Source organism: Phoenix dactylifera, chromosome 3 (assembly GCF_009389715.1).
Source record: "Phoenix dactylifera cultivar Barhee BC4 chromosome 3, palm_55x_up_171113_PBpolish2nd_filt_p, whole genome shotgun sequence".
NCBI lineage: Eukaryota > Viridiplantae > Streptophyta > Magnoliopsida > Arecales > Arecaceae > Phoenix > Phoenix dactylifera.
In genome coordinates, this window is record NC_052394.1 from 10,362,812 (window position 1) to 10,434,900 (window position 72,089).

At 38.2% G+C, this 72,089-nt stretch overlaps 4 protein-coding genes across 5 annotated transcripts in view; all 4 read left to right on the forward strand.

Moving 5' to 3' along the window:
• Positions 1-9,321: 9,321 nt before the first annotated feature.
• On the forward strand, positions 9,322-16,474 carry LOC103716059 (potassium transporter 5-like). The gene is made up of 8 exons (XM_008803907.4): positions 9,322-9,590; positions 9,712-9,943; positions 10,812-11,063; positions 12,250-12,300; positions 13,258-13,518; positions 13,657-13,824; positions 14,493-14,747; positions 15,394-16,474. Exons 1-8 carry the CDS (start codon positions 9,420-9,422, stop codon positions 16,311-16,313), a joined length of 2,310 nt encoding a protein of 769 aa, XP_008802129.2. The 5' UTR covers positions 9,322-9,419; the 3' UTR covers positions 16,314-16,474.
• A 2,814-nt stretch (positions 16,475-19,288) lies between these two features.
• LOC103716058 (cullin-1-like) lies at positions 19,289-28,014 on the forward strand. Its single transcript, XM_039124025.1, has 2 exons — positions 19,289-19,611; positions 27,676-28,014. Exons 1-2 carry the CDS (start codon positions 19,471-19,473, stop codon positions 27,877-27,879), a joined length of 345 nt encoding a protein of 114 aa, XP_038979953.1. The 5' UTR covers positions 19,289-19,470; the 3' UTR covers positions 27,880-28,014.
• A 7,606-nt stretch (positions 28,015-35,620) lies between these two features.
• LOC103716049 (cullin-1) lies at positions 35,621-50,843 on the forward strand. The gene is made up of 20 exons (XM_008803897.3): positions 35,621-35,826; positions 36,085-36,269; positions 36,366-36,465; positions 38,871-39,056; positions 39,261-39,308; positions 39,387-39,590; positions 39,669-39,746; positions 39,934-40,023; positions 40,126-40,206; positions 40,295-40,357; positions 47,985-48,020; positions 48,098-48,184; positions 48,258-48,407; positions 48,517-48,572; positions 48,700-48,820; positions 48,904-49,065; positions 49,279-49,422; positions 49,506-49,724; positions 49,809-49,976; positions 50,309-50,843. Exons 2-20 carry the CDS (start codon positions 36,130-36,132, stop codon positions 50,408-50,410), a joined length of 2,235 nt encoding a protein of 744 aa, XP_008802119.1. The 5' UTR covers positions 35,621-35,826; positions 36,085-36,129; the 3' UTR covers positions 50,411-50,843.
• Positions 50,844-66,014: 15,171 nt separating this feature from the next.
• Positions 66,015-72,089, forward strand: part of LOC103716050 (cullin-1-like) — a 12,435-nt gene continuing 6,360 nt past the window's right edge. Inside the window, exons 1-4 of one of the 2 annotated variants that reach the window (XM_008803899.4) lie at positions 66,015-66,186; positions 66,441-66,626; positions 66,731-66,830; positions 71,708-71,893. In XM_008803899.4, the coding sequence (XP_008802121.1) occupies positions 66,487-66,626; positions 66,731-66,830; positions 71,708-71,893 (426 nt within the window). In that variant the 5' untranslated portion in view covers positions 66,015-66,186; positions 66,441-66,486. The remainder of the gene's footprint in view (positions 66,187-66,440; positions 66,627-66,730; positions 66,831-71,707; positions 71,894-72,089) is intronic. The other variant, XM_017844936.3, reaches the window with a different exon arrangement.

A 72,089-nucleotide genomic window follows, 5' to 3' on the forward strand; every position in this document is an offset into this window, starting at 1 on the left:
ATTCTACTTTCATCTATCTGGCGCTTTTGCAATGCTTTTGAAAGTATATCGGCACCAAAATTTTTGACACTTATAAGCATCGATACAGGCTCTAAAAGACGTAGAAAAAGGTTATTTTTTTTTGTAGTGTGTTGGTCTTTCGTATAGGACTCCATTCAAGAGAATTATGTCTTCAGGGGCTGTTTCTTCTTTTCAATTTTTTGACATCTGAGGCTCTACATAGCTTTGCCTGGAGCAAGCAGCAGCAGCTAAATTTTGCTGCCCATTTTCTTCTTCCCTTTTAATTTTTGGACTCCACTTTATAGGGTGGGATTTTAAATTTAGAATTAGGTGTGAGTGGTGCACATTCAGAAGATTCTTTTAGCTTTCATGTTACAAAGAAGATTATATGGTATGCTTTGATGAACAACAGATTAGCCTTTTTATGACGCTGTGCAAGCCTGCTTACGCACATGCTTATGAGGACGTGACATGCGTCGTGGCCCAATTTTTAAATGGGCCTGACAATTTAAGCCTGGCCCGGCAATTCGAATATCTCTACCCAGGCCTGTCCAAACTCTGACCGGTTGGGACGAGCCAGTTTTGCTATGTTCTGCATATAAAGATTGTATAATTTTTTTTTTTTTTATTAAAACAGATGTATCATATATTGCAAATATAGATACAGCTAAAAAGTCAAAATATAACAGATCCCGGAGTGCACCAGATAGCTCCCTCTTCCCCACCCAAAGAGTATCTTCGAGTGGTTGGCCATATATAATGTCACTCAATCCGCTGCCTCATTGGTCTCTCTATATACATACTTCATCTGTAAATCTATCCCACCGTAGAACATAGACATAGTATGATATATTAAGTGGAAAAAAAAAGGGACCAAAAAACCACCACCCTCCTCGCCCTCCTGCTCTCTCTCTCTCTCTCTCTCTTCCTCATAGTTTCCTTTCTACTTTTCTGTTTCTTTGGTGGCTTTGAAGTGGGTGTCATCACTCAGTTATTTTTTTTCTGTTTTTTTTAATCCTCATGATGCTTGGATTTCTCGGGTCCCATTGGCCTTGCGGCCGGCCATGATCAAAAACTACTGTACTTTGGGGATCTAAAGGTTAGCGATCTGATCTATCTTGATAAGTTGATGAGAGGAGGTGGAACGTCTCTCTCATCACTCAGTTGTTTGGAGAGGGCTTAGCCGACAGAATTCTAGCAATTGCAGAGCCTAACAATGACATGCTTGGGAGGTTAGTGTGGGGTTCTACTTGTACTTCCAAGGTCAAGACCAGGAAGCTATATAAACTCTTCAAAGCAATCCCAGAAATTAGGAAGGATTTTTCATGGCTATGGAAGATTGAGGTACATCTTCACCTTCGAGTGGCATAATTTCTACGGAAGCTTGCATGGGATCGCATTCCATGTCATAGGGTTCTAGTTAGAAGGGGTTTGAATATGACTATTGCGAGGGAGCGGAAGCAGAGAATGTAAACTTTAACGGTGGTGTTACTGAAGATGGTGGCAGAGAAGAAGCTGGATTTGTAATAAAACGGCCTAATTCCAATTTATTGCGGCGGGTGGGAGACAACTTTTTGGTATTGCTATTACAAAGGCAGAGTTGAGGACGGCTTGAAAGAGGATCAGATATGCTATCTCAATCTAAGAGCTAATTATATAGTCCTTGAAGGTGATTTCGCTACGGTAGTTAGCTGGATTTTCAAATGGATGAGGGAACATCCGCTTATACTAGATATTTTTAGGTTGACTGGAAGGTGCACTCTCTTTCAAGGATCCCATGTTTAATAGAAGATAAATATGGTTGTAAAGTGGGTAGCGTTATATGTTGCGAATCATTCTAGTGACCCTCTATGGATAAATTTTGCTTCTATTCTTTCTTCATTTAGAGTTATTTTATTTTCAGTTTTTATTGAATGTATCAATATTAGGCATGTATGGTTCATCTGTTTCATCAAAAAAAAAAAAAAAAGAAGGGAGAGGTTGTCAATCCTTCAATCCTTTGCAACATGGTCAAGAAAAAGAGGCCCAGCTCACAAAGGATGGTGCTTGGCCTCCTTAGTCTGCTGGATGACTTGTGACAGCTAAAGATATATTGCACCACTACCTTGTGCCACCATGGGGGCGTCTACTACGAGGACCCTTTCTGGGTGCTGAGGTTGAACGTCATTAACGACAACCATGACGCTACATCAGCACGTCTGATCTTGTGTACCCAACTGCAATTTTATCAGGATACCAATAATATTAATATCCCTTCTTTATTAATATGAGAGACTTTCACACCCTCTAATTGTTAATTTTTTTCAGCAAATATCCTCTAAGCATATTCTACAAACCATTACATGTAAAACAACATTACCTCATGCAAATCTACTCGGAATAAGAGGTCATTTGTCCGCATCATTGTCTTTGTTTGAGAGCAAAACAAATAGGCCACGCAACGTGCACTTTTTCACAAAATTCCAGTGGAAAAAGCTTCAAATAAAAAAAGATATGCTTCAAAGTAATCAATGGATCATCTCACATCTGCTTTGGGTGACTTACTTGTCCTATTTTCAGCATGAAGGCAGCAGCAGGGAACAAAGTCCTTGCAAAACTAGAGTTATTTTAAGCTCTTGGGGATCCAATAATTGCATCTCAACCCTATGCAACGCACCACAAGAAATTAGAACTCGCTGCCTGCCTGCTAAGACTCCAAGTCAATAGACAAGCACTAAATAACAAAAGCTAAATAGTAGTCCAGGCCTCGTCTTGTGCTGCGTTCTTTTCCTCCATTTCATATTTGCTCAGGTTTCCAACTTGTTAACCAAGAGTCATGGATATTTGCGTTGGATTCTATGTTGACTCATCCTTGTTCGCATCAAAGGTTTTGTCATATTTATAATATATAATCTCCTTTCCATCTTCAATTTATATTAATGTATAATCTTCCACCAACAGAAAAATAACATCTAAGATTAAAATATATAATGTTCTTCTTTCCATCGTCAATTTATAATATATAATCTCCCTTCCACCATCAATTTTGGACTGGGTTTAAATGAATTATAATTAGACAGAAAAGCAACACCTAAGATTATAATATATATTCTGCTTCTTCTTTTTTCTTCTCCTTCCTATTCTTCTTCTTTTGTCGCATGTTTTACTTTTAGATGACATTAAATCATGATGTGACACGCACATTAGATTCATTCATTCTAGTTTAAACTAACTTGATCTCCTATATAAAATTTGAAGTTGCCTGGATGCTTCTTACCATGAAGCTTTGATATGCAAAGTTGATTCTTTTCCTATCAACTTAATTAAGCTTTAGAAGTCTAGTGGTTGTTAACACTTACCAACAGATTCATATGTCCAATCATTGATAGTATATATATTGGATTGATCAATCCACTGAATGTTGGATCGATATACTTGTTTCCATATCTTTTCCTATCAACTTAATTTTGTCGGATCGATATGATGGAAAGGTCATATGGTAACCTATGAGTTATATAAAACATATATAAGCTCTTGTTGTTGTCTTTCATCCAAGCCCTAAACTATATAACAAATATGAGCTTACAAAATTTTGTCCAAAAACAAATAAAGTTATTAAATGTTAAGAGGGGAAGCTGGGGTAGGGCGGTATTGGGGTAGGTAGAAGATATGACCTGATTATGGCGATGTGAGGATGACGCAAGATATAATGTTGGCAAGGATGGAATATTAGTAAAGAAGAAAAGCGATGGCATCGAATTTGTGCCTTAGACACGCTACGGTAGATAAGGAAATTGGTGTTAAATTTTGATTTCAAAGATGACATATTATATTAGCTAGTATTCTAAATTATCTAATATTTTAAATTTTGTTAATTTTATACATGGTGTAATCATAACATATATTTTGTATACCAAAAATTATTATTTTATGAATCTTAATATTTATATGATATATTGTATTCATCATATATTATTAAATAAAATTTTATAACTATATAATCATTGTATTCATTATATTTCGAGTATCATTTTACTTATTGCATTAATTTTATTTTTCATTATTTCAACTATAATAACATTAATCATATAAAAAATGCTACATTATTAACATAGTACTACGTTATGGTTATATTAATCATATTAATTTTTCATATTACAATAGAAGAGTGATACCTTGCTGCAATGTTAACATTGCTAATACAATATTCATTATATTAATATTTTTATAAAATATTCAATATTATATATTATTTTATTGTAGGATGGGTCTTTGCATGGTGGTAAAATTGCTTTATTGTGACTTGGAAGTCACGAGTTATCTCGCCCTCCTTAGAGCTCTGAGTGACCCTCTTATATATTAATTTATTAACATTCATAGTATTCACATGTATTGTTGCAATAATAATTAATGTTTCTATAACAATATTTTGTTATTATTAATATATTAGTTGTAATATTAATGTATTGATAATTATATATGATATATTATACTGTCAGTTTTATTTCATTCTCAAGGTATTTACTTGGATTTATCGAACATATGATTTCTTTTTGTGCTAATCATGTTGACAATTTTGAAGAATAAACATCATTAAAAAACAACTATTCTGACTCCCATTCATTCGCTCGCATACTTCAAAATAGTAAAGTCTAATTTTGCGACGCCCGCTCAGTTTTTAAATGGTGGTTGTATCGACTCAAGAATTGGATAATGAATGTGACTCACCAAAATAATAATAATATGTCTCTTACGAAAGAAAAGGTAGTTAATGATCGATTCTTCAAAACTTGTAAGCTATAAGATACAATGAATGGGATATAAATAGCAAAAAGCACTCAAATCATAGCCAATGCTTTAACAATCATTTTAGATGCATCCCATTTTCTGGGGTGGCATGCGAGGACTTTCACATATCCCTGCAACAGCTTAAGTCTCTTGTGACTTGTGAGTTGTGATTTCCAGGCTAAACTTTTTCTCTTTTTGAACTTTCTCACGATGCTCATGCTTTGCTGATGGCAAGTGACATTGGGAAGAGTGGCAAAACAGTTCACGGGAACGAGCTCAAAGGAAGTCTTAACTTATCAGATGGTCAAGGATGTCAAGCTATGCATGGCTGCAACTTGCAGCGAGCCAATTGAATGAACTAAGTACTGGTTCATGCATATCCACTAGCAATTTCACGGTATTGAAGCCGTTGTTTTAAAACTAAGATAGAGTACTAGGACCTTGTGCTTCATGCTAGAATCAATCAGATTCCTTGTTGGATTGGTCATAGAACCACTTATTTGACTCAATTTCGGGCACGCACTACGATGGTTCAACGTTTCAACTAGGTGTTAAATTTTCCAAAGTTGCTTCCAACAATTTGATGCAGAATTTTTGAGAATCCGTTCCTATTCCTTTGTTTCGATTTGTTTTTGCTTATTTTGTGGAGTTTGAATTATTTGAGCCTTGTAATTTTCTGTTTTTTCTTTCTTTTCTTGATTCTCAACTTCTCTGGGTTCTTGGCGGGATAACAGTAACATTTGATGCAACTTGGGTCCCCTTGAACTTAAACATGGACCACAACCTATACGCTTAGGTTGTGACATGCTGAATTATATAATGACATGACATATATATCCTAATCTAAGAATACTAAGTCACTTTCTTAGTAATATTCAGGATTCGAAATCTGACCCTCAAGAACAAGCTCTTAAAAGTGAGGTGCCAAGCAACTCATATATCTTAAAATGTGATTTAATATAGTTTACAATTGTCACAGATATTGTGAAAAAGGGTGTGCCATTGGGGAATTGGACTTTCTATCAGATGATTTGTAGGTTCATTTTCCAATATCTAATAGATAAGTTCTACGAACTTATTCAATAAAACACTGATTCTACAATAAGTGAAATTAAATAAAGCTCAACATGTAGCTCTTTTCCTTATTTCCCTTCTGTCAAATCTGCACCATAGATAGTGGGCTATCATGTCTCTTTTTTTTAATAAAGAAGGAGGCAAAGCCACCCGGCCTTTATTAGAAAAAGAGAGTTTACAACAAACTATATACAAAAAAAATTGCAAGGAAGAGAAACGGAAAAGAGCAATAGAAATCTTTTACAAAAGATAGTGGCATGTAAGTAGAGATATTAAACTATTCAACAAACTGAACAATCTCATAAGTGATTTGAAGGATCTCTATATCTTCAATATGCAACTACATGAGCTCTGTATCCTGATGTGAATCGGCCTTTTTCTAAATAAAATAAATCAATGTCTCTCAATGTACGACGCCAATGTTGCGAAGTTATTCTAAAGTTTGAAATGAGGATCTACCAGCTTCTTTGAATACAAATACTTCTAGCTGAAGAAGATAGTGGGCTAATATGTCAGTAGACAATGTTGTCATTTATCCCCATATCCTTTGTTTGCATCAATAGACATGATAAGCCACCAAGTATCTAGTGGTGAGGCCATCAATGTAACAAATGAAAGCATGAGGTATGATCGTTTTTCTCTAATATAGAGAAAGCTTGAGAAATTTTAGAAAGATATGTCTCAATGTTGTATATTAAAGTATCAACCATTTTTTCTTATCATTTAGTTATTTAAAACACGTTTTAATTCAAGTCTCTATAACAATCTTAAAAAAGTAACCTTTTATTTGATAAATATCGATGCCAATAAAAAATATTATTTTTACTTATAATTAAAAATTTCCATTACAATAGTTAAGGCTATTATAAATAAGTAGTTTATTTCCAAGGTTTATCAATCCTTTTTAAAATGGAGAATAACAACAACCACCACCTGATTTAGGACGATCACTAGACTCGATGTAAATCACTTTGACCACTACGAGTATTCAAGAGATCATCAAACTCAAAGTAAATCACTTTAGCCATTATGAGTATTCAAGAAATCTCCTCATTATAACTCTAGGCCTATACAAGGGTATGAGGAGGATCAAATGTACACAAGTGAAAAGAGAAAGAAAAGCATAAGAAATAAATAAAAAATACTATTGATTCCTAAAGAACTGATATTAGTTTCTAAAGAACAAATTTTTTATAATTTCTGCGTCTTATTTATTTTATTGTCACCAATCTCTTTACCTTTTATTTTACGACACGTTATCAGCACAAAAACTCTACCAATTATGAAAGTACGTGGTGTTCTTTTTACAAGAGATATTTTTTTATACCATTCTCCAATCTATGTAAGCTTCTTTCTCAAATTAATATTCTCAATATCTAATTTGTGCTTTTCATGATCGACATAGAATGGTCATATTGTTCACTTGTAATTTGTATCATGTTTTTATTCTTAGAGAAAGTGTCGAATAAAAAGTTCTGCTTTCAAAATTCTTCTATCTTCTTCTAGAGTTATCTTCTAAGATATTCGAGTTGAGTGGGTTGAAAAAAATCTTCCTTCTTCTTGATCGAATCACCACCCCAACTTCCGGCTTATATCTAACTCTAAAGGCTGACTCCCCTTCAAAAGTTTGATGTAATACCCCTGGCTTCTATATTTCTATACTGTCACATATTCAATATATTCTGATGGGCATTAACAGCCAGAGTCGCAGGATATCCAAAGAAATGAAAGAAACACTCCTTTTCCATCTCTCTCTCCCCTGAGAGATATAAAGAGTGGGGTAGGTCTTGGGAATATTTGGTTGAGTTCCTGTACAATAATGGCGATGGCTAAAATCAAGGCATGATGTAAATTGTTGACCAATTCCTTAGTACGCATGACATCATTCTTCCCTCTCTTTTTTTTCCCACAACTACTAGTCATCGCGAGAAAGTATTAGCCGTGCTACCCACGAGAGAGCACAGGATGAAAAAAACCTGCTAATATATTTTGGTGGTTAGTAGCATGCATCAGTGTGGCCATCCATATAGTAAATGATTAATCTTCTTTTACGACATTACCTGTTGGATCTCATCCAACGTAGCTCTCAAAATATTCTAAGCTCTTTTATCCATCTGTTTGTATGGATCTTGAAATAGCTATTGTAAGATCCAATGGTGAATTTATGTGAAGAAAAATATATTCTTTTTTTGGGTGAAAGGCGACCCCTGTCCAACTTATATAGCTTCTTTTATCGACAACCGAAGAATATTGTTTCAGAAGCTTTCCAGTTGTTAGCTATTACTCAAAATATATATATTGTTATGAATCCACCGTATTTGGGTGGATGATCACTTAGCTTTCTTGAGTTTTCTCACCTCTTGGATTTTCCATCTTTTATAACCCCTAAATATGTCTCTTATTCATTGGGGATGTCTATATTCATCGACTTTTTCATCTTCTCTTGTTCTTTGGATGTCTTGTCATTATGACTAGGGCTGCAAATGGGTCGGGTCGATCTGTAACCCGACCTAATCCGACCTGCATAAAACCCGATCCGATCCGAATCTTAGGATCAGTGGGGCCGAGTCGGATACTAAATTTGGACCAGTTCTATTTTTCGGGTCGGGTCGAGTGCACCTAATTTTGATCTGGACCTGGACCTGACCCAACCTATTTTTTGGGTCAGTTTTTTACTATTATATAGTGAAACTTTGAATATAAAAATACATAGACTCGAATCCGACTCGGATCCAATCCGACCCGAATGACCTGTCAAATCAAAATTTGTAGGCATGGACCCAACCCAACTCGATTTTCAACCGGATCGGATCCGGATCCAAAATTAAGACCCAAACAAGAAACCGGATCAAATCGGGGTCACTCAGGACCCGACCTATTTGCAGCCCTAATTATAACTATCCTATCTCCTCACTATAACCCTAAGCCTATAAAAAAGTACTTTGAGGAGGATGAAATGTACGCAAGTGAAAAGGAAAAGAAAATCATAAGGAAGAAATGAAAAATACTACCAGTTCCTGAAGAACTGATATTAATTACTGAAGAATTAATTTTTTACAATTTCTGCGTCTTACTTATTTGATTATCTCTAACCTTTTTATCTTTTATTTTACAATATATATATATATTCCATATACAAGCAAATCATATTTTTTATCTTTTGCCAATATATTTTGTGATAAGGAATGAAAAGGAAATCATATTTCACGAAGCAGCTCTGCAGCTAATATTTGAATTTATAAAACAGTCCCCAATTGGATGGGAGTTAGCGGAAGAGGTTAAGAAAAAAAAAAAAAAAAGACTTCTATTTGCATTGACGCAGCGGACAAATCCCGTTCCCACGCTTCCGCAATCGCCGAGATCCTCGTGGATCCCACCTCCAGCTTACCTCGAACCTTCCTCTCTCTCCCCAAAATACCCCTACCCGTCACCACCTGCTAAAAAACCTGGTGCTTCACCGTCTTTACTGGGCGTTGCCGGTCATACTCGTAGTATCCGCCACTAGCCCCACCTTGCCGCCATTGATTCCTATAAATTCATCGCTCGCCGCCTCTAAGAGAGTCGAAGAGAGATCCGTGATGGGCGATAGCGAAGTAGAGGAGCGAAGCGCCGAGCAGTTGGTCCCCGCCGACGCCGCCCGGGATGACTCGCCGCCGGCGTTCTCCTCCGGAAAGGAGCTCCGCCGCTACGACTCCCTCGACCTCGAGGCCGGCTCCGTCTCCTCCTCCCACCCCCACCACTTCTCCAAGGTCCCTCTCTCCGATCCCCAAATTCTTTAAAATCGAAAAAAAATATTTATGGACCGTGTGATGCGAGATGAGCGGTGGGTGATTGTGATTGTGATTGCGATTGCGATTGCGATGATGGCAGGGGACGAATAAGGACTGGGGAACGGTGATGAGGCTGGCGTTTCAGAGCGTGGGGATCGTGTACGGGGACATCGGGACGTCTCCGCTGTACGTGTATGCGAGCACGTTTACGGGGGGAATACGGCATGAGGACGATATCCTAGGCGTTCTCTCCCTCATCTTCTATACCATCACCCTCATCACCTTGGTCAAGTACGTCTTCATCGTCCTCCGTGCCAACGATAACGGCGACGGTGAGAACCCTCTCTCGGCGGCTCGTCCTCCTCGTCCTCCTCGCCCTTCCCTCGTGTTTTGTTTGATATCGTTAATGATAATTATTGTGGTAATTATAATACTTTATAACTTTACCACCAAACACAATCTTATAAAATCTCAACTTGTAAAATTTAAACGTTTAAAATCTATATAAGAAGATTAAAACTATAATTTCTTAATTTGAAATCTCCGACGCAGCCGATGCTGGTTTCTTAAACCTTCCAAACATGGAAGGTAGAACTGTCAAAGTTGTATCATCTGTCATATTAGCGGTTATTCAATAAAAACTTCAATCTTTGGCAAGACGATATTTTTTTTTGGAAACATAAAAGTTTAAACTTTATTATTAAAAAAATGTGCATACATAGTGCTGATTAATGCACACTTCTAAATGAATATTTTCTTTTGAAAGGTAACTCGTTTTTAGCCCAAAAAAGAAAGAAAGGGAGAAAGAAAGGAAACTGATACTAGATTTTGTTACAAGATTTCCAGGAACATGTTTTTGGTAAAATATAATAATCTTATCATAAACATTGAAATATTTATGTAATGTTATATTTTCTGTTATAAGATGTTAAGTGATACTTAAAATGTAAAAAGTTTTTGAACATTTTTCTGGTCACTTAAGTCCAGCATGACGGTATGATTTTCCATAATGGATTTATGAAATGCCCACTGCCTAGTCATAGTAGTGTTATTGAATCCATAATCAACATAGCTGTTATTGTAATTTAAGATATTTGTTAAGTATTTTTCCTCTTTTTTAGCTATAATTTGTATGCATTTTAGCCATAGCCTTATATAAGAAGCTAATTATTGAAATATTTAAACATTGGGCCTTTATAGGAGGCACCTTCGCACTCTATTCGTTGATCTGTCGATATGCAAAGGTGGGGTTGTTACCAAGTCAGCAACCAGAAGATGGAGAGGTGTCCAATTATAAGCTAGATCTGCCCAGCAACAAACGCCATCAGCGTGCCTCTAAGATAAAAGCGGTACTCGAGAACAGTCCGTTCGCCAAATATTTTCTCTTGGTGGCAACCATGCTTGGGACTTCTATGGTCATTGGGGACGGAGTCCTCACTCCCTGCATCTCAGGTACTAATTTAGATTATTTTAGAGCTTTTTGCATGAATATCTTTCTAAATATTAAATTTTGCATGGATACCTTTCCAAAATCAATATTTGTATGTATACTCTCATAAAATACTTATTTTACTGTTCTATCTTTCTTTTTTTATCTTTATTTTTGCATATGTACCCATGCCATCTAATGTTGTTAAAAAATTATAGTCATATTCTTAATGGGTAGATGTGTAAAAAAAAATATTTATAAAAAGATTACGATTGAGGATAAAAAAGTAATTTCAAAATTTTATTTTATATTTAATAAAAATAAATATGATTTTTATTAACCGTATTAGAAGAACCATTATATTAGGGCATTTGCGAAAAAAAAGTATTTTATGAGGATATAGAATAAATATAAATTTGAAGAAGATATTTATGCAAATTTAAATTTTTAGAAAGGTATTTATGCAAAAAAAATCTATTATTTTAACTTTCAACTTTTAATTTGATTGCCATTTTTAACGGACAGAGTTCTTTGATAAAAAGAAGAATTTACTTCCTATCTTCAATTTTGGCGGCCATTTTACTTCTGCTTTTGGCTTGTATAGAATACAACATAATCATTAACGGCAGTCAAATGAAGTGTCGGGGAATCAAACTTTCATTGGTTTTATATGAGCAAAAGTCGTTGCAAGCTATTGGTCATGCATATGGACTTCCAGTTTGGTAGTACTAGTGTGTGTGCGCATAACATCTATATATATATATATATAGATGTTATGCATGACAATTTTTTTTGTATCATTTTAAAAATAAATAAATATATGGTAAACAATCCACAAGCTGTTGGAGACCTCAGTTTTGTCATCCCAAGTGTTGGAATTTAATAAGTTTATCTATATTTGTATAGAAAAAGTTTACCTATAACCATTAGATTGAAATTTATAAAGAGCTATACACACAGAAATATAACATGCAGTCCATAGGAGTTGGTAACGTGCAAATGAGTTGGTCCGGGGTTATTGGACTGCCGCCTTCTTGGCTTATTTCCAAGACAAATCTTAATTCAAAACTTTTTGCCGAGGGAATATTCCGGATCTTTTGCCGTTGTGGTAACGTCTTCTATTTTTTTTCTTAAACCTTTGAAAACTTTAGCATATGTAATTTTTAAAGCTATTATTGCTTAACTCATTAATTTCGACTTTTCTGACAGTTTTATCTGCGGTAGGCGGGATAAAGGAGGCTACAGACGCCATGACCGAAGGTAACAGCGAAACCTTGCATGTCTTTTGTCATTCAAAGGTTCACGCGTGTTGCTTTGGTGGATTTCTCTCTTTTTGACTTTGACCACAGCAAACATAGACACGTAGACCGCTAACGCTAGTGATGTTCCATCTGTTGACTTCCCGGACCATAAAAAGCCATGGCGTTCTTCTCGCCGTTCGAGAAGAACGGTACGCATATCACATTCATTTCCCATTAAAAGTCTTCATGCGTACTTAATAGTCTGTGGAAGTGCTCATAAATCCATGTTCTCTCTCTTTGATCTTTCCATCGCCAGCTAACTTGTTTTTTCGTTTTTGGCCGACAAGAACGTACCTGCCTGTTTTTTTTATTGCACCTCATTGGTAGTATAACAATCAAAATATCTACTGGTTATTATTATAAAATAAAAATAAAAAAATCACTATATTATTACTGAATAGTTCTTAATCTAGTTTACTAATTTCCTGTTTGTTGTTTAAACCACATGCTAATCCCTCTGATGGGTAGGCCCAACCTGTATCTAATGGGGATCCACATCCACAAGAGACAGGAGCTTGTGGTTCCTTTGGTGCCTGGCATTTGCTACCAAGACACGCATGCACGCACGCACGCCTATATCCGCTGTAGGCCCAGTTTCTGTAAAGCATTATTTAATTGAAATAACTCTTTCCCTTCTGTTTCTGGTTTGATAATGGTCTATAATAGTTTAATGATGTTCTATGACAAAACTAGAGACGCCCCTTTATGTTGATAGAGGTGCATGGTTCAAATTTCATTCGATGCTTATCGACCACTTACAATGCACCAAGATGCATGAGATATATGCAATTCTATTGCAACTTTACCGAGATCCACTTAATTGCTCTTATTTATAGTTGTAATTTGTCCTGCAGGATGTTTCAACTCATCCTCTTTGAGACTAGACTAATGAGCTCATTTGCCTTCCTATGTTCAGATAGAATCGTCCTGATATCAGTCATCATCCTGGTCTGTCTATTCCTAGTTCAGAGGTTCGGAACTGATAAGGTGGGTTACTCCTTTGCTCCCATCATCACCGTGTGGTTCCTCCTCATTGCCATCATAGGCGTCTTCAACTTCGTCAAGTATGATCCATGGGTGGTCAAGGCCATCAACCCCAAGTACATCATCGATTACTTCAAAAGAAATGGGAAAACAGCCTGGATTTCTCTAGGTGGCGTCGTTCTTTGCATCACAGGTATCGAAAGCTTATTTCAATCGAGCTCTAGTTATAAATGGGTATTGCACTTATGGTATTCTATTTGTGGACAAATATTTCCATGAAGTATTTCATTTTCATGGTTTTTTTGCTAATGATAAAATAGTATGGAAACAGGTGTGGAAGCATTATTTGCAGACGTGGGACACTTCACAGTCCGTTCTGTTCAAATAAGCATGTGTTCGGTGGCTTTCCCATCCCTTGTCTTAGCATACACTGGTCAAGCCTCCTACCTACGCAAGCATATGGAAGACGTTAGCGACACCTTCTACAAGTCAATACCTGGTAAATATCATAAATATATACTATATCAAGTCAAAATTGATCTTGATCCACAAACTAATCAAAAAATTTTCAGGTATTAAGAAATAAGTCATAACATCTACTAATTTAATTTAGAGAACTTCTATGTTTAACAAGTCAACGGTGTGATATGATGTTGGTGGTGGTATTGATTATGCTATTGATATTGTTTCTCTCTCCCATACTTACTTTCATCTAAATAAGATCAAAGTCCACAATCTCGATACTGGATACCATATTGGTACCTTATCGGTTCTGTTTGGTACTGTATGGTATGGTATGATATATTTGTACACTGAAATGGCCCTCGATATAGATTGGTGCACTTCGGTATGGATTGATACATGCCTCGGTACACCTCGATATGGGACTTGTACGATTCGAAATTAAATTTTATACCGATTTTCTTTCGGTATAGTACAGTGCACTCCATACTGGACAGTACGGAGCGATGCAGTAGATCATGAACAAGATGTATAAATATTTGTCTTAGATTCTTTGTTATTTTTATTCTTAAATATTATATTTTGGACTACAAATGTTTCATAGCCTGAATACTTTGGAACGACAACCATGTGCCTATGATTACAAAAGCTTCAAGAGTTTGCGACGTTTATTAATTTTATGGGTGGTGATCAATTTGTGTTTAGGTGGACTCTACTGGCCTATGTTTGTGGTGGCAATCCTAGCTGCTGTCATCGCCAGCCAGGCTATGATCTCCGGCACCTTCTCTATCATCCAACAATCCCTCTCACTTGGCTGCTTTCCACGTGTGAAAGTAGTCCACACCTCAGCTAAGCACGAGGGGCAGGTGTACATCCCTGAAATAAACTATATTCTCATGCTTGCATGCGTTGCAGTGACCGCCAGCTTCAAAACCACTGAAAAGATCGGCAATGCCTATGGTATAACTCATCTTCCTCTTCCAAATCATAAACATCTGCATTTATTGTTCCTTTTATTACTTATCTTTTCCATTATACAAAGAGAACTTACTCATCTCTGTTTTTCTCCTTGTTAGTGTGTTTCCAATTTTTATCCAACACATTTTATACGCATAGTAACGATGTTGATCCATTGGGGAAAAAAAGGTTTTTGAAAAATTCTTGAGATTTTCCTTGATCCCATAATTTTCTCAATTATTTCTGCTCAACAAATTAATCAAGACTTGTTTAGTTGAAAGTGTTGATGTATTATCCATGACTAATTCAAAAAACCTTTACGAAGTTTTTTTTTCTTTTCGGTAGTGGTCTTATATGTTAGTTTTTATTTGATTTTTCTGAACAATTGGTGATTTCTTTGTTTCTTTTTCTTGAATCTTTACCTCAAGCCAAATTGTCCTTAAAAACCAGACTAGTAATTTTGTTTTTCCTCAGAATTTAATAGTTAATAAACGAAGTCCTTATTGGCCTTAGAAGAATATTGATAGTACCCTCAAATAAACTTGAAATCATATCCAACTTCTTTGGTTTAATATTTAGGCATTTGATTGACTAGATTTTTACATCTTAATATCTTGATGCTGAACTCTTTTTGCTACATGACATGCAGGAATTGCTGTTGTCTTCGTCATGACCCTTACTTCAGCTCTGCTAACACTCATCATGATAATGATTTGGAAGACTCACATCATCCTCATAATTCTATACATAATTGTGATAGGATCGGTTGAGCTCGTCTACTTGAGTTCGGTGCTATACAAATTCGATCAAGGTGGTTACCTGCCATTGGCCTTCGCTGCCTTCTTAATCACAACAATGCTCGTGTGGAACTACGTCTACCGGAAAAGATACATGTATGAATTATCTCACAAGGTTCCGAGCGAGAAGGTGGAGGAGATAGTTTTGAATTCTGGTGTTCGGCGCATCCCGGGAATTGCCTTCTTCTACTCAGAGCTTGTGCAAGGGGTTCCTCCAATATTTGAGCATTATGTTGCAAATGTGCCGGCTTTGCACTCTGTTCTTGTCTTTGTTTCCATTAAGTCACTACCGATCAGCCGAGTTCCGGCGGAGGAGCGATTTTTATTCCGTCGAATGGGGTCTCATGATTGCTACGTGTTTCGGTGTGTTGCGAGGTATGGCTACAAGGATGCAAGAAGCGAACAAGAGCCCTTTGATGCAACGCTGGTGCAGAGGTTGAAGGAGTTCATGGAGGAATCATGGAAGGCAAGGATACTTGGGAATGGTAGTGATGAAGGTGCAGCAAGAGTGGTGGATGGTGGTGAGAAGAGGGAGACGGAGGAAGTATTGCTGGGTAGGGAGTTGGAACTGGTGGAGAGGGAATGGAGGCATGGAGTCGTCCATTTGTTAGGAGAGAACGAGGTGGTTGCTGCAAAGGGGGCTGGCTTGTGGAAGAGGTTTGTGATAGACTATGCTTATGGCATCTTGAAAAGAAATATAAGGCAGCAAAATGAAGTGTTTACTATTCCTAGGGGGCAGCTACTGAAGGTTGGAATGACCATCGAGCTCTAAAGAGAGGAGTTTTAGATGGAATGTTATATAACAAGTACCCACCCCCATCTCAATGTCTTTTTTCTTTTTTTCTTTTTCTTTTCTTATCAAGGTTAAGTTTTATATCGCAATCCTTGTATTTCAAATAGCAATCTTAGTGATGGTTACTTTCTTTATTGCAATATTTTCTATGTTCACTATAATTTGTAAACCAAAACAGGTAGAATCTTACCTTTTTCTTTTGTCTCAGAGAAGCCATGTAATCACTAGTTGGAGTACGTGTTGCTTATCATAACAACTTGTGATACATAGATTGTATCACAGTTCGCTGGCTAAATAGATGGTCTTTTTTAGAACTAGTGTTCTTTAACATAGGTGGAGATATATCTGAAAGCATGCCCTCAATCTAAAATTTTGATGCTGTTAATTTTAGTAGAAACAAGAAAGCTGCATTGTTGTTGTGGGAAAGGTTATCATACGAAGGTTAAACTCTCGATGTGTTGGAAGCTTTCTAGAGGATGCTCAAGTCTTTGGAAAGATGTTGTAAACTATATTTTTGCTTTCTGGAATAGAGTCCAGCTCCAAATTGGAAATGGTTATGTGATGTGTCCCTCCATTTGGAAATGGTTATGTGATGTATTCCCCTCTCTCTATGCATGTAGCTCAAGTAAGAATGGTATAGTGGCAGATTTTTTTCAATTTGAGAACTATTTTTTGGAGAATCATGTTACCATCTCGCATGATGGTGTAGATCAAATCCCAACACAATCACCTCTCAGCTTTACTTGCCCTAGTCACTCTTAATAGAGAGGAGGGTCAGATTGTATGGCAGTTAAGTAGCAAGGGGAGTTTCACAACTGCCTCCTTATGGTGGTTTCTCAACATTAGGGGGATCAAGTATGGTTTGCTTCTCCACTTTGGGGTCTTTGTCTGCCACTGAAATTAAAATGCCTTCTTTGGCCATGCTGAAAGAAAAAGTTAAACACTCTGATGCTCTTTGTAGGAAGCTTAAGAAAAATCTTGGTGGATGCATCTTATATCAACAATCCTCTGAAATGGTGAACCATCTCTTTGTTGATTGTGTTGTCTTCACCTTATTATGGAAAACAGTCTGCTCTCTGCTTAGTATTCTATACTCTCACTCTTCATTTGAAGGTTTATGCTTGATCGGAGAAGAAGGAATTTTGAGAAACCTACTCAGCCGTTTACCATCATCATGTTAATTTCAGCTATGGCTTGACCAACTTGGAAAAAACTGAATGCCTGAATCTATTCGAACAAATAATCTTCTATTTAATCTATTGCAGCTGTTGGTTTTCAATTATTCAACAACTGGTCTATACTCTGTAGCAGCAAGACCTGGTCTTTTTCTGCAAATTTCTTTCATTTTTTTTCTGAATTTCAAAGAGGACTCCAACTTTCTCTCTCCTTTCCATTTAATAAGCATAGATATCTAGATATTGAGATTGGATTAATTTAGCCACATGTTATTATCTCTTGAATTGCGGGTCTATAAAGATATTAAAGAGGTAACTGTGGAGTTGCGATAAGATGAAGAGAAGAAAGCAAGAAATATTTAACTCCATGTCAAACCTGTATTTTGTATTTGAGATTATTTAAGAATTTAAATTTTTTATTCAGTGATATATTTCAAATATTTTAACTTGTAATATTTTGGGCAAAAACATATAAAAAATTCAAACGGTGATATTTTGAGAGATGAACGCAAGGGGTTTGAGTTTTTTGACCTATGAATTTGTTTAGCAAGGATATCCTAAAAATAGCTAAAAATCTCAAAAGAAAATTTTTAAATGAGGACATTTGAATAATGAAAGTCTTCATATAATTATTTTCATGCTATATAATTTTTAAGATTCTGGCTACTCTTATAAAAGAATCATTACAGCTACTCTTGTTTATTTATTTATTTATGGGAGAAAAAAGAAAAACCTACTTAATACCATAATAAGCTATATCCAAGCATTTGAACGATGCACCACCTGCGAGTCAAATCCAAAATGTTTGCTTGGTGAAGGCAACGCATCAAAGCATGCATGATAAAACCAAAAACTAGGTCGATATATGCACCCATTCCTTCAATGTCATATTAGTATCATTCTCCAAATTATAAGAAAACTCTGAAATATTGACTCTCTAAATCATTCTCAAGGAACCAATTTGATTAAATGTGATACATTTTTTTGGATAAAGATTGATAGATTACTAATCTTCTTAATTTACTTTTTTGGTCATTATTTTGTTTTGATCATTAACCTGTTGTTCCTCAAAGGGCCATTTATGTGCCCAAAACTAGTCCAAGTTATGTGAGAGCCTACTCACCTTCCACCAACTTTCCTGCCATTACGGTTTTCCTTGTTTCACTCGAACTATATCACCAACAGGTCGCAATCTCAACCGTGGATCACCGGTGGGCCCCACCATCCAAATTTTTATATATAAAGGGTCGATCACCGGAAGGGGAGGCCAAACGAATTACTACACCTAAAGCCACTCCCGCTCTCCTGTTCCCCTCGGAAAGGAGGGTTTCGAGGAGAGAGAGAGAGAGAGAGAGAGAGAGAGAGAGAGAGAGGTATAAAAGATTAAAAATCCTAGCCCCCGTTCTCAGAAATTTTCCCCTCTTCTATTCTTGAACTAAAAGATCGTAAAATGACTAGAATAATAGATCGAATGCTAGCTTTCTACCATGCGCCGCTCTGATATAATTTTCTTGTGTGTTAGTTCGTTGATTAATCGTCATATGCTTAGTTCCAGATGCCTGCTTCCTTTTTTTCGTAATTCTACTCGAGAATTAGGGTTTTTTTCTTTCTTTTTTGTTGCTATGATCACTCTGTTGAGATGTTAGTTGTGATTTTTTTTTAATCATTTTTTCGTTCACTTTTTGAATCTTGGACGTTGGGATAGGGGTTGTTCCAGATTTTTGAATCTTGATTATTGTAAGGTATGTAGATAAAGATGTGTTTTTTGGGCAATGCAGCATGGTTAAGGGTTTTCCATGGTAATCTTTATGGATAAACCATTGGGTCTCTTGGAATCTGATCCTGACCCACTGCTTTTTGTTTATAAGATTTTGTGTATTAAGTCTTTTGATAGCTTTTTTACTTATATCTTTTTTGAAAAAAAATACTATGACTTGTTGTGAAGTTTGAGGTGTTGCAAGATGAGCATCAGGAAGATTGCGTTTGAGGAAGGATGGCAGCACCTGGAAGAGGGGATTGCGAAGCTCACGAAGATATTGGAGGGACATGATAGCAGAAGCATACTAACAGCATCTGAAGTTATACATTTTTATGAGTATATTGTCTTCCCTTAAAGAAATTAGCTTTTTTTTTCTTTTATGGTTTGAAGTTTTTGATTGTAAGATAGACAAGAAGTGCAACTAATCATGTAAAACATATGACACCTTCTCCAGTTGTGTCTACATGCTGTGCGTGCAGAGGCCCGAACCCTGCCAAGAAGTTTATTGTAGGTTCAAGATGTCATTGGACCGAGCTATCTCATCGTTGGTAAGATTGAATTTAATGTTTATTCATATGCTTAGTATGAGATGTGATGTAAGGTGAAAGGTGCACTTGGGGTTCTTAGATTTTCCAAGGTAGATTTCAGTTTATTCATTGCATTTTGTGGTTACAGATGAAATCAACATGGCAGATTGCTAGGCTTTATACTTGCCATATTTGATAATCCCAGTTTTCTTTCTATTCCTCTTTCTTATCTGTTTAACTCAAAATATAAGTTTAGTAGATTGTTGAAGGGAAAACATATAAAGGAACTTAGTTTAAAGCCACAAAATTAATAATTACTTTAGGACGTGCACTTTGGAACGACTGTTCAAATATATGATGTGTCTAGGGTTTTTATCTCATGCTGAAAAGTTGGTAGCATTTATTGTTTCTTGTTGAAACTTGTTTAGAGGCATTAAATAGAACCTATTTGTATAAGTTTTAGTTATGATTTCTGCTTTAACATACAATAGGTTTTGCTTTTGGCTTACATTACTAAGCCAAGCTCAGGGTGGGAGTGGTTGACCTAAACCTAGCCCAAAAGGAACTGTGGTCCATCATGACTTACCACAGTTAATATTCGTCTTCTTCTATAGTACCATACGATAAAATATAGGCTCATATTATATGCATTATCTAATTCAGTTTATAAATAGTCATCTTGCCCTGGTTTATGCTAGTTGACCGATGGGATGCCTTACATTTTCCAATTTTCACTGGCATAATGCTTATTCATGGCACTTGTTGTTAACCTCTATATTATTTCAAAATGCAAGCCTTTCTTTAATTGGCCTAGCATCTCAAAGCTAATTTCTGGGTTGCAGCTCATGTTATTCAACTTGTGTATCTAATTTTAAATCTTCTAGATAACTGTATCAACCATCAAGTCATCAAATTTTGTGTCTCATTTTGTTATGCACACTTTTTGTGTTATGAGCAATTTTAACAAAATCCATATGGTAATACGGGATACAAATTGGAAACTTTCTTTTAAGACATTCCAATGAAAAGTATAGGCAGGATTTCAGGCATGATAGTTGCATCAAGAATTGAACTAATGCTATGTGGTTTAAGTACGTTTATGTGCTCAACTAGTTTTGCTTTCACCATGTTGTTGACAATTATTTCCTATAGAAATGTTAGTCAGAATATTACAAGCACATAATAGGAGAAAAATTGTGGACCACTTGACAAAATCACTAGAGTGATCTTTAAAATATGTTTTATGGAGACTGAAGATAGTTTTCTGAAGATAATATGACAGATATAGAACAACATGGTCTCTTTGTTGACAATTGTTTCCTATAGAAATGTTAGTCAGAATATTACAGGCACATAATAGGAGAAAAATTGTGGACCACTTGACAAAATCACTAGAGTGATCTTTAAAATATGTTTTATGGAGACTGAAGATAGTTTTCTGAAGATAATATGACAGATATAGAACAACATGGTCTCTTTGTTGACAATTGTTTCCTATAGAAATGTTAGTCAGAATATTACAGGCACATAATAGGAGAAAAATTGTGGACCACTTGACAAAATCACTAGAGTGATCTTTAAAATATGTTTTATGGAGACTGAAGATAGTTTTCTGAAGATAATATGACAGATATAGAACAACATGGTCTCTTTGTTGACAATTGTTTCCTATAGAAATGTTAGTCAGAATATTACAAGCACATAATAGGAGAAAAATTGTCGACCACTTGTCAAAATCACTAGAGTGATCTTTAAAATATGTTTTATGGAGACTGAAGATAGTTTTCTGAAGATAATATGACAGATATAGAATAACATGTTCTCTTAAAGCCATCTGACTTGAGTTCAGTCTTGTATATCCCCTTGATATTTTAATCTGTCAAGTTTTGATGTGGAGGAGGGATTTAATTTCTTGGTGTGCATTCATATCTCTCTCTCCCTTTTTTTTTTTTCTTTTGCATAACGATGCAGAGTAATATTTAATGATAGAGCAATAACTGGAAGAAGAATATGGGAGAGTTGGGGTAAATACCGAAAACCTAGATCTTTCAGAAAAATAAAAAGGGTATTAAGAAAATACTGAAAGGACATGAAGTCATGCCTCCTTTTCAATACAAAAATTTGATGGCAGTTTAGCTGGCTTCATTGGGGTCCACATAAAATGACCAAAACAACCCTCTATATCTATCTAGTACTTTTCAATGCTATTCCGCATTTTGGACTAATCCTAGTCCAGCTATGTTCTGGAAGATCTTAACAGATCTGCAAAACAAGTACACAGATCTTACAACTGAACGATTAAAATAGACATCTAATAAGTAAACACAGCACAATTCTTGAAAATATCTTGTCTGTCTGTATAGTTCATCCAAAATGTTTCAAACTTGTAAAATAAGCAAAACAGGACTGCTTATTCAAATTCATGCTGTATTTGGATCTAACTTTGGTAATTAGGCTGTTGGTATAATGATTGATTGATATGAGGAAGTAAATGTTCCGGCCTCTTGAGATCTACTGTCACGCCCCGAGCCCCAGGCGCGGCAGACGCCACACGCCCGCACGGCGGGCCGCACAGGCGTGCAAGGCATCGGATCATATCAAAGCAAATACAGATGTTCAAAACTGACATAATTATTTAAATTTATTCAAAAGCAGTCTTACAAAATTTCAAATAACATATGCTGACGTAAGTCAAATACTCTAATCAATCTAACTAAAGGACCAATAACTGATGGAATCATCGGAACATCTAACACACTCCCAATTCCCGTGCGATCAAGCCTCTGGATCTGAAAAACAGAGAAAATAAAAATAATGAGCTACACTAGCCCAGTAAGCAACAAAATATCCCAAAGTGGGGTCGGAGCATATCAGGTCAAAATACAGGATAATGACTGGAATAAATAACATCGTTTTACTATTTTCAAAACTTATTATCATTTTTTCCAAAAACTCTGATGCCAGAATCTCAACATAATAAGTTTCGGCCACGTAACCCAGTGGCATGGGTCGCACAATGTGCCAAATCCACTATATTTATCCACCGATGGCAGCCGGTGTTGCACAAAAGTGCCAAATCCATTATATTTACCCACCGATGGCAGTCGGTGTCGCACAAAAGTGCCAAATCCACTATATTTACCCACCGATGGCAGCCGGTGTCCAGAAACCACTATTCTAATCACCGGTGGCGCGGTGTCGAAACCGATTCCTCACAGATTACAAGTCGACAGGTCCAACGTATAATCCCCATTGGCGGGGCCAGAACAGAACAGAACAGATCATAGCCATGCTGAGAATACATATATATATATATATATAAAAACAGATTTCATAAATTTTTCAGTCATAGTTTACGGATTTCAGAGCATAATTTTCAAATGAAATTTAACATGCCAGACCCATTTTACTAAATACAAAACATATTTCAGAATTTAATCTATTAATAATTATTTATCAAATAATTTTGAAAATGCACTTTAAAGCATTAAGTTACTTACCTCTTCTCGCTTAATCCCTACTTCAGATAGGCGGATCAGGTTCACCTGTTTAAATTTAATTAATTCCTTGTTAATTTCAGAACTAAGCAAAACCCAAAAATAATACTATTGGACATGGCCCAACAGGGCCCAGAGTTGGCCCATAATGGACATGGCCCGATAGGGCCCATATCGGACATGGTCCAATGGGCCCGCATAGACCCAGCTAAATAGGGCCCCCAAGGTTGGCTTCTAATTGGTTCATTTATGCAACACAATTCATTGGAGGGACTAATACTTAATTACAGGGTACTGTTCTATAATAAAACTTTAGTGGAGGGACCAATCAAATATATTTGGGGAGCCTTATGTAATAATCTTTCTTATAGGGATCAAACATAAATTACAGAATACCCTTTTGTGAAATAATATACTGTCAAAGGCTTATCTGCAAAATTTCATTTATTGGCCAAATGGATTCGGATTTCGGGTTCTGGGTTTCAAGTTTCGGATTTCGGGTCTGAACTGGGTTTCGGATTTCGGATTCTGGGTTTCAGGTTTCGAGTTTTGGGTTTCGGGTTTTGGGTTCGGGTTTCGGGTTCGGGTTCGGGTTTCGAGTTTAGGTTCGGAACGGTTTCGGATGTGGACTGAGTTTCATATTTGGACTGGGCCCACAAAAGGGTACGACCCAAATAGGGCCCGAACTAGGCTGAACTGGGCCCACAAAAGATTATAGCCCATCTGGGCCCAACACTATTGAACTGGGCCCAAGTTGGGCCAACAGTGAACCAGGCCCAAGTTGGCCCAGTTCGGCCCACGATGGGCCTTCATCTTCCCCAAACTCCCCATGGACAGGGGAGATGGATACCAAGAGAAGGGAGAGGGGAGAGGGGAGAGGGCTGGCTGGGTGGCCGGAGGCCACCCCTCGGTCGACGGCCAGCCGGCCGCCATGGCGGCCGGCGACTGTCGCCGTGGTCGACGGGAAGGAGAAGCAACCGAGATCATCTCGGTTGCTTGGGTTGAAACAGAGGAGACCAAAACCCATGAAAGCAAGGAGGGAGGCTTACCGGCGGTGGCAGAGGTAGTGGGAGGAAGATCTCGGCCGCCGGTGCTCGATTCGGTGGTCAAGCGGCGGTGGCGGCGCTCGAAATCTAGAGGATGAATCTCGGAACAGGTGGTGGCCGCGAGGGAGTCCGGGCGGCGCTCGGTCGGGAAAAGGACGCCGGTCACCAAGGAGAGGAGGAGGAGCGAAGGGGGGAAGAGGAGGAGGAGGAGGAGGAGGATGCCGAGGAGAGGAAGGCTTGGGGGTTTTTTTATCACCCCTCGCGGCGACTCTCCGCCGCGTGAATCGCGGCGGCCGAGAGGATTCCGCGGCCGGGATTGGCCGCGGATCGGTCGGAGGGAGGGCGCCGCGGGATCCCCGCGACGCCCTTGCCTGGTTTGTCTCCGGAAGAACCTGAGAGAATCGCAATCGCGATCCTCTGTTCCGGCCTTCCTAGAATGGGGACGGGGCTGAAGTCGACTGGGGCTGCCGACTTCAGCCCCATATCTCACATCTACAATCTTATAATTATGTCCTGCTGATATGATCTACAATCTTGAGATCCTATGTAAGAAAACTCATCTTACATAATCAGCATGCTGTGCTTGTGATCCTTTGTCTACTTTCTCTTTCTGCAGAATTGGCCATGATGAAAACTTATGTTTGCTTGCTGCACAGCTCTGAAGTAAATCTTCTGGCCTTTAAAAATTTTAAAACTATATTAAATAAGCATGTTTATCCATTTCTTCATATACATACCATCCTTTAAATTGAGGTTTCGCAATACCGATTACGGTAATTGTACTGGCACCATGTTGGTACAGTATCGGTACGGATCAATTCAGCATATCTATACTTGGCACGCCCCCCATATCAAGTATTGGTTTGGTACCTGTATAGTACGGTATGCCCGGTATGGAACAATATGTGCCAGTACGGTGAACCTTGCTTTAAACTTCCATTTTCAACCTTCTCTACTTAGGTTGTACAAAAATTTAAATCATTGCAGTTGGTGTCTTCTTAACTCTCTCTTTGAGATTTGGATCTTCATACCTTAAGAACAATCTTTGATATTATTTAAGGATAAGCATGGAATGCTTCAACTTCTAGGGGGGAGGCCATCTTTGTTTTTATGTTTAGAAATACCTAGGAAAAGTAAATTTCCAACTTACCCCTTAAGTATGTCTCAGACTTTCAACAAATCTAATTCTTCACTATATGAAATTTCTTCATTTTCTTTAGTGATGTCATCTTGCTGATTCCATGCATTGCACGTTCTTCTCAGTTTCCCTCATTTCCTTGAAATGTTTTCTTTAACTATCATTTGAAATTGACTTCCAAGCTCTTCCTCCTTGAAACACTTGATTTGCTCTGGAACTAAAAGGTTGTCGTGTTGTCCGGCATTTTGAAGATACCAATTTTCTAGCCGCCATTACCAACAAACTTACTGTGTATAGGAGTTAGACCAATTTGCATTTCATGTTGATTCCAGCCAAAATCACCTTGCAATTTTTATTCTTCTTCATATTTCTCTCTCTATTATTTCCTCTCTTGGCATTCAGATGCTGAATATTCCTTGTGGCAGAGATTTTGCTTGTTGACTGATTGCTTTCGACAAATTTGTTTCTAGGGGATAATTGATATAGTTTGTTCTTGATATTTTGATGTTACACAGTCCTTGTTTCACAATGAGCAAATGTTGAGTCGAGAACATCATCTCGATCCATTTACATTATTAACAAGGAAATAATTTTTTTTTGCTTGCATTGTAGTTGATTGCTACAAATTTTTCATATGTTATTTCAAAACCTACAGATATCGAAAGAGTATCTCTATAACAATTGTCCAGTTGACTTTTTTTGACTTAAATTCATTTAGTTTTATGCATCACCAATCTTGAAACAATACTTTCTAGGATGGTAATCTTGTTGTTGGATTGTTCATGTAAACCACCAAGATGTAGATGCGATTTCATCAGCCAGTGTTGTTGCACTGTTGCACCATAATGTTGATGTACTTGATTCCTCTTTAATTTTTCAACTAGATTGTGTAATGATAGTCTTCTTGTTACCATTTGGCAATTTATTGTTGCCTTGGGTCCTTATTCTTGTTTAAAAGGGTTACAGGGTACTCGTGCATGCCTGCATCAAATACTCTTTATATCTCCACTAGTCTGGGTTCTAAATTTATTCTGCAATAATGTGGAAACATCCTTCCATATCTCCCTAATAGTCAGAACTTACTCCTCATTTTGGAATAGCATTATTCCAATTGGAAACATAGCTGACAACCTTTGAGTTTCAGGTCTGTTACTCTTTGCAGCTAGCTGTTAGAACAGCAGATATTGAGATGAATGCTTGCATGGCACGAGCACAACAAATCTCACGGTTCTCTTATTTTGACCTCAATTTCGTAGCAAAACATTTGAAAGCTACAAGTGAAAGCAATAATGATTACAAAATCAATTTTATGCCGGAAATTGACTGATATTTTGAAAACTAGACCTACTGTAGCACTTGACATGTTAGGTTTGCAATTTTTTATCCATCTTTTGTTGATCTTATCCACCAGTTCCTTAATTAGGCTCTTAGGATAGTTAGGATTTAGAAATAAGGAATAATTGTGCTTTTGATTGTTAGGCTAATGTTTGTTGATTGATTTGTGTGGAATTAGACTTTACTAGTTTGGATTAAGTTAGCTTATCCAATATCACTAAATTCTTAAAAGATGAAATTCCAGTCTCGTCTGAAAATGTAGAACTGTGGATGCGCTTCGGGATGGTGTTGATGTGGTCATCTGACAATGGAGGTGGAACAGGATAACTTGCTAACTGGGATGTTGTTTAATCAGTATAAGTGCGGATTGACAGGAGCATAGTAACAAATTGAAAATCTGTTATAATCTCGCTCAGGACAAAACCTTGTAATTCAGTAATATTATAAAAGATATTTTTGGAAAACATTAGATAGTAGAAAACAAGGAATAAAGAAACAGTCAAACAAAAATATCGGAAACATTCTAATGAACAGGCAAATTTATCATCTCTACTCTATCATAGAGCATTAACAGAAACCATGATATAACTGTAATTTTTGCTAAAACGTTGATAGAAGAATGATTTTTAATAGCAGAAACACCAAGTAACTGGAAAATCTTCAGTGAGTCCAAAAAATTTGTTACTAGGCCTAGGAGACTTTGCAGAAGATTTTGTTAGATATCCATAGGTTTCTTATCCATTATTTTCAATTTTTTTATCTTTCCATGATTTTATTTTTTACCCTGGCCATATACATCTTTGAGAAATTCTGGGTTCAAACCTTAAATTAACCTTGATTATGGTATTTTTCTTCCACCATTAGGTTTTGCCCTCTTTGATGGATAAAGATAATGAGGCTTTGTTGCAAGAGCTTGTTAGAATGTGGTCAAACTACCAAGTTATGGTTAGATTGCAGTCATTCATTTTTAGCTACCTTGAACGTTATTATACCACTCGGGCTGCAGTTCCTCCACTAAAGAATGTTGCTGCTAGTTGCTTCTGCAATCTGGTAATTCTTACACTTTAGGCTTGTTTTTGTTATCTATTATTGACTGTTAGATAAGGATAATGACTTTTGCATTTATTTAGTGAACTTAAATTTACTCATCTATGATCTGCATCATCTACATCATTGACTTTCAGGTCTGTCCAGCATTAAGTCGCAAAATAAGAAATGCTGTAATTTCTATGGTATGCTGCTAGCTGCATTTATGTCTCTAATTTGTGAATATAAGCTATTCCTATTTGGTTATATTGTTGAGTAATTCTTGTATTTCAGATTCGTCAAGAACGTGAAGGACAGAAGATTGATGTTGATCTATTACAAAATTTTATGGGTTTCATAATGGATGCTGGAATGGCAGTTCAAGGTTTTTATAAGGAATTTGAAAAAGGCATTTTTGAATGTACTCAGACTTATCATGCTCAAAAGGTTTCTGAATGGATCTGTGAGGACCCGTGCGGGCGTGTGTTTAGTCCCACATCGGTTATTCGCTGGGTAGATCTTGGGTACTTATACAGGATCAAGAAATCTAAATAATACCTTCCGGCTAGCCATTTTGGGTGAGGTCCTGAGTTGTTACAAATGGTATCAGAGCGGACTCGACCCATAACCTATGTGGACTAGGGGACACTGCAGCACCGATCCATTGGGGCTGACCACAAGCCAATCGTGGTGTTTGTAATTAGATTTGAATAGATATGAACCCTTAGCCCGACGAGGACGTCGGGGCTTGAACGGAGGGAGTATGTGAGGACCCGTGCGGGCGTATGTTTAGTCTCACATCGGTTATTCGCTGGGTAGATCTTGGGTACTTATACAGGATCAAGGAACCCAAATAATAACTTCCGGCTAGCCATTTTGGATGAGGTCCTAGATTGTTACAGGATCATGGAGTGCACCCTAGAAGATTACTTGCTAAAGGTAATTTTGATGTCATATTTGCCAGAAAAGAATTTAAATTTGACCATTCAGGTGAATCAGCATGAACTTCGGTAATCTTCAGGTTGGAGACTGCTTGAACAGGGAAAGTGAGAGACTTTCACGTTATTTGATTTTTAGCAGTTCCTTTACTACACAGACTTCATTGAAGGTATGTGGAACAATTCCCTTTACTAGGAGTGGTCGAGTCTCTGTTAGCCTAAACTCTCTCTACATGGAAGCCTGCACACCATGATTGTTATCAAATGCAGGTGGAATACCCATCAAAATCATAATTTGCCTATATTACTTTTGGCAACTAGATTTTTCATCTACTGACCCCTGTGCTATATATGAAAATTCATCATGTGGTCCCATGGGATCAAGAAGGCTGGCTTGTCTAGATATATGGCTAGGTGAAGTCATAATAGAAAATGACGACAGACACTGTTTCATCTGATTTTGAGGAATCTTTTGAGGCTTTGGTATGTGATATAGCGTAGAAAGTTGAGCATATTTTGTATAAATTCTAAACCAACTTTTTGGTTTTCCTGTAGGCTATTGAGTCGCAGTTTTTGAACGTGTATGAATGCCATTTAAAATAAAAACATCTAAATACCCATCTCTCGCTTCAGGCATACATGGTGTGTCTCGCAATGGCAGATGTTTGAATATATATTTCGAATTTATATATATAAGCATGTCAACATTATCTTTTCATTTGCAGCATTTAACTTATGCTGGACTAACAGTCTAACAGGATCAATTCTTCCTCTTGATTATCTGTTTGGCAGGATGTATATCAGGAGCTATTGCCCAGGTGTTCCAGCTTGAGTCTCAGTGATGGAAACGTGGGTGCAGATCCAAGCATGGATATGGAGTAGAAAGAGCCTTAAAACCGCATGCTTATTAGCTGATCTCACTTTCTTCCATCGAGAAGGTGAATGACAACTATACAGTCTGCAGATCTCACTATGACTTTGCGTATGAAAAAGGATTTAGTGGAAGCTTAAGCTGAAGTAACCGGTCTCTTGGACTTTGTTTGGTTAGATTATGTGGTCAGACAAGCATTGTGAAGTTCCCTTACCAGTGACTGTATTGAAGTCGCTACCTTTTGTTGGTACATTCGCTTCAATCCTTCTCTTTATAGCAAGTGAGAATGCCCTCATAAGTCTTGTTTGGTGAATTGTGTATCAGAGATCTCCCCATGTTACTTTGACATAGTATATCAGAGCTTAAATCATCGGTGGCCCGGATTTATTTGTTTATGCATGTCCAAATTGACATTAATCAAACAGTATATATTCGACTGGACTTTAATAAAGATAAAATCCGAACAAAGGGTAGAAATTCCTTTCAGTGCACTAGAAGGAAGAATAATTGTTGCGTCATTTTCATATCAACGTAAGCCTAAGATATTGGTAGTTTGTATTTTAGAAAAAAGAGATTGTCTGAACATAGGAAAAGGAGCTATCCTTATTTTGTCAAGTTAATGTAGATAAAGAATAAATTATGTCCTAAATATCATAAATAGAGTGATTCATGGACGGGAACAAGTCCATCTAACAAATGCCGAACATAATAAACAATAAAAAAACAAGTAATCATAGAGACATTAGCCATTAGCATAATCTGAAATCATACTCATGGATATCTCAAGCAAACAACCAAGATTTTTTATATTAATCAAAGCATGTGAGTGCTATAAAGAGTCAAACTATGCAAGGTTAATGAAAATTAATAACAATACAATATAAAGGATCATGGAGACAAGGAGAAAATGGGGCATGATATTGGATGGTTTAGATGATTGGAATTTATGGGGCAGATCCCATGCTGGAAGGAAAAAAGGCATTATATTGGATAGCTAATATTGTAACAAGTTATTAGCATCTAAAATGTTTACTATTTGATTTCCATATATTATTTACTATTGTTTATAGGAGACATTTTGGAGGCAACTTTTGGGAAACTTAGGTGCCATTGGCATTGCTTTCACTTTTTTCTATTTTTAAAATTGAAAAATAAAAATTTTATTTCTAATTTTTCTATGTTATAAAAAATATAAATATGTTTAATATAATCGATTATTTTTTAAAAAATAAACATATCAATGATGATGGATATGACACTAGTTGCAATAGAGTAGTGGAGATAATGATGGTATTGGTAGTAGGTATGATGGTGGAATATCGAAGGTGGTGATGGTGATTGTGGTGGTGTGGGGGAGGTGAGGCAGTGGTGGTGATGGATGGCAAAGGTACCAAAGATGGGGCGGAGATGACAGCTATAGCGATGGTGGTATGGTGGAGACGGTGATAGTAATAATAGTAATAGCATTACTAATGGCAAAGGTGGAAATGATGATAGTGATGGTATGATGGTGGTGGTGGGGCGATGAGGATAGGATAATAGCTAAGGCGGCAGTGGTGGTGGCGGCTGCAATGATGGCTAAAGTGGTGGTGGTAAAAACATAAGTTTCTTATTTTTAGAAGTACTGAAAAAAGAATTTCTTACTTTCTTTTTTCATCTTGACTAAAAAAGTCATTAGGTTATTTTTACTCCAAGTGTACTTGAGTTTAATCTAAATTAACGTAAACCTAGCATAACCACTAAGGATAATACCTTTTCCCTCCTTAGTAATAGGGGAACCATGATATTTGGATCATATTTGGGCATTTATAATCTAATGAGTATGCACCATAAAGAGTGGACTGAATTAATATGGAGACAAGCTGAGGTTGACCAAAACTCAGCTTTTAAAAAGGGTCTTTAAGTTGTGACTATGTAGTCTTTTTCTTTTCCCATCTAGTTGGTGTAACCACCAAATTGGCTTGTTGATATCGTTAATTGACCCAACCCATTAAACATAAAGTTTTATTTAAATTAATTATAATTATATTAATAACAATTATTATAGAAAATTAAATGCTTTGTTCTCTCTCCTTTGAATCAGTTTGCCAAATAAAAGGCCTTCATCTTAATGTTTCAAGCATCTAAACAATAGATAGAAGAGAGAGAAGAAATCAACATCTTATAGAGTATAGGATAGAAAGGCTTAATAGGCAATGTTATTTTTTTTGATACATATTGTAACAACCCAAGACCTCACCCAAAATAGTTAGTTGGAAGGTATTTTTTGGGTTTCTTAGTCCTGTATAACTACCCAAATTTTTTTTGGCAAATAACTGATGTGGGACTAAACACACGCCCGCACGGGCCTTCATATTTCTCTTGTTCAAGCTTTGACATTCTCGTCAAGCTAAGGATTCAAATCCGTTCAAATCTAATCATAACCACCCCAATAGGCTCGTAATCGGCTTCCATAAACCCATGCTGCAGAGTCCCTTAGTCCACATAGGCTATGGATCGAGTTTGCTGTGATACCATTTGTAACAATCCAAAATCTTATCCAAAATGGCTAGCCAAGAAGTATTTTTTGGCTTCTTTAGTTCCGTATAAGTACGCAAGATTTTCTTGGTAAATAACCAATATGGAACTAAACACACGTTCGCTTGGATTCTCACACATATCAAAGTCTGAAACATCACATTTGAATACTTATAAAATTCTATAGTTGCCACTTTGAAATATTGGTGGATAGCAGAACTCTTCCAACACTTAGTTTCATTTTCATGTTTGAAATAATATTCTTTCTTTTATTAATTGGTCAAGGATGCAAGAATTGTAATAACTTTACGAAATATTTTTTTATCTTTAAATTAATTAAGAATTTTGAATGAGAAACATATTTATTAAAAAAGCCTAGTAAACAACATCTTCTTGATTTATTTATTTATTTGGTGTAGAATGATAAGAATTAGCACATTAAGAAAGTATAGCCCATAGAGCCCTCCAGCTCCCTTATAAAGCTATAGTGGTCATCCCAGATGAAGTTGTCTCCCATCCTAGCAGCATGACTAGCTATAGAATCTACTACATAATTTCCTTCTCGATATGCATGTGAAGCCTTGAAGAAAGACAACATGGAAGATTATTGCCAAATATCCATTGGAGGTAGGTGGGGCTCCCTAGACCTAGGGTTTGATTTGGAGTCGCACTTTACCCAAGATGCTTAGATCTAATTAATTGGATAAAGTCGATAGCTAAGCATCTAGTTTAATAATGCGGAAGGACAGGCTATAGGCACACCCCCACCAACCTCCAATAAGGTAGTACTAAAAGGAGATTTGTTTTCTTATGCATCCATAGTGTTGATGCATGCATGGTAAATGAAAGAAAAATAGAAAGTATGAGAGAGAGGAGGGAGGGATTTAGGGTCTCGATGATACTTTGAAACTATTTTATTCCTTGATGAGTGGCTAGTGGTGGATTAGACTTTAAGACTCATAGTATGGAGAGAAGGAGAAAGCAGGAAAGGATTTGGAGAGGCTCAAAAGAGGTAGAGTTTTCTTAGAATTTTTCAATTTTTAACCTAATTCTAAGAGTTTTTTTTTTCTATTTTTTTATAAATTTCTTCTATAGATTTCTTGTCATTTTTAGGGAAGGAGAGGGGGCAACTATAGGGAGAGGTGAGCGATCTCAGAAGTAGGATTTAGTAGGAGTGATTTTGACCTAAATCTAAGGATTAAGCGAGGGGACTTGAGTGGATCATATGAGTAATTTGATTTGAAGGAGATTTGTGAGGTGGCATAAATTTGGAGATGGAGGAGAGTATGTTTCCTTGGATTATATTTTTTTAGAGTGCTAGGATTGTGAAAGTAGATCTAATCTTGTCAAATGCTCACTAACACTCGTCATTCCAAACTATGGATATTTTTTTCTTTAAATAGTTTAAATATTCACTTACAAATAGATGTCAACTGCGCAATAAATTTGCTAATATACTAGATCCTTTCTAAGAAGCTTACAATCTTTTTCTTTATCTATTGTGGTGGCATATTGATGATCACCTTATTTTTGTTGGATCAACTTCAATACCTTGATGGCTAACAATGAACCTGTCCTAAATTAGTGCGGAACATGCATTGGTTTAGTTGAGTTGGAGCTTATACATGTGAAGTTGCTTGAAGTGCTTTTCAAGGTGCATAAAATATTTCTTGGGTATTCTAGACTTGGTGATCATGTTATCTACATGGACCTTAATCTCCTTGTGCATCATATCATGGAAAAGTGCGATCATTACTCTTTGATAAGTGGTTCTGCATTTTTCAACCCAAAAGCATAACTCTAAAGCAAAAGACAATCTAGGAACTAGTGAATAAAGTCTTCTTCATATCTTTCTTTGGCATTTCTAATCTGATTGTAGCTAGAGAATTCATCCATAAAAGACTATCTCATGATCGGTTGTAGTATGAACAAGAATGTCTATCATAGAGAGAGAAAAATCTATCTTTGGGGTTAACTTTATCACATCTTTGTAGTCTGCATGCATTCTAATTATCCCATTCTTCTTAGGTATGGAGACTATATTGGCTAGCCGCTTGGAATAATTAATGACTTTCACAAATCCAATATATACTGCTTATTCACCTTTTTCTTTTTCTATTGGGCAATTTCTAATCCCATGATTCTTAATTTTTGTTCAACTGGCCTAGCTCTAGGCTTGATTGGAAAATGATGGACCACCATATTTGTGTCTAATCCTAGCATGTTAGGACATGACCAAGCAAAGACGTCAATATTGGTTCGCAAGAACTCTAATAAGATTTTGTTGTATTTTAGGAAAGAGTGAGGTTCCGATCTGAGTCATCTTCGAGTCACCAGGAGTTCTATAGTTCATAGTTTCTATGGCTTCATGAGTAGACAATTGTCTTTTCCCATCATTCTAAGACTTCTAGGAGTTCAGCTCTGGGTTCTCATGCTCATCTGCTTCTTTTATACAATAAGCTCGAATTCTATCTCAAGATAGAAGTTTCATAATTCAAGCTCGAGACTAGGTTCTTCATCTTATAAGGTGTGATGTGCACAAAAAGAAAAGGTTTTTTTAAAAAACATTTTTAAATTTCATAGTTTTGTTAATAAAATTATATTTTTACAATTTTTATAATTTAAAAAATTTATGGATATTTAGAAATCAAAAATTAATACAGCTTTACTTGAAGAAGGGCCGAGATTCAGCTTTTCTTGAAGAAAGGCCGAGATCAAGAGGCACCTTCCAAATCCTACACGCCCAGAGTAGTTCCGCAAAATCAAGGTTCAAATCTTAAGTTTGTCGTCCAATGGAGTTACATCATGACCATTTTTTTGTTATAATAGTCATCATATAACATAAATGCTTTACATCACATTTCATATATCAAATATTTATAAAAGTAAAATATTTTAATTTTTCAAGGCAAAATAAAAATTTTTATTTAGTCATCAATTAGAATCATCTTCTTTATTAACTTTATAGCAATTTGGATAAACAACCATCCATTATTAGCCATCATAAATTTTATGATTTTATAATTTTATTTTATAGCAAATAAATATTATTATAAGCATCATGGCAATTAATAATAATTTTGGTTTGATTTTGTTATTATAAGCCAATCATGCTATTTCGTTAATAAAGAGCCCCAGTTGATTGTGGATGAAAAAGATATGCAATCTTAACTCTAATAGATTGGTTGTAAAGGCTGCACTATAATTGAGCCAATATACAATCTTAACTCTTTTCGATTTTTTTTCTTAAACAGAATTACTGAATTACAACTTATACATTAATAACCCATCTTAAATGAGGGCAATGGTATCAAATAGATATTAGTTTGGGCCACGCGCATGGTCCTTCAATTAAGACTGTCCAATCAGTGGACCCATCTTGGCCCATCATCAAACCCTCCATTCTAAATCACACAATCCAGATCATAAAACTTCGTGTGAGTTCCGTAAATCCAAATTTTCTAAATGACCAATCTAATTTTCCGTTGTTCTCCGAGATCTCTCCTTTTTATCATCGTCATCAGCACCAGCGTCGACCTTGCGCGCCCTCCTCTCTCGTCCTCTCCTCCATCCCCTCCTATTTCTAGTGTTGGGGTTAGGTTTTTGCGTCGCCGGGTTTCGCTCCAATCCGTCTCCTCCTTCCTCTGCCATCTCCGAAATCAGGTATATGCCTTGGATTTCTATCCATTCTGCTCTCAATTTCTTCTTCTCCTTTGGTTTCAATTATTTGTTCGGGCATGACTTGGAATTCGGTTTCTGGATCGATGTCTCGGGTTTTTTTTTCATGTTTCTGTTCGAATCAACACTCGGAATTAGGGTTAGGGTTTGATTTCGGGCTGTTTTAATGCTGCCCTAGGCGTTGATTTGGGTCTGGGAATCGAATATATCTCATATGTAAGTGGATTATTGGGGTTGTCTCAGCTGTGTAGGGCTCGGCCCGGGGAGGAGGGCTCGTAGTCGGAAAGTATGGCGATGCATGAAAGAAAGACTATAGATTTGGAGCAGGGTTGGGATTTCATGCAGAAGGGCATAACAAAGTTGAAGAACATCTTAGAAGGGATCCCTGAGACGCAATTCAGCTCGGAGGACTATATGATGCTCTACACGTATCCTTCCTCTGCTTTTATTAATGCTGCTTCGAGGCTTGGTCATTTTACTTTATTTTGGTTTCGATGCGTTTGTTGCCTTAACTGTTGGACCAGAACCATCTATAATATGTGCACTCAGAAACCACCCCATGATTACTCGCAGCAGCTGTATGACAAATACCGGGAGTCATTCGAAGAGTATATCAATTTGACGGTGAGGACAATTTCTTTCTCATATGCATGTATATATAAGACTCAGCATTTATAGAAATGATGAAATACAAATGATGAGTCGTTATTGTCTCTATGTTTTTCTTTTCTCTTGCTTTTTAATCTGATAAGTTATGAATGAGCCATCAATAAATGTTTCTTATTTTGATTTTTTTAATTCCATTTCCAAATCTGAATTGCTGGCATGTTTTGATGGAAATTAATATTAGAGTTTCTAATATGAAGTATTGGTGTATTTCTTTTTCCTGTGCTTTTGGTGATTTAGCTGATAATGCTTACAATGTCAGTTTATGCCCTAGTTTAGGTTAAGCCTGTCTAGGCTACACTATTCTTAGTTGTCGTGGATTGTTTCCTATCTGGTTTTGATATCTGAGACTACCATTGACCTGGTTTTTTGGTTGCCATTATATACTTTAAGCTGTCAATGATCACACATAGTTGTGCTAAAAAGGGCATTATGCAATGAGTTAGTATACAAACTTGATGCAGAACATGCTGGTGTAAGCTGCTTGGGTCACGAAGTACATGTTACTTTTTTTCCTTTTAAATTGGAAAAGAGTTGGTAGGCATAACCCATTTTCAGTAAGATTAGTAAATTTTGTTATTGGAATCTTTTTTTTTTTTTGTATAGGTCAATATCTTGGTCCATATATTAATTTGTAATGGTAATGTGGCTTCGACATGGGACAAGGCTATCAACTGTTAGGTGTCCAAGTGTCTTACGTAAGGATTTTCAAAAAATAAGACACAGAAACATGTCTATATCATATAGGTATATATATGAGTGTGGAAATATGTATTGATGTATGCACATAATGAATAATGAGCAATGTTTCTTATGTTAATAAAATTTGATAAAATGGCTGGTAATTATTATGTTAAACTTGATAACTTACATAGAATAGTGCCAAAAGTACACACTTAAGGACAATGACATTATGATTTGATGGTGGTGTCAAGGAGTGTTTTAAAGTGTTTCAAGAAGTGATGTGAAGTGTCCCTATGTCCAAGTGACCAACATGTTAAAAAACTTAAAATTTGAAGTGCCAGTAACCAAGGTTTGCCATCTCGGTACCAGATCGCTTACTAATACCATCATGGTACAATGCTGATACACCCAATATAGGGATCGGTTCAACATAATGACACTCAGTACGCTTTCTGTACTGCATACCGGTTTGGTATTGGTACGGTATAGTCAGTACGCACCGGCATCGATCTATACAGGTTGGTAACACTGCTAAAGGGTATTACCATAATGAATGATATTGGAGCATCTTAATGAATGGATGATTAGAAGTTTTATGAGAAATTTTACAATTTGTATACCATGTGGCCAATGTTTCATGTTTTGTGAATTTGTCTTATATGTGAATTATGTGAAGAAACTTTAATAATGTTGAAACTTAAAATGAGTTTTTTGTGACTTGATTTACCAATATACCCTCTTTAAGTATGCAATGCTATTTTCTCTCATATTGGAAAGGTTCAGGAATAGTTGAGAGAATTCATATATCTTTAATTGATTTCTCAAAGCTTAAATCACAGTATCATGTTGATGGTAAGAAAGGATGATGTAAGACAAATTTGAGGAAGAAAGTGGGGAATGGCTCATAGCTTCGCACATCTGAGTTGTGCATGGGAAATAACTGGAATGAGGGACTCAGATGCCAATCAGCGCACATGATATGGCACGGCACCATACGTATCATGCCTGTGCCTTATTGACATTGCAGTTAAAGAAAAAGACATGGGGCATTGACATGGTACTGGCTTTAGTCTACATTGTGCAGCCATGCTAGCATGTGCCAAGCACTGCATGGGACATACTGTACCATTGCCTTGCCAGCATGACACTGGTACTCAATGCATCAATGTATGGTTTGAGTAATTGTTTACAGATAATTGTTAAAATACTGTAGGATTCAGTATCTGACTTGTAATTTTTTTTGATAGGTTTGGAGTATTTTGGGTAATTTGGTCAGTTTCTCCACTATATATATATATACACACACACACACATATATAAATACACATACATATATATATACACACACATATATAAATACATATATATAAATACATATACATATATATATATATATGTTTTAGTTTGTGTCTGTATCATACTAATGAAGGGTTGTTCTTTTCCAATAAAGGTGAATCGATTGTCGTTCATGAGTGCATTGGCAAATTAGTCTTTAAACCATAAAAATCAGGATGGGATTGAACTCTGATTGTCATTTCTTTTATTTTTAATATGCAGGCCTTTCCCCATTCCTAAGGCTCATTAGTTAGCTCTTTTATTTTTCGAAGTAATCAGTTATCTATTTAGTAACATTGTCAATGTGTCATACTCTTACAATCAACTTTTCTGTTCTCACTCAGGTATTGCCATCTTTAACAGAGAAGCATGATGAATTTATGTTGAGGGAACTAGTGAAAAGATGGTCGAATCACAAAGTTATGGTTAGATGGCTTTCACGTTTTTTTCACTATCTTGATCGCTATTTCATTGCTCGGAGGTCGCTTCCTTCACTTAATGAAGTTGGACTTACTTGCTTCCGCAATCTGGTACATTATCATCGTAGCTTTTTGTCATAATTTTTGTGTTTAAAGATCAAATTGCAGATGCCTATTAAATTAGGCATACAATTTGTGTATAGTCTATAGTCATCAATGACGATTTTTACTTTGTCAAGCTTTCTTTGATTGAATTCTGGAAGGTTGTTATGCTTCTTGAAATCACTTTTGATTGGTGTTGTCTTTTGATTTCAGGTCTATAGTGAGATTAATGGCAAAGTGAGAGATGCTGTGATCTCTTTGGTATGTGGATATGGTATTTCCCAGCATGTATTGGATTCCTGCTTTTTATTTTGTTAGACTTGTCAACTTCTTTAACAGATTGATCAAGAGCGGGAAGGGGAGCAGATAGATAGAGCCTTGTTGAAGAATGTCCTGGATATTTTTGTTGAAATTGGGTTAGGGAGCATGGAGTGTTATGAAAATGACTTTGAAGCTGCCATGCTCAAGGACACTGCTGCATATTATTCTCGGAAGGCTTCAAACTGGATTTTAGAGGATTCATGTCCAGATTACATGTTAAAGGTTTTCTGAAATTTGCTTCAATAAATTCATGCAGTTTGTCTTTGAGCGTGATTGCTGAGACTTTCTGGTTATTTTTAGGCTGAGGAATGCTTAAAACGAGAGAAAGATAGAGTTTCTCATTACTTGCATTCAAGCAGTGAACAGAAGTTGTTGGAGGTTGGTTCGTGCTTTGCTTGTAATTTGTGATGTGTCATTATAATTTCAAACCTTTGGTAATTGGTCTTATAATGACGCTTTGTGTCCCATTATATGTCTGAGTTTTCAAAACTAGAATGATGCATGACATTAAAGTCAAATTCTTAAATTTAACTTGTTGTGGTTGTCTTGATTGTTATGTTGGTAGAAAGTGCAACATGAGCTACTCTTTGTATATGCAAGCCAACTTCTTGAAAAGGAACACTCTGGATGCCACGCCTTGCTTCGGGATGACAAGGTTTATGCTCAGGACACACATAACTTCTGTTCTTTGGCATGAAGTTACTGTTTTTTACTGTTATCTGACAACCAAGATTTCTTTTCATTATATGCTAATTAGGTGGATGATCTATCAAGGATGTATAGACTGTTCTGCAGAATTCCTCGTGGACTAGACCCTGTTTCTCAGATTTTTAAACAGGTTAGGAAAGTCCTACAATATGCTCCATCAACTATTTAATTGGGAGCTTATCTGACCTTTTTGTTTCACTTGATTTTCATTGATTCAGCATATTACTGCTGAAGGCACAGCATTGGTAAAACAGGCAGAAGATGCTGCAAGTAATAAGAAGGTGAAAATTGTTCCATTAAATCCATTTCTCACTGTACCAAGTCTTTTTTGTTCTCAAAACAAACTTTTTTTCATGTTCTGGTAAATTCCATAACATGCTTTTGCAAACATTGCATTGCAATAGCATGCTTTATTCAGAGATCACATACTAGGATATTTAGAAAATTACTCTTGGATAGTGGAGACTAATTTAAGCATAAAATTCTCGCACTATGTTACCAGGGTCATAAGTTGATACTTCTTTTGCTGATGGATTATGGGAATTTTCAATATCTTTTTCATTCCGTACTTATACCAAATCTCTGAAATCTATAGGTAACTTCCATAGTTTACATAAAGATTTTGGACAGAGCTTGCTAATTTCTTTAATAGTAAACTTACACATTGTAACTAAGACCCTAATCCCGTTTCTTTGCCCCAGTTTATTTTGATGGGCGGTCTTGTAACTACCTAGGATCTCATCCAAAAAGCTATCTGGAAGGTATTAGATCTACCTAGTGCATAACAGTTGTGAGACTAAACACACACTCATGGATCCTCACATACTTTCTCCATTTAAGCCCTGATATCCTCGTCGGGCTAAGAGTTCAAATCTAATCATAGATATCACAAATCCAATCACAAAAGGTATGTACTATAGTGTCCCTTGGTCCACATGGGTCTTGGGCTGGGTCCGCTCTAATATCATTTATAAACAACTAGACCTCATCCAAAAAAGTTAGTTGGAATGTATTATTTGGCTTGCTCGATCTTGTATAAATACTCAATATCCCCCCAACACGTAATTGATGTAGGACCGTGCACACGCAAGCACGGGTCCTCACATCAAAATACTAGTATAAGAAAAATTAGATAGAATGGCCAAGGATCACCAAAATACTAGTCATTGTACTAGGCATTATGCTTACAAACCAATGTCGACATTGTAGGTCGGCTCGGGATCATTACACTGTGCTCACAAACCAATGTCGATGTCATTATCCTTCTTTTTGAATCCATTTTTTGCAAATTTGATGACTGCATTTTATAGACTACCTCATCCATTACTGTAAATTACATATTTAGACATATTAATGACTTTGTAGTTTAATTTTACTTAATGCATGTAATAATTTATAAAATAATATAAAAAATATACATGTCCTAAAAAATATGTCCCAATTACTAACGCACAAGTCCATATTTTTCATTAATTTAATTGAATTAATAATTTTTAAGTTACTAAACACATAAAAACTTATATAGTAATACCAAAAATGCTTGAATTACTTTGGAAGTATTTCTAAATTATCTATACTGAATATTAATTTTTAACATTTTCTATTTTTAAGTTTTTTTAATTAAATTTTAATTAGAAATTAATATTATATTATAGAATATCTAAAAAATAATTTTAATTTGGATTAAAATAGAATCCTTGTAGGAGTACTACATGTATTTTATTTCGGCTCACAGGTATGTCTTAATTGCCACTTTTCAAATTTATTTGAATTTGGGCTGAGATTCGGGTTGCTATAACCAAATTTAAACAAAATCATTGTCCAAAAATGTATAGCAATTAGCAAGTAACACGCACACCGCCAAATATGTTACCATTATTTTAATTTTCCAATATTATTTTTTATTTTTTAAAGTAAACAATATTTATTTAATCTAGAAAATTATATGATTAAGAGAAAACATGATATCTTTTTCAATATATAGATTGCCTTTACATCTACAACATATCATGAAATCATGCCAAGATAAATAAAATTTGACATGGTCTCCCCTTTTTTAACTTTTGGCCTATTTTAGGCTTAAAAGGAAAAAATTCAGGAGTGAAGAGTGGGAAGTAGATTTTACCTTTTCCTTTGATCTGAGCTTTCGATCTGCAAAGTCCCTCCTCCCCTTTCTTTCCTCGCTCCCCCACACTCCCAAGCTTTCTGAAGTTGAAAAGTAGAGGCAAAAGTGGGCGAGAAGACCCGTTCTCCTCTCCCTCTTCAACTATTAACTTGGAACCAACAGATGCTGGTCCACACTGAGTTGAATCGAGCGGAATTGAGTGGTGCCATTCGGTTCGAATCGTTCAGATCAGATCCTACCGTGTCTCAAACTGACCTCCTTACAAACCTAGTTTTGCACTGATTTAGTATAGTATGCCCTGAATTGGGCGGCTCATGTTAGTTTTGAGAACCTTGATTAGTAGTGAATACTGAATGAGATGGCATACATCTTTCCAAGGGTGATTGATGTTAGCTTGTGAATGCTTTTGAGAGAACCATCCGTCGAAGGAGAGTGATGTTTTCGTTTTGGTTAGAAATCAACCTCATGAACTTGTTTTATCATTTGATGAGACATGATCAGAATAAATTGCTTTCATGTCTAAATTGGTTGTTATGCATGTGCTCTTTAGAGGACCCCAATAATGCTATTTATTGTTAATAGGTTATTTATAGTGTTGCTTTTGCTGATAAATAAAATTGTTTCTAGATCTTCCCACCTTTGCACATGTATTCAGCCTTATATTTCATATTTGCTTTTTTAAGGGAGATGCGTGGTAGTGGTGGTTGTTGGGGGTGGTTTGCTTATGTTTAGCTGTTTTCACATCTTCAAGGTCAAAAGAGGACTCTGCATGTTACTTAAGTTGACTTAGGCCACATTACTTAATTCTTGTTATATATGATCAAAATGTTTTTTCAAATAATGTGCTATGAAGTTTGGTTCAAGACAGTTAACATAAATAGACACACAAAAAAAAATCATGCTAATCACAGTTTGCATTGTGAAGATGCACCATCCTTTCATTATTTTTTCAAAAATTTGTCTAAAGATAAAATAGATAGTTGGTTTTTCTGTCGAAAAGGTTGTTACCATCTAGGTTATAACTCCTACACCTGAACTTGGTATTGTCAAGAATCAGGTTAGGATGGTACTCGGTGGTTGCCATCTTGACACTTGGAACAGGTTGGGATCTTGGTGATTCCTTAGGATGTTTTTTTTTTTAATTTTTTTCAGTTTCTTTGTTTCTTATTTCATATGGTTTTTATTGATTTAGAGAAAGCCTATAATAGAGTTCTTAGAGAAGTTTTATGGTGAGTGTTGGCAAAGAAAGGAGTTTCTATTAGTTGTATTAATGTGATTAAGGACACATATAATGGAGCTGTTACTAGTGTGAGAACCATCGGTAGTAATACTAGTGAGTTTCCAGTCACAATAGATTTGCACCAAAGATCTGCTCTAAGTCTTTACCTTTTTTTACGCTAGTAATGAATGAGCTTTCTAAGCATATTCAGGATGATATTCTTTGGTGCGTGCTTTTTGCAGATGATATAATCTTAAACTCTTAATGGATGAAAATAAGGTTGGAGTTAATTATAAGTTGGAATTATGAAGGAGTACATTGGAATCTAAAGATTTGAGGATAAGTAGAGCAAAGATGGTACATATGGAATGGAGTTTTAGTAAAATTAGAAATAGAGGTGAAGGTAGAGTGAAAATTGAGGATCATAAAGTTTTTAAGAGTGATTGTTTTCAGTATTTAGGATTGACTGTTCATAAGGGAAAATTACAGAGGATGTTAACGTAGGATTAAAGTAGGGAGGCTAAAATGGAGATAGTATGTGATCGTAGGATATCTACTAAGTTGATGAAAAAATTTTATAGGACAACTGTACTTCTAAGTTCTAACAATGTTTTATGATACAAAATATTGAGCAGTTAGAGAACAACATGTGCACAAGATGAGTATGGCCGACATAAGTATGTTAAGATGGATATATGGTAGGTAATATAAGAAAAGATAGAATAAGAAATGAAGTAATTTGTACAAAGTTAGATGTAGCATCAATTTAGGACAAATTAAGAAAAGAACGACTTAGATGGTTTGGACATGTACAATATAGGCCGATGGATGTACCAGTATGAAGGAGTATTTGATACATATAGAAGAAAAGAGAGGTAGAGGTAGACTAAAAATCATACAGGATGTAGTAAGGAAGTACTTGATATCGCTACATCTATCAGCATGGTTCTAAACAAATCAAAATAGAGGAAGAGGATTCATGTAGCCAACCCCAATTGGCCTAGGACTAAGGCTTAGTTGAGTTGAAACTTTGTTTCTTATTGTTGTTTGCTTTTTCTAATTATTTCTTAGAGGGTTTTTGGTATTTGTTTGTCATAATTTAGGATGAGGGATGGATTTTAGAAGGTTTTAGTATTTGTTGTCATAATTTAGGATCAGGGATGGATTTTAAGCCCATGATTTGGGTTTGTGATGCTAGTGCCACAGCTGGCAATGATTTGGTATTTATGGTGCCCATGTTCAAGCTCTTTCTCCTTCCTCTCTTTCTCCTTTCTCTTGTCATGCCTTGTACTTAGAGGATGGATTGGCATCGGGTGGCCTTTATCCCAGGGGCTAAGACCAAATACCAAACCACCCCCTCAAAAGCATCATTAAATATGATTATGATTAATCAAACCCTAGAAAGCCTCTAAGCAACACTAAAACAACAAACGAGAGAAAAATTGACATCCCGATGAATTATTGGGATGCTGGGCCATCCTAAGTGTCAATAAAGTCAGGTGTCAATTGTCACGGTCGCCCTTGTCAAACTAGTTGGTACAAACTGCCTGGTTCCGCCGAGTTTGGGGTTGTTCAACCCCTTACCACCCTAATTATTAGGGAGAGGTAGAGAAGGCTGCCCATGCCTTCTCAGCTTCTCTTCTTCCAGATGAAAAATCCTGGCTAAAAGGAGAGGGAAGTGGAAGTTCTTGCCGGATTTGAGACTAGGTCCCGCAAAATCAGGTATAATCCTCTCCATTCTTCCTGCTGCTCTCTTTTTTTCCTTTTCCCTTGTCTAAAATAGGCAAACAATTTGGGAAAATTAGGGGGAATGATGCTAAAAATTTGGCATGATTTCATGCAATACTATAGGTCGAAGAATGATTTGTGCATTGAAGATGAAATCATAATTTTTTTGTTGTTCCTGTAATTTTTTGGATTAAAAATATATTTCTGGAATAAATATAAGAATAAATAGAATATTGTTCAAAAATTTGTGAAATTTGGGGTATGCATTCTGTAGTTCAAATCAGTATATATTTTGTATTGGTGCATATTTTATAGTTCAAATTAATTTGATATCTGTATTTTCAAGATCGAAAAAATGTCTATGTTAATTATATTACAATTGTATTCATTCATTGATCATATCGTCTATCTGACATAAAATAGCATCAAAACAATATTGTTCTAACAACCAGAAATATTAAAATAATTCTCTAAAAAATTTAAAAAGTGAAAAAGAGTGTACGGGTACTAAACCAGTATGCTAGAGCATACCGAGTATCAATATCTTATGAACTGGTACCGTATCGTACTGGTCAGCGAGTGGTATGACACATAGTATTGGTTCACCAAACCTTGGTTCTCATAATCATTCCGTATGGCCTGGTAATTCACTAATTTCATAATGTTGAATAAATAGGCTGAGTAACACCTGAAGGAATTATGGTGTGCAAAAATGTTTAAAGGTATATTTTTAAATATAAATAAAGAACATATTTGCATTATTAGCTGTTGCTGTTCAATTTTTATGTCAGCACTGGATTTGTGCTTCTTAGTTGCTGGGGATCTGCAGACCCTGCTGACGTAGAATGTTCTCAGTCTTGTTGAAGACCCTCTTTGTAATAATTAGTTGACTTGTGTGAACTAGGGCTTGCCCTGGTGGTAACACCCCTCTCTCTAGCAACTCTAATTTTCTGGTTCTATTTCTGGGTGGTGCATGTTAGTCAACTTTAAAGACCACGCAATAGCACGTATCTTGTAGGATAGTGGCTAATTACGGGTATTGATCCACAGGGATTGGCGAACAGTTGTTTTCTTAAAAATATGTAAAGAAGAGTTTGTGAAGAAGATTAAACTACAGTAATCTAATAAGAAGTGCAATTTGAAAATAATATGATTAGAAGAACCTAGCGCAAGGAATTCACCACTAATATAGCAACAATGATTAATTATATTTTACTTCGTTCTTGGATTAACATGCAAATTGGCTACAAGCCTAATAAGCATTCAAATAGAAATCCATAAAAGTAATTTAGGAATAATCCATCTTCAGTTGGCATGAGATGTCTATCCTAATCTAAGGTGGCAGCACACCGCATCTTCCTTAAGTATGGACTATCTTTTATTTACTTAGTGATCATGAAGAACAGTTGTATAAACATCATACTTAAAATCACAGAATTTAAATATGAGATAAAAAGATATTCTTAAGATCAAAGAAGTTCATACAACTCCAAGAACAGAAATTAAAAATACAAAACCGTTGTTGCCTTTGTTAGGGCTTCATCCTACCCTAGTGAAAAGATCAGCCCTCCATGTAGATGTGGACAACAGCAGCGCAGAGGGATTCTTCCATCAAGACTGGCTTCCCCTTTCTTCCTCCTCTCTCTGACGTCCCCTTCTTGCTTCTGCGCCCCTCAATTTATAGGGGGTTGGCCCGGTGTGGAAAGAAATCAACTGATTTCTCGAGAGAAAAATCAGCATAGTATCTTTTGGAGATCATGGCTTGATTTGGACAAAAAATCAGAAGAGTCTATGCCTAATTTGGCTAATAGTATTCTGAGGAGGGGGGGGGGTGGCTCCCTCGTCCTTCACAAAAGGAGAATAATTAATACAATGTATCCATGAAGCAGAGTTTGATTTGGAATAGAATCACCCTAGAATCCGCCCTTGATTTCATGTCTCTGATTGCGGTCCACTTTTGACCTAGTCAACGTCCGAATTTTGAAATCTTCGTGAGATACACTTTTGTTCCTTTTTAAGTTAGCTTTCCAATGGATCCAATTTCATCTTAATCAAAGATGTATGTCAAAAGTTACGAGCAGAATACCAATACTTGCACAGGCTAATAATTTTCAAATCTGGTCGTTGCATTTTTAGAGATGGGATCTCGCCTCCACCCTTTCTTAATTTGATCATGCACGCCTCCAAGAGTCCATGATGAGAAGGGAGTCTTAGACTTGGTCCTCCTTTCACCTTGGATTTGGTCTTAGCCTAAGATGGAATGGGTTCGATTCGACCTGCATACATTAGACTCGACTAATATGACAAAAATCAATCAAACTCGAATCACTTCTGATAATTTATTAAAATACAATGGTGAAGGGGAACACATCTTTTTATGGTTAAATTTACAAAATATGTGCATGAAAATAATGATAAGTGCAATGAGAAAGGGGTTAATTTATGCATTATTTAGCACTTACCAGTGCATCCTGAAAATCTGGACCTGGGTAGTTATAGTTCTGGTGGGTTTTCCACCCCTTCTCTCTCTCTCTCTCTCTCTCTCTCTCTCTCTCTCAGGAAAAAGATAATCAGTCAACTGGTAGCATTTCATAGTTCATGCAGGTCATTTACTCTTTGTTATCAGATTATAGCCTTTTCACTTCTTTTTATTTTATGCTTGATTGCTTGATATACTTCGTCTGTAGTAACCATATTTTAGCAGCATCTTTTGAATCAAATGGGTGTACAATTTGCTCATCATCTTCTAGCCATTTATGTATCTTTCCTAGTCTTGCATATCATCATCAAATTTCTGATTGTAATGTGTGATTGATTAGTGATATGTTTTCTACAGGCAGAAAAAAAAGATGTAGTTGGTTTGCAAGAGCAGGTAGATTCCATATTTTGTACATTACCTGGATCAGATAACTTAGTCGAATGTACTGAAGTTTTTATTTTGATCTTCAGGTTTTTGTGAGAAAAGTTATTGAGCTGCATGACAAGTACTTGGCATACGTGACTGACTGCTTCCAGAATCATTCCCTTTTTCATAAGGTTGAGCCGTAAAATGATTGTTGTTTGAGCTACAATTTCATGTTTGTTATCTAATATTTCTATTTCTTGGCAGGCATTAAAAGAAGCCTTTGAGGTTTTCTGTAACAAGGGTGTTGCAGGAAGCTCAAGTGCTGAACTTCTGGCTACATTTTGTGATAATATTCTTAAAAAAGGTGGAAGTGAGAAACTGAGTGATGAAGCTATTGAGGAGACACTTGAGAAGGCAACTTCTTCCCTTTTTACGGCTGGATACTTTTTCCTGTTTTTAATAACTAAGGCCTATTGATCTTAGAGACTGGCTCTTATTAAAGAATTGATAAATTTTTTCTCAGGTTGTGAAGTTACTCGCATATATAAGTGACAAGGACCTTTTTGCTGAATTTTATAGGTAGAAGATTCTTGCCTAGCCTATTATCTTATGTTTTAAGCTAGTTGATATGCACTTTTGTTTAATTGGTGTTTCAACCTCCATACTGCTTAATTTTGTTAATAGTTCTGTTATAAAATATTTTCAGGAAAAAGCTTGCTCGAAGGCTGCTTTTTGACAAAAGTGCTAATGATGACCATGAGAGGAGTATCTTAACAAAGCTGAAGCAGCAATGTGGTGGGCAGTTCACCTCAAAGATGGAGGGCATGGTCAGTTGCTTTCAGTATGTTGCATTAGTACCTTATGACTATAAATATGCTTTCTGATTATTTTTTTTTCATTTTTTTAAAAGGTTACTGATTTAACACTTGCAAGAGAAAACCAATCGAGCTTTGAAGAGTATCTTAACAGTAATCCTCAGGCGAATCCTGGAATTGACTTAACGGTTACCGTTCTAACTACTGGATTCTGGCCAAGTTACAAATCCTTCGACCTCAATCTTCCTGCTGAGATGGTAAGAAACATAATATGTTTTTCATTGTTTTTTTTCCTTTTCCTATACATTATCGTTAAGTGGGTAATGCTTTGGTTTTGTGATGCCAGTACCAGTGACCAACCTCATTTTGTTAGGAAGTTTATAATAAAATTTGATGGAATTTTTTGTTCTTTCCCCATTGAGATAAGGCTTTTCAATGCTGATTTTATTGTTGTGGTGGATGCTGTATAGGTTAAGTGCGTAGAGGTTTTCAAAGAATTTTATCAGACAAAAACCAAACATCGGAAGCTTACATGGATATATTCATTGGGTACCTGCAATATCAATGGAAAGTTTGAACCTAAAACCATGGAGCTGATTGTGACAACTTATCAGGTCTCCTCTAAATCCTTTGTGCTGTCATATAATTGAATATCTGATTGATATAGAATGTTCTTACATGCCTTTCCGCTTTACAGGCCTCAGCTTTGCTGCTTTTTAATGCATCTGATAGATTGAGTTATTCTGAAATCATGTCACAATTGAACTTGACGGATGATGATGTAATCAGATTGCTCCACTCACTTTCCTGTGCTAAATACAAAATTCTTAACAAGGAGCCAAATACCAAAACTATTTCTCCAACTGACTATTTTGAGTTCAATTCCAAGTTCACGGATAAAATGAGAAGGATCAAGGTAAAGTTGATATTTGTTACATTGCTGCTGTTTATTTCATTTGCCTTACTCTGTTGCTTGAGATGAGATGGCTTGTATCTGCAGATACCGCTCCCGCCAGTGGATGAGAAGAAGAAGGTAGTTGAAGATGTTGACAAAGATAGAAGATATGCAATTGATGCCTCAATAGTTCGCATAATGAAGAGTCGTAAAGCGTTGGGTCATCAGCAGTTAGTGATGGAATGTGTTGAGCAGCTTAATCGCATGTTTAAGGTATCTTCTTTTTGCCGACATGTTTCGATAACTGTCTTCAAGAGTACAGTCGAATCTCATTAAGATATAGATGCCTTTCGCAATGTGGAATGTGTTCTCATGATTATGATCCTTCATTATGAACGATACCTTTTGTTTTGACTTCTAGATTCACTAAATCAATTTAATTGATAAACGATGAATGAGGACTTAAATGACAATTATTTAAAGGTGAAACCTGATTGCTGTAGTAATCGGGTAATCATACTTTGTCTTGATAGATGGCAGGGCGGTTCCTCTTTTGATGGTTCTTAATCTTGTGATCGTTAATATTTGACTTGGTCTATGTGCAGCCTGACTTCAGGGCAATAAAGAAAAGAATAGAAGATTTGATTACCAGGGATTATCTAGAGAGAGACAAGGACAACCCCAACTTGTACAGATACTTGGCCTGAGTGAACTTCTACTCTTGATGGAAGCTTTCTTGTCTGGCTTTTTGTTGAGGTAGCTGCCGACAATAATCTGTGGGATACTCGAAGGAGAAAATGCGGTGAAAGGTTTCTTGTTATCCTGCTTGAGAGGTTGGGCATAATTCTCAGATCCATGAGCCTTTCTAACTTGTACATTTGCCTTGAAGCCATGTTACTCCCTAGGATCTTACGGTGGCAAGGGAAGCAGCAATCTGATAGTCCAAATGCAGTTTTCTTGTTGCTGCATCTTAATATACTTGTAGGCTTGTTTCTTCCCAGACCTTCCTCTTCTACATTTTAGTATGTCCTGGTAATATACTGTATTTTATTTTGGTAGTTTATTTGTTTCCTGTGTCTATATGGCTTGAGTATATATTAACCAGGTCTATAATCATTATTACTATTCATTCTTTTTTAACCATGGCGGATTTAAAAAATTCACCGTGCTTTAGATTTGATGAATGAAATTTGGCATCAAATGATTCCAAATTCTGTATAGCTAGAGTGATTTGCTTGATGCCATTTTTCTGTGCGAGCATGCCTGTATGAAATATCAATTATTCTGGGAAGCTTGGAGGATGCATGCTGCCGCGTTTGAATCACCTGGAGGCACTTATAGAAGTGCTAAACTGCTAATTTATGTTTGTTATAATTGATATTATTAAACTTACATAGGCTTCCCAAATGTTTAATCAAAAGAGTCCGTTTCCTCCAAAATTCTCTCTGACCTTGTAACTAGCTTCTCATGAAGGTCTTTGCAATTGGCCCTAACATTTCCTATGTTCAAGAAGTGGAAAGTTTCAAGTCCAAATCAAGTTTTTGAATCCGATTGGATAAATGTACAGAAAATAATACAACCAACCATTCTGGCTTGTAGAGCGACTTCATCCTTGGTTTGTTCGGAGCGTAGGGCTAGCATTCTGGCTGAATTTTTTGAATGATGCACTGACTTTCAAAGTCATGGGCTTTTTCTCGGGTTTTCTGGGAGGGTCAAAGAAAGAGGGAAGAGACAGCAAAACGAAATATCATCTAATGAAACTTATTCCAGCTGCATCGGCTATCACCAGCAGACTTATTTCTTGAGGTAGAGATGATCTTGAACAAAACTCTGTGCTGCCCAGTTACACTCGAATCTGCCAGACCATCGGTCGGTTGCCTGCCTTTAGAACATGGGATATGAAGGAAAAGTCCAATGATGCTGGACATTGTAGGATATCTGAGAGCAGGGATGCATTGAGCTTATGTGTGTTGAGGAAATTCTCTAATGCTTTTTAATCCATTTGATGACGGAAATTCCAACCAGAGGATCGGCGAGGATGTTTGGCCCATCTGGCGCTCCTTAGTTGGTCTTCTGATGTTTTCCTCTAGGTTTGCTTTGAATTCCATGGGAGCTCAGTATAAGGAGGTCCTAGAAGAGTCCGAGGTGTCTCCATATAGTCAGTTTCATTATCGAACTGTCGATGACCTCGAAGGTCTTAGGTCGAGGCCCAGGTGTTCCTGGTGTCCCTTAGGTCGGGGTCCCTGGCATCCTTGGGATGCCCCCTAGGTCGGGGCCCAGGTGCTCTTGAGCTGTCCCTTAGGTCAAGACCCAAGCATTCTCGAAGTGTCTCTTACGTCAGGGCCTAGGCATTTTTGGGGTGTCCTGAGTCAAATACGCTTGTTGTAATTGCCCGATCTGAAAGATAGAAACACAACAAGAAGGCTTTTATTAGGAATAAACTTAGAATACAATAGACCTTACTGGTGATAGACACAAAAGTTGTTGGAACTCTAAGTCCGTGGGATCAGAGTGCCGTCGAAGTACTCCAGCCTATATGTTTTCGGTCGCATTGCTTCAGTTACTCAGTATAGGTCCTCCTAGTTTGGGCTCAGCTTCTTAAGTTTTTTTAGTCGTGATGCTTCAATCTTTCTCAAGACGAGGTCGCTAGGTTGGAAAAGCTTGCTCTTGACCCTTGAGTTATACTACCGAGCTGCTCTCCATTGGTATACCATCATGCAGAATTTAGCTCGTTTCCTGGTCTCTTCCAGCTGATCAAGGTTAGCTCGGAGCCGATCTGAATTTGTTTTGTTGTTAAAGCTTTCCATTCGAAGTGATGGAAGTCCGATCTTCAATGGGATCACTGCCTCCGTTCCGAAAGCGAGGTTGAAAGGCATCTCTCGGGTGGGAATCCAATGTATGGTTCAGTACGCCCATAAGATATTGGACAACTCTTCAGCCCACAGTCCTTTTAATCGATCCAGCCTTGCCTTCAACGCTAGTAGTATCGTTCGATTGGTCACCTCAGCCTCTCCATTGGTACATTGGTGTTCTACCGAAGTGAACCAGTGCTTGATCTCGAGCTAGGTGTAGAACTCTTCGAATTGGGCATTGTCGAACTGACGCTTGTTGTCTATAACGATCACTCGAAAAAGTGCGAAGTTGCAAATTATGGCCTTTCAAACAAAGTCTCGAGCTTTCACCCCAGTAATCCGGGCCAATGGCTCAACTTTTGCTCATTTAGTGAAGTAGTCCACCGCCACAAAGAGGAGCTTACATTGCCCGGTTGCCACTGAAAAGAGTTCGAGAATGTCGATCCCCCACTATGCAAATAGCCAATGGGCGCTGATCGATGCCAGTGGTACAACTAGTCATTGTTGGATGCTTGTATGGCATTGACATCAGTCACATCTCTTCATGATGTTGGTCGCATCCTTTTGTAGGGTCGGCCAGTAGTATCCTTGCTCCATGATCTTGTAGGCCAAGGATCTGCCTCCAGGTGATTGCCACAGATGCCCTCATTGTTGGCGCTGTGCGGAAGCGTGTGGATCCCTGATAACCACTAACCTAGGGCATCCCCTAGGGCGTCAGGCCGCGTGAAGAAAGAAGGAAGAAGAGATGAAGAACCACAATCACAAACTAGGATTTTCGTGGAGAATAAGAGGAAGAGAAGAGAGAACGTGGGAGAAAGTTTTCTGGCGACTCTTATTTCTCTAGAAAATAATACAAGTGATAGCCCTAAAACTGATTACATCAAGTTTTTATATAGGCTCTCAATTTTAGTCTAATCCCAAGCTAACTCAATCTCCCCCTAAGCCACATTAGAAAGCACTCAACCCAAGTCTATGACTTAAATAATCTCTCCCCTTGAGTCTAAACCTAGCCCAAGAATGACTTAGACCCTTAGGAACATAAATCACGAAGTTCCTAAGCTAGTCAAAGACCAAAAATTTCCGTCATTGACTTAATGGCACACTTGGCATGATGCTGGAGTCGACCCTTGCAGATCAGGGGTCGACCCCTCAAAGACAGAGGTCGACCCTCTCCTAAGACGACAGAGAACAGCTCTTTGTCATCTCCCTATGACTTCCTGAGGTCTGACTGTTAGGGATTGCCCCACCTGAGCCCGACAGAGAAGTGCTCTCTGTTGTCTTCCTGTGACTTCTTAGGGTCGACCCTTTCTTCACGAGGGTCAACCCTACCTGAGACCAACAGAGAAGTGCTCTCTGTCGTCTTCCTGTGACTTCTTAGGGTCGACCCTTCCTTTCCTAGGGTCAACCCCAGCTCTTCATGGGTCGACCCCAGCTTTCCATGAGCCGACCCCAACCTTGCAGAAACTGAATTTTGAGCTGCTTTTCCTTTGGATGCACCACACATGAGCCTACAATCTCCACCTTGGCGCTCCAAAGCCTCTGCAAGCTTCTTCTGGTCCATCAATCCCATCAGTGCCACACACCTGAGGAAGCCATCCCTTGGAAGAGTTTTGGTTAGTGCATCTGCCAGGTTCTCCTTCGTATGAACTTTGGCTAGCTCCACTTCACATTCTTCCACCAACTCCCTAGTCCTATGCTACCTGATGTCAATATGTTTGGTCCTCGCATGATAGACTGAGTTCTGAACCAAATATAATGCACTCTGGCTATCACAATGCACCATGACAGTCTCCTGTGCAAATTTCATTTCCAATGCCAATCCTTTCTACCATAGAGCTTTCTTGGCAGCTTCTGTGATGCCAATATACTCCACTTCCGTTGTAGACAATGTCGTGATTGGTTGCAAGCTTAATCTCCATGACACTGGACCTCCGTTCAAACAAAACACATAACCTATGGTAGAACGCCATGTGTCCGTGTCTCCTCCATAATCAGCATCCACAAAATCAATCATCCGACTCTGGTTCTCCTTGGTCATGCTAGAATTCTTCTCCTTGCTACATTTCTGTCCATAGCAAATACCAACTCTAACTATGCCCACCAAGTATCTGAAAACATCTTTCAGTGCTTTCCAATGCTCCTTGCCAGGGTTAGCCACGAACCAGCTGACCTGGCTAACTGCATGTGCAAGATCTGGTCTATAGCAAACCATGGCATACATCACACTTCCAACTTTTGAAGCATGTGGAATGCTCTTCATCTTCTCAGCTTCCACCTCAGTCTGTGGTGACATTGTCTTTGAAAGACTGACATGACCGGCTATTGGTAATGCCGCCGATTTCGCTCTATCCATGCCATATCTCCGCAATACCTTTGCTGACCCAAAGACTGATTTTGATGATCACAAAACCTTGAAGTATAATTACTAATGTTTGTGTTGCAAGAAGAAAGATAATTTGTTTTGCAAGGAACATAGCAAGTTGGAAAAATACAAGAAGGCCTCAAAAGCTCTCAAGAAAAGTTGGAAGAAAGCCACACTTTATTGGCTCAAGGTTCAAGTTCAAAGGATTCAAGTTGGAGGAGCAAATTCAAAGGAGAATTCAAAAGAACAGTCTTCGAGTCAACTCTCAGAAAGTTCGAATCGACTCCGACACAAGCATAGAATATCGGCACACCTTCGAGCCGTCTCCACCAAGCGTGAGTCGACTCTCTCAGAAAGACAGAAAGAGGTATTTTTGGTCGCAAAGCGTGAGTCGACTCGAGTCAAGCGCGAGTCGTCTCCTATCCCGCGAATGAAGCGGGAGTCGCCTCTTCACTAGTACGGGACGTCTCTCTCAGACAAAAACAGAAAGTTTGTTTTTGGCGGACGAAGACGTGAGACGACTCCCGAACTGTGCGAGCCAACTCCAACGAGAATCGACCGATAATCTGTTAGAGGGATCCCGAGCCAGAGCCGACTCCAGAATCATGCGAGACGTCTCCCACTTGAGCCGAGTCGACTCTTGGACGGGCGAGATGACTCCACTACGACTGGGATGCATAACGGCTAGTTTTTCTCAACTCCAACGGCTCTATTTTTATCTCTAATGGCTAGATATTTGTTCCCCCGCCATCCAAAGCTATAAAATCAAGGGGAGAGCAAGGAAAAAAGGAGAGAAGTGGGAGAGAACACATAGGAAAGAGATTTCAAAGAGATTTTAAGAGAAACCTCCCAAAAGCACAAAAAGGCCATTCAAAGAAAAATAGAGAGAAGAAAAGTATCTGAGTGAATCCCAAAGCTTCCTCTCCAACTGTGTGCTGCCTCAGTGATCCTCTAGCTCATGCAAAATCAAAAGAGGATCAAGTAAAGGAGTAGCCGAGTTTCTTTCATCTGCAAATCTTGTTTGAGGGCTTTTCTCTTTACTCTATTTGTTTATATTGTTATATCTGCTTATTTGAGAAGCTTGTACTTGTTTTAAATTCCTATTCTAATATCTTGTAACTTGATTCAATCAAGAGATTGAATTAAGAGGTTAAGGGTTGTTGGTGAGCCGGTGAAAACCAACGTTGTAGGTTGTAGTTGGTAATCCAGGAAAAACTAATTGGGTTAGATTGTAAGCCCGGAAAAACAATCGGTTTGGTTTTAGTCAGTGAGCCTGAAAAAACCGACCGAGTTCGTTATGATCTCGTGAAAACAACAAGTTAGGTTGTGAGCTTGTAAAACAACCGGCTGTAATCTGAGGGATTATAGTGAAATTTTCAAGAGTTCTTGGGGAGTGGATGTAGGTGCTGGGGTGCACCGAACCACTATACATCTTTGCATTTGTGATGCCTTATCTCTTATGCTTAATGCCTTACATTCATATTTAATTGTGCAATATCTCTAGCTTTGTTTCCTACTGCTTTACTTATAATTGCCTAGAGCTTAAGTAAGATAATATCTTATCATTCTGCTGCATTCAATTCAAAGTTAATTAGGGAACATAATTTTTAGAAAACCTAATTCACCCTCCACTCTTGGGCTGTCACCTTGGGCAACAACCTTTCTGATGTAACCTTCCTGAGATAAATGCAACACCTTCTTGGTTCTATCTCCGAAAATCTCCATGCCTAGAATCTTCGTGGCTGGACCCAAATCCTTCATCTTAAATTTTCGAGATAAGGCTACCTTCAAGTCTTTCACAATTCCTCTACTCTTACAAGCAATCAGCATGTCATCTACATACAAGAGTAGATATAATCTAGACTCATCCTCAAAAGTCTTCACATAGACACAAGGGTCATACTCACATCCGGTCATGCCAATGCTCCTCACATACGTATCGAACTGTAAGTACCATTGCCTTGATGATTGCTTCAACCCGTAGAGTGACCTCTACAGCAAACAGATCTTTCCTTCTAATCCTGGCTCACCGAACCCCTTTGGCTGCTCCATATAAATCTTCTCCTCCAAATTTCCATGGAGAAAGGCTGTTTTAACATCCATTTGCTCCAACTCCAAATCCTGGATGGCAACAATGTTCAACAGCATCCGAATAGAAGTATGTCGAACAACTGGGAAGAATACTTCATTATAATCAACGCCCTCCTTCTGGGAGTATCCCTTAGCCACTAACCTAGCTTTGTATATGATGCCTTCTCTATCTGAAAGTCCTTCCTTGCATTGGAACACCCACTTGCATCCAATGGGCTTCTTTCCACTTGGCAACTGCACCAACCGCCAAGTCTGATTTTTCTGGAGAGACTACATTTCCTCTGCCATAGCTTGGACCTACCTATCGCTATCCTGACGTGCCAATACCTCCTCATAGGTCTCCAGATCTCCATTCACAGCAACCAATGCATAAGACATGGTTTCTCCAAAACCATACCTCTCCGGCTGCCTCACAATCTGCTTAGGCTTGTGCAGTGTGACTCCGATGCTTCTGCCGGGATCTTGTTCTTCCCTTTGCACATCTCGTCTTCAAGTTAGCATCTCACTCCTCTCCACATGTGGAGGCACCTCTGACTGGTGCTCCACCTGAATTTCTTGTCCTTCTGGTGCATCTGCAAAAGGTAAAACTAAATAAGAAGTTTGTTGTCCAACCCTGTTCGGTTGGTTCTCCCCCTGCTCTTCTTCCACCCTTTGCATCTTTAGGACTGAATTCTCATCAAAGACCACATCCCTACTGATAGTGGTCTTCTTCTCCAAGGGATCCCATAGCCGATAATCCTTGACTCCACGCGGATATCCTATGAATACCATCTTTCGTGACTTGGCACCCAAATTGCTCCACTCACTGGGATCAATGTGCACAAATGTCGAGCACCCAAATACTCTGAGATGACCAACCTCCACCTTCTTTCCAGACTATAACTCCTCTGGAATCCTCCCATCTAGCTTTGTATGAGGAGATCGGTTCACCAAGTAGCAGGCTGTGTCTACTATATCTACCCAAAACACCTTGGGAAGCCCTGCCTGCAATCTCATACATCTAGCTTTCTCCATGAGAGTCATGTTCATCCTTTCGGCCATCCCATTCTGTTGAGGAGTCTTTCTTACTGAAAATTGCCTCTTGATCCCACAATCTTCGCAAAATTTTAGAAACTCCTTGTGAATTTGCCACCATTGTCGGACCGCACACACTTCACGCAACAACCCTTCTCCTTCTTTACCTCTGCCCTCCAGACTTTGAACTTAGAGAAGACCTCTGACTTTTTTCTCAAGAAGTACACCCAAACTCTCCTTGAAAAGTCATCAATAAGGGTTAGAAAATATCTTGCCCCATTTCTGGCTGAGACCGGGGCCGGTCCCCAAACATCCGTGTACACAAGCTCCAGGGGACCACCGATGCGTATAGTACTGGTAGCAAACTTCACCCTGTGTTGCTTTCCTAACTAGCAAGGCTCACACACCTTTGGAACTCCTTCATTCAGATCTGATATCAGTCCATCTTTGCTCAGCATCTTCATACCACGATCTTCCATGTGGCCAAGGCGGTAATGCCACAACAGGTATACTTCCTGCTGGCCCTGTTCCACTGCTGCTACTTCGGATCCCCCACATACCACGGACCCTTCCATCCTGTACAAATTATTCTCTAACCTTCTCCCCTTCATCACAACCATGGCTCCTTTGGATATATTCAAAATACCACTCCTGGAACGGCAACTAAAGTTGTAACCATTCTTCTCCAAGTAGCCAAGTGACACAAGATTCTTTTTCAGATCCAGGACGTGCTTTACATTAGTAAGAGTTCGCACCATCCCATCAAACATCCTCACCTTGATGGTCCCAATGCTGGCCACCTTGCAAGAATGATCATCTCCTAATGTCACACTCCCCTCATCGATTTTGGTGTATGTAGCAAACCAAGACCGATTTGGTATGTAGTGATGAGAGCGGGCTAAATCTATTATCAAGATATCCATGTTGTTCTTGTGATCATTCGAAACTATCAAAAGGTCATCCTCCACCTTGAGATCAGCCACGACACTGACTGAATCCTTGCCATTCTTCTCTCCCTAAAGCTTCTTCCAAAGCGGACAATTTCGCTTCAAGTGTCCTACTTCATTGCACTGCAACATCTGAACTCTTTCTTGCCTTTCCTGGACTTTGATCGTCCCCTTTGCTTGCTCCGTTCCTTCCCTCTCCCAGGCCTCTCTCCGACAGTAAGACCTTCCTGAGGAACTCCATCCTTTGTTAATCTTTTCCTTTGCTCATTGGACCTTCGCATAGAAATTATGTCTTCATAATTCAGCATCTCCTTTCCATACAACAAAGTAGTAACCAAAGGATCATAAGAACCTGGTAGCGAGTAAAGCAAGAGTAGAGATTTATCCTCCTCTTCCATCTTCACCCCAAGGGTCTGCAAGTCATTGCAAATCTGGTCAAACCTCTGAATATGAAGAACAATATCTTCACCTTCATGCATCTGAAGGTTGTACAATTATTTCTTCAAAATCAGTTTGTTACACATATTCTTCCCCATATACATGGTATGCAACTTTGTCCATAATCCCTTGGGTGTCTTCTCCTCTAGGACGTTGTACAAGGCTGAATCCGCCAAGCATCCTCTGATGGCAGCGCAAGCCCTTTTCTCCAAAGAAAACCATTCCTTATCTGTCATACCCTCCGGCCTGTCCTCCAAGGCCAAATTCAAATAGTTCTGCACCAAGAGATCCTCCATCCGGACCTTCCACATAGAGAAGCTTTCTTTCCCATTAAACTTCTCAAACTCCACCTTCATGCTATTGTTCATGGTTGGCCAAACCACAATCACAAATAAATACAAATCTGATTTGAGAAATTACCTTGAAGGGAGATGAGCAGACTGCTTTCCTCTTGATGTCTTTCCTTCGTTTCTTCTTCTCCACGCCAAAACTTCGCTCTGATACCAATTGTTGGCACTGTGCAGAAGCGTGTGGGTCCCTAATAACCGCTAACCTAGGGCATCAGGCTACGTAGAGAAAGAAGGAAGAAGAGATGAAAAACCACAATCACAAACTAGGATTTTCGTGGAGAAGAAGAGGAAGAGAAGAGAGAACGTGGGAGAAAATTTTTTGGTGGCTCTTATTTCTCTAGAAAATAATACAAGTGATAACCCTAAAACTAATTACATCAAGTCTTTATATAGGCTCTCAATTTTAGTCTAATCCCAAGCCAACTCAATCTCCCCCTAAGCCACATTAGAAAGCACTAAACCCAAGTCCATGACTTACATGCTCTCTCCTCTTGAGTCTAAACCTAGCCCAAGAATGACTTAGACCCTTAGAAACATAAATCACTAAGTTCCTAAGCCAGTCAAAGACCAAAAATTTTCGTCATTGACTGAATGGCACGCCTGGCACGACGCTAGAGTCGACCCCTGCAGATCAAGGGTCGACCCCTATACTTCAGGGGTCGACCCCTGTCTTCTGCAGGGGGCGACCCCTATACTTCAGGGGGTCAACCCCCTCCTGAGATGACAGAGAACAGCTCTCTGTCGTCTCCCTGTGACTTTATGGGGTCGACCCCTGACTGTTAGGGGTCGACCCCACCTGAGACCGACAGAGAAGTTCTCTCTGTCGTCTCCCTGTGACTTCTTGGGGTCGACCCATTAGTCGACCCCAGCTTTGCAGAAACTGAAATTTGAGCTGGTTTTTCTTTGGATGCGCCACACATGAGCCTACACTCATGCACTTCTCGAAGTGCATAATCTACCTCAGTTGGATGGAGGCATTTGAGGAGTGAAAATCAAAATGATCTCCGATATATCTTGTTGTCGGGGAGAGCATAGTGGGAGGCTTGTTGCTTTATCCAGTAGGCTCTAGCCCAAACCGCAGGCAATCTCCCATCCTTCAAAATGTTGACGAGAGGATCTATCTAACTCAGCTCGACAACAATGTTCATCACGACCTCGGGCTCATCGATGCTCAACTTCTTCTAAACTTCAAGGTACGTAGCTTTAGTCAAGTTGGCAATCTCTGAGGTGGCCAGTTTTGACAGTCGGTCGGCTCTTGCATTCTCCATTCGGAGGATATGTTGTATGTCAAAGCTAGGAATGCCTGAGGTGATGTCCTTTACTTTTTTGTAGATATTTGATCATCGATGGCTCTCGACCTCAATTTTTTCTCGAACTTGGTCGACGACCAATTATGAGTCGCTGAAGATTTTTAGCTGCTGATGAGCACTTCATATTTAATCTCATTATTTAAGGCTAAAAACTCGAATCACAAAGCGTACTCCATGATTACTCTATCTAGGCTGGTAAGTATGAGCGTAGCCCCATTGCCCTCCGGGCCCGATGATCCATCCACATATAAGATCCACAGTCGCTCTGTGGTCTTTTCTTAAGGAGCTCAGTAGGATCTTTATCAAAAATGGTGCACTCTACCAGAAAGTTTGCCAACACCTGTGCCTTGATAGATGGCAAGGTCGGTACTCCAGGTCGAATTCTCCAAGCTCCACCGCCCACTTCACTAGCTGACTTGCATTTTCGGGCTTTTGCAAAATCTGCCTCACTGGCTGGTCGGTCAGGATTATGACTGAATAGGCATAAAAATATGGCCAGAGCTTTCGAGTTGAGATGATGAGAGCGTAGACCATCTTTTTCAACTTAGAGTATCTTGTTTCGACATCTTGTAGGATCCGACTTGTGCAGTACATTAGTTTTTGACATCTTTCATCTTCCCATACTAGGACCAAACTCACAGCAGAAGGACAAACGACTAAGTACAAGTGAAGCATTTCTTTGACCTATGGTTTTGTGAAGAGTGGCAACAAGCTAAGGTACTCCTTTAGTCGGTCGAAGACCTCTTGACACTCCTCAGTCCATTGGAAGTTCTTTGGATACTTCAAGGACTTAAAGAATGGGAGGTAGGCTCTGCTGATCTAGAGACAAATCTTGCAAGTGCGGCGATCCGACCAGTTAGGTGTTGGACTTCTTTGACATTCCTCAGTGGCTGCATCTCTCGCACTGCTCGAATTTTCTTTGGATTTGTCTCAATACCTCGCCGCGTCATCATAAAGCTCAGGAATTTTTTCGAGGTAACTTCGAAGGCATACTTTATTGGGTTGCGCTTCATCTAGTATCTCCTTAGAGTCGCGACAATTTCCTTTAGGCTGGCTATATGCTGCTCCGCTGCTCGGCTTTTTATGAGCATATCATCCATATAAACTTCCATATTTCTGTCAATCTGCTCCTTGAAGATCTTGTTGACGAGGTGCTGGTAAGTTTCCCCAACATTCTTTAAGCTAAAAAAATTTACTTTGTAGTAGTAAAGGCTCTTGTCAGTAAGAAAGATTGCTTTCTCCTTATCCTCGGGCATCATTTAACCTAGTTGTACCTAGATATGCATCCATGAAGGTCAACAGCTGGTGCCCAAAAGTTCCATCCACGAGCTGATTAATCCTCGAGAATGGGAAGCTATCTTTTGGATAGACCTTGTTTAGGTCAGTGTGGTCAATTCAAACTCGCCACTTTTCATTGGCCTTCTTGACAAGTACAACATTGGCCAACCAATTCGAATAGTTCACCTCACGAACAAGGACGACCTCCAAGAGTTTGTTGACTTCTTGGTTTATGACTTATTGCTTTTCTGTGGTGAAATTTTTCTTCTTCTGTCGCACAGGTCGATGTGTTGGGTCCATGTTGAGCTCATGAGCCATCACCTCAAGGCTTATACTTGGTGTGTCCGTGGTCGACCAAGCGAAGACATCGATATTGGCACAGAGAAAGCCGATCATGTTGGCCCAATTTTCTTCATTTAGGTTCGAGCCGATTTGCATAGCTCAATCAGGTTCATCTTCCCTTATGGGACATGCACCAACTCCTTGGTTGATTCCCCTCGCTACTCTTTGTGCTCGTCCCTTATGTCCAGCCCCTCGATTGGTAGAGTCTTCACCGGCTTCTTCCCTTTCAGGGTGGCCATATAGCGTTAGCGAGCCATTATCTGGTCACCTCAAATTTCTCCGACTCTATTTCTTATAAGGAATCAGATGAGTAGATGATAGGTTAATACCACAACTTAGAAGACATTAAGGCCAAGTCAGCCCAAGATTGCATTGTAGCCTGATGGGATCTGAACCACCAGAAAGTCTAGCCTTAAGGTGTAGCTTCGAGGCTCTTGTCCTACAATGATTGTCAGATTCATCATGCCCTCTTATCCAAGAAGCCGACCTAGGGCTCACTAACCTTCCAAAGTTGTTTGACATGCAACTTTATTCGTTGGAAAGCATCATAGAACAACACGTCAGCCGAACTTCTATTATTAATAAATATTCTCTTTACATCATATTTTGCAATTGTAAGAGAAATAACTACATCATCGTCTTGAGGAGTACGCACTCCTCCTAGGTTGGTGTTAGAGAAGAAGATGATGTCTTCTATACGCTGTCTCTTCAGGTCAGCCTCGGCCTCTTGAGGAGCTAAGCTTCTCGAGGTACTTGGGATCTCGGGAGGTCTGCCAGCGATGGTGGTGATGACACCTGCTGTTAGACGATTGTCGATCAGCTTTGGGGCTGATGGATTAGAGGCCGAAGCAGGCGCTCCTCGGTCATGTCGAGAATGCACATACTGGTCCATCTGCCGATGCCGGATAAGTGCCTCAATCTCATCCTTGAGTTGGATGCACTCCTTAGTGTCATGGCCATGTCCTAGTGAAAATGACAGTACTTCTTCTTATTTCTCTTGATTGTTGGGGCCTTCATCTAATGTGGAGAGTGCAGATAGCCTCAACCTTCGATCTCCATGAGGATTTGAGTTCTCAGAGTAGTGAGAGGAGCGTACCTTTCGAACTTTTGAGGAGGGCTCTTAGACCATCGTGAGCCCTTTTTGCGTTGAGGTGAAATGCTCTTTGTCTCCCCTTGCTCCTCGCGGCCCCCTCTTGCCTCCTTGGGGATGTCTCCCGTCAGCAGACTTGCGATGGGAGGCCATGGCTTCCTCCATAGCTACTTTTCTGCTCATGCCAACATTTCGGCAAAGTCGGCCAGAAAGTGCGATGGCCATAGGCCTCTCTTCATTGCCGACATTGCGACCGATTGATCTCGGTCACAAACCTTCAGAGTTGCCGCATTAAAATGGCTGATATAGTCCTCAAGGAACTCTTTCTTCCTCTACTTGATGTCGAGTAGTGCGTCTGAACCACGATGTCACCTTTGGCTGGAGACAAAGTGCGCAATGAAGAGGCGGCCAAGCTGCTTGAAGCAGTGGATGGATTCGAGTCATAGGGTCGTAGGGAAGGCCTTGCAAAGCACGACGTTGGTAGTTCCGTGCAGCATCACGAAAGCTTTGAATCTCTCCAGATGATCCAGAGGATCAAGGTGCTGTCTTATGGCCCTACTTGGGGCATCTTGAACCGAGGTGGGATCATTTTCTTCATGATTTGCTAGGCGAAGTGGGGCTTTAAGGAGAAGTTGAGGTCGTTGTTCACCCTTAGAGCATGTCCCCTGAGGGCCCAAATTTGTCGACCCATCTCCTTGATTCTTCTATCGAGATCGGCATATCATTGGGTTAGGGCTTCCACACAACCAGAAGGCGAAAAGCTCGGATCAGAATCCTTGCCAGAATGGGAGCTTGAAGTACGCCATTTTTCATCCGACCAGGACTACTCTATTGAGTGCGTCGACTCTAGTAGGACCGCGAGTTCTAGCTTCAGGAGTGGCGACTAACCAGGCGCATATGGTGCATCGGTGACTGACCAAGCGCATATGGTGCACCGGAAACTAAGAATGATGGCTAGGTTGACTGGCTTCCGATCGAGCTGGTTCCGACTGTGCTGCCACTTGCTACAAGCCTTGAACCACTGTGGTTAGCATCCACCTATTGAATGAACAAGTTAAATTGCTCATTGTTCACCGATGCAGGGGTTGCTCCAGCAAAACATGTTATGGGCTCTGCAGGAATCCTCGTGAGGCCAGCATGGCGTTGCGAAGCATGAGATATATCGCGAGCTCCTCATGACCTCATGATGGCGATTCCTACATTCATTTGGTCCCTGATATAGCTAGGGGTCCTCCTTTTAGTGCCAATTTGTTGCTGTCGAATTCTTTACTGAGGTCGGAGCATAGCTTGACTAACTTTGAGGTCGGCAGGAACCGAGATGTCGAGGGTTGAACTCTTCTGAGGATGGCCTACAAAAAGTCCACTTGCTGAAAAGTTTTTGGTGGAAGACCCTCCAATGCCTAAGTCAAAATAGAAAAACAATAATGAAAGGAAGAAATTTCGGCAGAGTAGAGATTTTCAGGATGAGAGCTTTGTGGCATAATATGTGCTCATGTGAGGGCCCCCCGGACCAACCTTTTATATAGGGTGGTCGGTTTTGTCATTATCTGGGTCGATACAATGTGTGACAGTGATCAGTTGTACATTTACGGTAGGGCCATCGTTCCGCGTGAGCAGCGTACGACCTTGACCATGCGCTGACTGCAATGCTGCTATAGCTGTGGATTGCCGGAACTATCAGTCTTTATCAGCACGTGTCAATTGGCTCTTTGGTTAGTCGGCTTCTCGGCTGGGGCCGAGGTTGTCCACCTCGGTTCATACCGAGACCAGGAAGATCGGTCTGGTTCGAGATCGAAGTGTCTAATATTTTCTCCATCCTAAATAAAACTTTTCTCTAAATATTACTGTAGCATAAACTACCGTGTAAACAAAATCTTTGCAGGTTGGGGATGCTAACAAAGATTCACCTCCTTGTTTTGGATGCAGACACTCGTTCTTGTAATACATCTAGGCCATAACTTTATTTTAGGCTGAGCCTCCTTCATGCAAAGGAGTAAAAAAAAAAGAGGACGGTGATGTCAAGTAGATATCGTTTGGGGCCACATACATGTTCCTTCAATCTTGACCGCCTAGTCAGCGGAACCAAGTTGTCCCAATCATCAAAGTCTCCATTCTAAATCGCACAGTCCGGATCAGACCACCTTGAGAGACACAGATCAGAGTATTCCAAAATTCTCAAAATGACGATTTACCCCTAATAATTTTCCTTTTCCCCGACCTTGTGAGACACAGATTAGAGCTTATTCTTCCAAATATCCCCCTTTTCTCGATCGCCACCAGCGCCGACCGTGCGCCCCCCTCTCGGCCTCTCTCCTCCGCCCCCTCCGATTTCTAGGGTTGGAGTGAGGGTTCTGCGTCGCCGGGTGCGCATCCAATCCATCTACTTCTTTCTGCCACCTCCAAAATCAGGTACGTGCCTTGAATTTGTATTAATTCTGCTCTCAATTTCTTTTTGTCCTTTTGGTTTCAATTCCTTGTTCGGGCATACTTGGAATTCGGTGTCTGGACCGATATTTTGGGGTTGTTTTCATGTTTTCGCTCGAATCCATGCTCGGAATTAGGGTTAGGGTTAGATTTCGGGCTCCTTGATGGTGCCCTAGGGTTGATTTAGATCTGAGAATCGATTATATCTTACTGTAACTGGATTATTGGGGTTGTCTCAGCTGTGTAGGGTTCGGCTCCGGGAAGGAGGGCTCGTGGTGGGAAAGTATGTCGATGCATGAAAGAAAGACTATAGATTTGGAGCAGGGATGGGATTTCATGCAGAAGGGTATAACAAAGTTGAAGAACATCTTAGAAGGGATCCCCGAGACGCAATTCAGCTCCGAGGACTATATGATGCTCTACACGTATCCTTCCTCTCTGCTTTTATTTATGCTGCTTGGAGGTTTTTTTGTTAGTTTGTACTGTTATTTTGTTTTCAATGCGTTTGTTGCCTTAATTATTGGACCAGAACCATCTACAATATGTGCACTCAGAAACCTCCGCATGACTACTCGCAGCAGCTGTATGACAAATACCGGGAGTCATTCGAGGAGTATATCAATTTGACGGTTAGGACAATTTTTTTTTCTTTTTCATGTGCATGTCTATATAAGGCTCAGCATTTATAGGAACAATGACTTGTTATTCTCTCTCTCTCTCTCTCTCTCTCTCTCTCTCTCTCTCTCTCTCTCTCTCTCTCTCTTTCTCTCTTGCTTTTTGATCAGGTAAGTTATGAATGAGCCATGAATAAATGCTTCTGGACTTTACATTTAAAAACCAGAATTTCTGAGATCTTTTGATTGGAATTTAATATTTGATTTCTAATATGAAGCAAGCTGTATTTTTCTTTGCTTTTGATGGTCTAACTACTAACGTTTACAACGTTAACTTATGCCCATATGTAAGGTTAAGCCCGTCTAGGCTACATTATTCTTAGTTGTAGTTGATTGTGTCTTATCTGGTGTTGATACCTGATGCTCCCACTGGCCTGGCTTTTTTGGTTGTTATTTTATACTTTAAGCTATAAATGGCCACACATAGTTGTGCTTAAGGTTCGGCATCTTGGTATTGGACCCCATACCGTTTCCATCCCAGTATATTGTTGATAATGCCTGATATAGGGGTCGATTTGGCATACTAGCACTTAATATTCCTCCTGTACTATGTATCGGTTTAGTAATGGTACGGTACGGTATGCTCGGTATGCACCAATACCAACCGGTGTGACATATCATGGTTGTGTTAGAAAAGCATTATGCGAGGAGTTAGTATACAAACTTTACGTAGAACATGCTGGTGTAAATTGCTTTGGTCACAACCTATCGAACTAGTAAATGTTACGTTTTTTCATTTTAAATTGGAAAAGAATTGGGAAAGCCCAACCCACTTTCAGTAAGATTAGTTAATTTTATGATTGGAAGCTTTTTCGTCTTGATCAAAATCTCTGCTGATATGGGACATGACCATCAACTATCAGTTGACCAAGTATCTGGAAGAATCTAATGTCGAGATCTTCAAAAAATAAGACAAGATGTCTGTATTATATATGGGTGTGTAAATTTGTATTCATATATGCACATAATGAATAATGGGCAATGTTTCTTAAGTTCATAATATTTGATAATTGGTTGCTAACTTGATAACTTACATAGAATTGTCCCAAAAAGTACACATAATGACAATGGCATTATGATTTGATGGTAGTGTCAAGTAGTGTTTTGAAGTGTCCAAGTGCTTGATATGTCAAAATATCCAAGATTTAAAGTGCCAATTAGGGGTGCAAATGAGCCGGGCAGCTTGTGAGCTACTCGAGCTCAACTCAGGTCCAAGCTTGACTCGGTTCGACTTGAGTCAAGCTCAAGTAGCAAAATATTTGGCTCGAGCTGTCGCGAGCCTAATCGTGCGTGTGTGTGTGTGTGTATATATATATATATAATAATATTATTATTTTATTTACAATGTATTATTTGTTTAATATTTTAAATATAATATAATATTATATTTTGTTTTAACCATATTTTTAAATTATGACCAAGGCTTAAATTTGAGCTCGAACTCAAGCTTGAGTATGGCTTGGTTGATATTCGAGTCAAGTCGAGTAGATCTCGAGTATTGCTGAGTCGAGTTCGAGCTTGAATATTAAAGCTCGATCGATCTTGAGTTGAGTTTCGAGCTCGAGCCTCTAGCTACTTGACTCGGCTTCATTGCACCCCTGATGCCAATAACACTGAGTAATGGTATGGGGAACCCGCAAGTACTATAATTTTCTGGTATCACTCTATGTTATTTCAATAAATAGAAACTGATCTTTCCTGATTTACTAGTTGATGTGATATCACTGTAATCGCCAATATCTTCTAACCATTGTTACTTTCTAAACATAGAAGTTTTAATTGGGTTGCGAGGGGTTGAGCTCAATCACTATAGCTAGATAGGAATGGAGGGAGAAGGCTTATTGTTAAGATTGGGAAGGATGGAGCCCGTGGATGACTATGGGTCTATGATGATGACAATAATGAATACTAGATCTGCCATGGTTGAGCTTCACAAGAACTTGGGGAAGTTATTGGGAGATGGAGTTGGAAGATGATGCCCATGATGGCGATGGCAAATCAAAGAGGAGCTATCAAAGAATGAAAGGGGAAGATCATCTTGGCAATGTTAATGAAGATGATGGAGGACAAGGGCTTGGAGGGAGGGAAGAGAAGAAGGAAAGCAAGAATGGAAAGAAATCATTTAGATATATTTTAAGTCATTTAATTGAAGTTAATGTAATAATGAATGAAAGTTAAGTGTGTTTTTTACCATGTTGGTTAATTTCTCTATATCATGCTTCCTCGGGTCTCAGACATAATACTTGTGAACCTCCTAAAATTTTGGTCTCATTTTAAATGGTCTAGCGTCAATGGCTGAGGAAATCTGATATCTTGGTCGTCTTGGTATTGTTGGCATACCGGAAAAACCAAAATATTGATATTTTAAAATCTTGATTGGAACGGCTTCTAAAATGAACTTACGGAAAATAAGATTGGGGAATTTATATTTGCTTAGTTTTGTGAGAAATAGTGAACTCGTTAGGCTTAAAAATTTGAATTTTATGATGCATGAATGTAAAGGCTTCCATCATTTTTAAGATTCATTCCAATTAGGTTAGATGGATCCATCTAGATTGCTTCACTACTTTAAGAAAGATAAATCTTGTTGTTTGTTTTGGATGATGGACTTGGTGACAACTTAAGGATATTTATAGCTTGAAAATGAGAAGAGGTGGGGGGGGGGATGAGAGGAAGGGAAAATGATGTTGTTTATATATGAGAGGAGGCAGAGGATGTCATGGTACTAAGGTTGCATTGAAGGTTTCATTGATTTAAAAGTTGCCATAAAGCTTTTAGTAGATAGTTAAGTAGGTATTACCACTCTTGTGCAGGGTTGTGCCAAATATCAGTTAAATAAAGAGGCTAGGTTATATGAGTGGTTTTTCTAGAATCACTTCTTGGTCAAGGATTTATTTAAAATGATAATGTAAGCAAACTTGCTCAATTCATGATACTGGGCATATAATTTAAGTCCATGCAAACTTAAACAGAAACCTTAAATTGTAATTCAATATGAATTATTAGGTTGAGAATTGAATCTCGAAATAGAGATAAGGATCTTAAATTCTTACTAAGACATTGGAATCCTGCATAGCAGAAAAGTATATGCAGTTATAATAGCTGCTGTTTTCAGGTTTCTGTTGCACCCAAGTACTTTTTCAACATTCTTTATTATGGCTTGCTTTGGGAAAGAACACCATCTTTTAAACTCGTCAACTGAGGATTGAAGATTTTAGAATGTTTTCATTGATTGAATTTCATAATCTTAGGGAACCACCAAGCACGTGGAATCATTCTTCTAGATCATTCAATTATCTTCGTTGTTTTTTTTTGTTTTAATTTTTCAAAGCCCATAAGTTATACTCAATTTTTATTCCAACACCTGAGTGATCTGCTTTTCTTTTTCTTTCACCTGTTCTTTTTCTTTTTTATTTTTGCATTGCTAGCATGGAATTTGGGGAACAGTAACACACTTTTATGTTCTCTTTAACCAGTTTGTGCATTCTAATGTGATTAACTGATTATGAGCATGTTTAAAACAAAGCATGCAACAGATTTTGTTTTTAATCTTTATTTGTTTGTTTTGATAATATTGTATCTGTACATGTTTTGTTTCATTCTAGTATACAATGTGCAGGTTGTGTTTCAAGAATAATTTGGTAGCAGCATGACTAATAACTTGTTCTTTTGGTTTATGATGTGAATTGTAGTGCATCAGTCTAATGTCATTAGCAAAACTTATTTGCTACATTATATCTTAACGCTACATTATATCTTAATTTCTTTTGATAATACAGTTCAACCAAGCCTTGAAAAATATTTGGTGTATTTGTGTTAACAAGGTTACTTCCATTGGAGGAAAAGCAGGATTATGATTAATTCATTTTAGTTTTCATATGGGAGCATATTAATGTATGGATGACTATAATTTTTATGAGAATTTGCAATTTTTTAAATATGATGTGGCTAGTTTTTCATATTTTATGAATTTGTGTTGTATGTGAAGTATGTGAAAAAACTTAAATGATATTGAAAGTTAAAATGAGTTTTACCGACTTGATTACCACTACAATCTTTTTACATATGTGATGCAATTTTTCCCCTAATGCATAGTGTTCTTTATATCGGAAAGGTTCAGGACTATTGAGAGAATTCATATTTCTGCAATTGCTTTTTAAAGCTTAAATCATAGCAACATGTTGATGCTAGGAGAACATGATGTAAGACAAATTTGAAGAAAATGCTTTTGAATGGCTTGCAGCTTCACACATCTGAATCATGCATGGGAAATAATTAGAATGAGGGTCTCAAATGCCAGTCAGCACACTCGATACGGCACCATAGATATCATGCCAGACGTATGGCATTGACATTGCACTGGAAAAAAAAGACGTGCCAAGCACTGCACGGAGCATACTGTACCAATGCCAGGCCAGCATGATACTTTACAAATGGTTGTTAAAATACTGGATAATTTAGTATCTGACCATTTGTATTTTTTTTTGAGAGATTTGTAATAATTTAGGTAATTTGCTCAGTTTCTCCATTTGCTACATATATATGTTTTAGTTTGTGGCTGTATCATACCAATGAAGGGCTATTCCTTTCCGATAAAGGTATATTGCTGGTCGTTCATGAATGCATTGGCAAATTAGTCTTTAAACCATAAAAATTAGGATTGTATAGAACTCTGATTGCTATTTCCTGTAACTTTTATAGGCAGTCCTTTGCCCATTTCTAGGGCTCATTGGTTAGCTCTTTTTTTAATGGAAATCAACAATCTATGATTCTATATAATAGCATGTTCGATGTGTGATCCTCTCACAATCAACTTTTCTGTTCTAACTCAGGTATTGCCATCTTTGAGAGAGAAGCATGATGAATTTATGCTGAGGGAACTTGTGAAAAGATGGTCAAATCACAAAGTTATGGTTAGATGGCTTTCGCGTTTTTTTCACTATCTTGATCGTTATTTCATTGCTCGGAGGTCACTTCCTGCGCTTAATGAAGTTGGACTAACTTGCTTCCGCAATCTGGTACACTATTGTCCTAGCTTTTTATCATAGTTTTTGTGTTCAAAGATCAAATTGCAGATACCTCTTGAATTAGGCATACAATCTGTGTATAGACTATAGATATCCATGCCCAATTTTTTTTACTTTGTCAAGCTTTCTGTGATTGAGTTCTGGAAGGTTCTCATGCTTCTTGGAATCACTTTTGACTGGTATTGTT

What these genes read in the sequence shown, in the direction of transcription:
- LOC103716059 (XM_008803907.4), top strand. Translation starts at nt 9,420, where the DNA reads ATGGGCGATAGCGAAGTAGAGGAGCGAAGCGCCGAGCAGTTGGTCCCC. An exon ending in CCTCACTCCCTGCATCTCAG is followed by an intron (nt 11,064 to 12,249) that starts GTACTAATTTAG and finishes CTTTTCTGACAG; the next exon opens with TTTTATCTGCGGTAGGCGGG. An exon ending in CGTCGTTCTTTGCATCACAG is followed by an intron (nt 13,519 to 13,656) that starts GTATCGAAAGCT and finishes GTATGGAAACAG; the next exon opens with GTGTGGAAGCATTATTTGCA.
- LOC103716058 (XM_039124025.1), top strand. Translation starts at nt 19,471, where the DNA reads ATGAGCATCAGGAAGATTGCGTTTGAGGAAGGATGGCAGCACCTGGAA. An exon ending in TACATTTTTATGAGTATATT is followed by an intron (nt 19,612 to 27,675) that starts GTCTTCCCTTAA and finishes TTCCACCATTAG; the next exon opens with GTTTTGCCCTCTTTGATGGA.
- LOC103716049 (XM_008803897.3), top strand. Translation starts at nt 36,130, where the DNA reads ATGGCGATGCATGAAAGAAAGACTATAGATTTGGAGCAGGGTTGGGAT. An exon ending in GAGATGCTGTGATCTCTTTG is followed by an intron (nt 39,309 to 39,386) that starts GTATGTGGATAT and finishes CTTCTTTAACAG; the next exon opens with ATTGATCAAGAGCGGGAAGG. An exon ending in ATGCTGCAAGTAATAAGAAG is followed by an intron (nt 40,358 to 47,984) that starts GTGAAAATTGTT and finishes TGTTTTCTACAG; the next exon opens with GCAGAAAAAAAAGATGTAGT.